The sequence below is a fragment of the Amblyomma mixtum genome, chromosome 3, assembly GCF_055824585.1.
Source record: "Amblyomma mixtum isolate Tamu chromosome 3, ASM5582458v1, whole genome shotgun sequence".
NCBI classification, from domain to species: Eukaryota; Metazoa; Arthropoda; class Arachnida; order Ixodida; family Ixodidae; genus Amblyomma; species Amblyomma mixtum.
The window spans coordinates 407,683,468-407,755,217 of record NC_143014.1 but is presented as its reverse complement, the minus strand read 5'-3'; the positions used below and the strand labels follow the sequence as shown (position 1 = coordinate 407,755,217).

The 71,750-nt window shown below is 47.6% G+C and overlaps 3 protein-coding genes across 3 annotated transcripts in view; all 3 read right to left on the bottom strand.

Moving 5' to 3' along the window:
* The window catches only part of LOC149357540 (zinc metalloproteinase nas-14-like), a 61,135-nt gene extending 53,848 nt beyond the window's left edge, over positions 1–7,287 (bottom strand). The window contains exon 1 of the mRNA XM_089584799.1: positions 7,083–7,287. Within this exon, the coding sequence (XP_089440925.1) occupies positions 7,083–7,209 (127 nt within the window). The 5' untranslated portion in view covers positions 7,210–7,287. The remainder of the gene's footprint in view (positions 1–7,082) is intronic.
* A 24,352-nt stretch (positions 7,288–31,639) lies between these two features.
* Positions 31,640–34,488, bottom strand: LOC149357539 (uncharacterized). Its single transcript, XM_089577942.1, has 3 exons — positions 34,284–34,488; positions 32,976–33,135; positions 31,640–32,442 (listed from the first exon to the last, which is right to left on the bottom strand). The coding sequence occupies exons 1-3, from the start codon at positions 34,458–34,460 to the stop codon at positions 32,327–32,329; spliced, it is 453 nt and encodes a 150-aa protein (XP_089434068.1). The 5' UTR covers positions 34,461–34,488; the 3' UTR covers positions 31,640–32,326.
* Positions 34,489–36,890: 2,402 nt separating this feature from the next.
* On the bottom strand, positions 36,891–53,350 carry LOC149357538 (uncharacterized). Its single transcript, XM_089576601.1, has 7 exons — positions 51,259–53,350; positions 47,964–48,154; positions 46,342–46,568; positions 45,782–45,883; positions 42,607–42,645; positions 40,328–40,504; positions 36,891–36,958 (listed from the first exon to the last, which is right to left on the bottom strand). The coding sequence occupies exons 1-7, from the start codon at positions 51,430–51,432 to the stop codon at positions 36,891–36,893; spliced, it is 978 nt and encodes a 325-aa protein (XP_089432727.1). The 5' UTR covers positions 51,433–53,350.
* Between the last annotated feature and the right edge of the window lie 18,400 nt (positions 53,351–71,750).

Below are 71,750 nucleotides of genomic sequence, written 5' to 3'. Positions count from 1 at the left end.
CAATAGAATATTCCGCACCTCGTCTTTGAACGAGTTCTGGACAACCCTTCAGTCGATCACGAGTAATGGCTTGTAGGCTATTGGTCGCCTTATTAGCTGCGTCTTTCCAAAACGATATTGCCTAAAGACATGGCAGGAGAGAAAAAATTAAATGTGCAAGATTCAGCTCCTGCCTTATGACCCTAAACGTAGATTTTTGTTGCAATTGTTAACCTTAGTCTTTCTGCTCCGAGAGCATTGGCCTGTTTTCCAGGGCCGCTGCGGTCGGATCTGTTGTTCATGGCAATGAAGTTCCCGTCCCTTTCTTGAGGGGCGGCGCAGGTTGGTGTGAGCGGTGATATCCACAATTTCGGCTGCTCCATTATACGTCATATGAACGTGGTAGGAGAGCCACAAGAAAAGTGGGATGTTCAGTTCCGTTTCTTCTTTGTTTGCCAGCGCTATAGCGCCGTAATGACCATATTACTGGCTGCCATGCACACGGCAGCGCAGACTAGCCGCTAAATTTATTAAACCCCAGGCTCCTAGACGTGCATCCCTTCTCCTCGCTGCAGATCACATTATGCGCGACCATTGAGTATTTTTGTTGTGCGGTTGGTGTCATGGTTGAACCGACCATCCGAATTTCGCCTTCCTAGAGCCTACACGCCAACATCTTTCTTCGAAGATTCGTAGCCACATGCGGCAAATGTTTTCTCTGCTGGCATGCGGCTTTCCTCTGTATTCGGTCTTTGTAGCCGCCACTCATCACCACTGTTGGTGCGTGGTGCTTTTGAGGCAAGCACATTGAGCAAAAATGAAAATATATCTGGTACAAAGCTGCGGTATTATCTCCGACCAGGGCGCATTCTCCTTAGCATTGTCGTGCAGTATGCGGTTAACTGTCGAAAAAAAGTGCGGTGTTACATTTTTCCACTAACGTGATCTAGTTACAAGAAAAAAATGAAAAACAAAACGTTCTGTCCCATTTCTTGAACTTGTGAGCGTGTAGCTCAATACTAATATGGATCAGATAAATCCGCGGTGGGCTTCCGTCACTACGCCGAAATATCGAAGATTGTTCTCATAATTATTCATTAAACGCGGCTTGGTTCCCACACAAGCCCGTGAGTAGTCACTTAGGCCAGCCGGCTGCCACGAATGTCTGTCCGCGCTGTTTCTGCAGCTCGAAGAACCCAAGAAGCAAGTTTTATTTTGTTATTGACCCTTATCAGCCCTCTGCCAAGGCGTCGCCGTGATCGACTCTCCGTGTGGGGTTGTGCACGCGCTGGACAGCGTTTACAGCTTTGCGTACGCACTGCCTGATGGAGATTACTGGTAGCCGGGGAGAGGGGGTGGGGCAGTGTTTCTTCTTGGCCATTTACTCGGACAGACAACAACGGATAAAAAAAGGCTATGCGCCTATAGTTGCTCTGTCGGTTTTGATGCAACGCCTACCGGGAGTATTTTCACTGAAAGAAAGCTTTAATACTGAAGTTGTTGGAGTAGCGCTTTTTGCATGCTTTTTGAGCTGATTAAGCAAAGAAGTAGAGCATGGTCACGGCAGGGCTGGTCAGTGGGCAGCTGTTATAGGAGCGTGGTAATATTGGCCCAATGTAGCCATTGATCTCTTTCATCGAAAAAATAGAAACTAATGGAATATTCCCTTGAAAAATTACTCGCTTGGGGAAAAGAGGGAGGGAAAGGGAGGCCGTTTCAATGGAAATCGCGACACTTGAAGTCAAGGCGCGCGGTCGTGGAGCCCATCATTACGACAGCGAGATGGGAAGGCGAGGCCCTCTCTAGCTCCCTCATATTGCTTAGACCACCACCAAATTCTAAGCAGTGCATAACACAGCCGTGACCTGTATCACATATGAAGCGATTCTTTTTACCTGTCTGCCTCCAGCTCTATCTTTTTTGAGTCAACTCCTCCTGCTAGACTGCTGTTATGTATGTATGTATGTATGTATGTATGTATGTATGTATGTATGTATGTATGTATGTATGTATGTATGTATGTATGTATGTATGTATGTATGTATGTATGTATGTATGTATGTATGTATGTATGTATGTATGCATGCATGCATGCATGCATGTATGTATGTATGTATGTATGTATGTATGTATGTATGTATGTATGTATGTATGTATGTATGTTTGGTTTGGTTTATGGGGTTCAACGTCCCAAAGCGACTAAGGCTATGAGAGACGCCGTAGTGGAGGGCTCCGGAAATTTCGACCACCTGGGGTTCTTTACCGTGCACTGACATCGCACAGTACACGGGCCTCTAGAATTTCTCCTCCAAAGAAATTCTAGCCGCCGCGGCAGGGATCGAACCCGCGTCTTTTGGGTCAGCAGCCGAGCACCATAGCCGCTGAGCCACCGCGGCGGCTATGTATGTATGTATGTATGTATGTATGTATGTATGTATGTATGTATGTATGCATGTATGCATGTATGCATGTATGCATGTATGTATGTATGTATGTATGTATGTATGTATGTATGTATGTATGTATGTATGTATGTATGTATGTATGTATGTATGTATGTATGTATGTATGTATGTATGTATGTATGTATGCATGCTGCGGTATGTATGCTAACCAGCCTTTTTCGAGTGTGCTGCAGCATTCGAAACACGCTGGTTTTAAAGTGTGTGCGAGGTACAGGAATAGCGTAAAACACCAATGCAAACAATGGGGTTGAGGGAGGGTGAAAAACACGACAAAGGAAAAAGAGAATCGGTGACAACTTGAAAAGGCTATCCCCTAACGTGGATGCAGGTGTTCGAAAGGAGCGAACAATAGAAAATAAAAAGGGAGATTCCCCCTTTAAAAGGTAAGGTGGGTAGATGAGATTAAGAGGTGTTGAGGGGATAAGCAGGCCGCAGCTGGCATGGCATGGGATGCCGGGTGCCAGGGGGGATTTCGTGTTGCAGTTAGGGTGTGCTAGCTGCAACTTGGGGGAAATTACTTTCCTTTATTTTTTTCTGGCAAACAAAAATATGACGCCATGCACATCGCAAGCAGCTTTCTTAGCAACAAATGTAACGATACTTTTTGCCTTTTGTTGTAGGGTGCTAATGCATTCACACTGCCTTTCATGAGTGAGTGCAATTGTGTCTAGTACACTTACCGTGTTAGTGTTTCATGATGAAGATATACTCTTTTCGGGAGTGTAAGCAATGAGTATGAGGTTATGACACCTCAAACGCTTGTACTCTTTAAACACGTATTAGCCCACATATGACTAAACCGAAAGTAAGCTGTTCTATAGCACACTCCCTTTTAGGGGCAGGGCAAATCTACCCATGCATACGGTAGATTTGCATCAATTAAAGATATACTTACGGTTGGCAACGGAAACAAATTCTCTGTTTAAAACACGCGAAGTTCTGTCATGGTAGTTAAGAAGGTTTTAACCGAGTTTTCAATATTCTCTATTTGCTAGACTCAAGACTTCCGATGCCGCGCTTAAAAGCCTCCTCCATTGCTAACTATTTACTGACCTTTGCAGTGGGAATATGCTTCCGCTACCAAGAATAAACATTCCATATATTTACTGATCGAAATCTACTCCCAGGCTGAGGAAGTATATTCTGCCCCTAAAAGGGAATCTCGCTAGAGGACAGCGTATTCCCTTTTTACTCCCATATAGCCTAATTCGTGTTTAGAGTGTAGGGGTGAAAACTGGTTAACATTTTCAGTCCTCCAAAGACCAGTCCATCATTAAGCAGCGAGTTCAGTATATGGTCGCTTTTATGCTGGCACTGTATCTATGGACGTGCAGCAGTCTTTCAGCCTGTAGTGTCTGTGTCGTTTTACTTCCTTCTGTGTCAGAGGTTAGCTCTGTTTCCGCAAAACGGTGCACTAGAACACACAAATCAAGAACACATGTCACACCGCTTGTTCAGACCGGCATTTCTTCTACAAATGGTTTCGAGTGTTTACAAGTCATCCGTAGACATTATTTATCAAATGTATGACCATTCAAAGGCATGTACTTGCGTCCTTAAGGGCAACCCCTAGAAGCTGTGCTAAAAGTCGGGAAATGGTTGCGCGATAAGGACCCGTGGCTGCTGCCGGCACATCGCAACGAGCAGCAACCGAGAACTCGCTACCATATCTCGTCAGTTTTATACGACCTGAGAACAAATAGATGGACCATGTCGTCGCTATCATTTTCTTGCTCTCGACGCCGTGAAAGACTCTTTGCAATTGCTTTTGTGGTACGAATCTACAAAGAGAATCACTCGGCACGGAAGATCACTGCATTCATCAGCCTTGGTTGTCAAGCAGGACACCTATGGCCGTTAGCTAGTGCATTTTTAAGTGCCAGGTAGAGCTGCACCTGCTGTGTAAAGCGCACCTCAGTGAAAGGCCGCCAATTAATTTGTGTGTTCTTTGGTTCCTTATCGCATAACACGGGCTCCACCGAAATGTGGGCACCGTGGCCGGGAAAGCAAAATTTGGTCGAGCAGCGGAACGCGTCTACTATGCCTGCTTCAGCAACATCTGATCATTCTACGTTATACTTGTATTGAACTACACTTGTATTACACTTGTATTGAACTATGAAAAGTTTAGTAAACCGCAAAAGGCGAATACGTAATTTGTAGCGCATGCCAATGTAGGGCACTGCAGCGCATTGTAGGGCGCATGCCAATTGTGTCCACAACATTTGATGACCAAATATTTAGGGGAAACCCCCAAGGTGAGTAGATTGTGGCCGTATGGCTGCGCTCGGGTGGGCGTCAATGAGTAATTACTCCCTTATAACATTTGATGAGTGTTGACTTCTACCTGTGCACAGAACAAGTAGAGCGAATCTAATTTCTATGCAAATGTTTGCGGAACGCTAAATGTTGTGAAGTTCCGGCAATCTTTGTTGTTGCTCTATTCAGTGTGCAAATAGCATTTGCCATTCCAAAACTGACGCGACCTCAACTCAAGCACACAGCGCGTAGCAAGTGCGCAAAGGAAAGTCAGAACTATAGTATCTGCCAACAGGGTACGCCCGCACGACGAGCAGAAAAAAATACATGTGAATGAATGTGCGCAGCCCGGAAATCTATCCGTCGTGGACAAGCGATGCATTGTGCTCAGAACTTTGACCTGCTGATACTGTGACGTTGGTCTCAATTGTACACAACAACACCTAGTCGCGGTTATATGTTAATCAAACGATTATCGAAGGAACAGCTTAAGTGCGTATTCTTTGCATGAATGACTTTTAATGCAGGAATACATTTAATGGCTGCATTTTCAACTCCAATTGTCCATCACAGTTCCGTACACAAAGGGAAGAGCACACCTCTCGGTTTTGAGAAATGGAAAGGCGCATTGCTAGTTCACTTCATAGGTGAACACCTGAGGAACCCCACGAACACCGACTAAAAGCTTGGTAACTCGCTATTTTAGTCGGAGTTCGTGGCGCGCTTGAGACATCAACCGACAACGTGAACTAGCTAGGTGCCCTTCCTTTTCTCAAGACCAAGAGAGGTTTTACACCTCGAATACGATTAGACTAGAAATAAGACTGTGCTATTTACCTCGTGAAAGCCGCCCCTGCTCTCTCGCTCTCTCTGTGTCTCTCCTTGAGCTTGACGCGCGAAGGAGACTGTGTCGACGCCGCGTCGCGCATCTTAGCCGATGTGAAGTCGGAGCGGCCCCATAGAAATTTGGTGCACTTTGCATCGCTTATAAAAGTATAGCAGGGGTAAGCAGTGCTAGCGCACTTACTTCGCATTTGATTAACTACGCAAACCGGCTGTATTTTTATGAACTACGCGAATGTGAGGCCATACATTGCGTGGGCACCGGACGCTCCCCTCATGATCTGCGGCGACTTTAACGTCGGCACTAAGAAATCACAGTGGTTGCCAGTGTTCATGCGCGAACTACTCGGCGTCACAGTTGTTAACAGTGCAAGCCACTACCAGAAGTGCATCTGGCATTGATTACATCTGTGCACTGCACGTCGATGTAACCAGCATGAACCATGTGCCTTACTTCAGTTAATACATGCCGTTACTCGCTGTCCTGCGTGACAGCACAGAGCACACGCGTGATTAAAAGTAAGTTTGCTCAAAAACTGTGCTTTGTTTATGGCAACAGAACGTGGGTCAGCACGAATGCATTCCTGAAGAGGAATAATCTAGGCGTAATCTAATAATCTAGGCGTAGCACAGATTAGACCACTGTATTTTTTTTTCTGAAATATCGACGTGCTATAATGAACGTGTGAAAGAGTTATGAAGAAAGGAACTTATATGCGGATTGCGACGTCTGGGAACGGAACAGCTACGATTTCACCATTTTTTTTAGGCTCTAAGAACACATGTGACGAAATGACGTACAACAGCCTCCAGTTGGCATGATTGTTTCTGGGCACTGATAGGTCCGCTGCTGTTATCGCTAAAGCAGTGCCCCTGCACTTTGGCGGAGACTACACGACGGGATTGTGGTGCATTTAAATGACAATTTTGGGCGATCCTCCGTCACCGCCGAATCTTGACCAAATGAACGACTGGCAATCGAAAACCGGGGTGTGCGAATCTGCACACAAGGAGAGCTGACGCATGCGAGCACCGTTTGAATGAGCAACGTGTATTGAAATAAATAACAGTACGTTGCAAAATTTCTCGTTCTGGCGCCGATACTGCGCTATAGAGCTGAAAACAAACTGCATGAGTGAACTGATCCGCTGAATGCAGCAGTCAGGAAGACGCAGAGCATTTGACAGGATCAGTTCTTTTGATTCACCGTTTTCTTTCGGGCTAGAAGACGTGATCGAGGTATTAAGTGCGAGCAGTGCAGATACTACGCGAGATGGCTCCAAGATGTCGGCCCTTTGTAAGCTAAACTAACTACAATCTTCGTTCGAGCCGTCGGTGGTCACATCAAACGGAATAGACATGAGCAAGGCGAGCGCCAAGGCCAGTCAGTCTGCCGGTGCAAGTCACGCACGCGCGCGCGGGAGAGTTGGCATATGGGGACGTCAGGTGCCTTCCAGCGCGGTCTTTCACGTTCTGCGTGCTTCCGCAGTACGTGCAAGGCGGCGCGATAAGGACACATGCGAGGCGGGCTCCCACCTGTGTTGTTGGGGTTGTACTGGAAGACGCGCGACCTGGCACGCACGGGTCTGCCGGCGACCAGGCGCGGAACGCTGAGGAGCATGACGGCGACGCACAGCCAGGAGCAGGCTCGGAGCACAGCCATCGGCGCGGGCACTCTTGTCACCGACCGGAGGAGCGAATGGCGGCCGCGCCGTCACCGAGCCGGGGGCGTCACTCAGCGCCTGGAATCTCCATGGCCGCGTGACGTCACGTCAATCGACGCTTGTATTAGCGGGGAGATAGGAAGAGCCGGGCCGGCACGTTATCCGAGACCACGCGCGGCATTGTTGCGGACGCCGGCGTTGCGCTGAGGCCGCGTCGTCTTTGAAGAACAGGTGTCAGGTTGGGCTTTGTAACCGCGCGCCATGAGCGAATAAAAAATGGCAGAAGTCTGCATGCGGGCTTCTGTTCGCCGAAACCTTCGCTGATGCCTCACGTTGCGCAGGCATAGCTGCAGTAAGAGAGGGGTACGCAGTGCTGAGCTAAGGTTTGTGTAGTGTCAGGCTAACGAGAGCTGGAAAAAAGCGAAGATGGAGATGGGGAGATTTGACGGCAAAAACTTTTTTACAAAAAAAAAAGAAAACTACGAAGAAACAGAGAAAACACGTCTCCACATGCAAGATGTTGTGAAATGTTTATGGCTACTGTCGCAGCAACACTGCGGGACTTGAGGCAGGTCGTAGGGGAGGGCAGCAGATTGATTTGGCTTTCAGAAGTGTTTTACATTTACTGAAATCTACCCTCCATCGCAATCCCAAATATCCCTTCCATCGCATGGAGGTAACCGCTGTCCAGGTCAAAGCCGCGAACTCGTGTTCAGCAGCCGAACGCCAAAGCCACTGAGCTGCCACGGTGGGGCATACTAAGAAAGTCCACCCCACTATGTTTGGGTATTTTTTATTTTGTTTATTTGCAAAATACTGCAGGCCCTCAGGCGGGCCCTGGCAGGAGGGGCAAGAGTAACAAAAGTGGTACGCAGAATACAATAATGAACGCGTCAAGGGTAACAATAATGAAATAAAATTGTTAAATAATAAAAGGAATACAGCGCTCATAACAGAAACCAAGAAAAGTGGAAATTCTTAATTGCGAAAACGCGGAAATACCACTCAAAGAGGGAAAAGCATTAATCTGTTCGTCAAGATCCAATTAGGTCAATCAGGTCGATGCTATTTGTTAGGTTAGGTGGCAGTCGGTTCCATTCTTGTATTGTATGTGGGAAAAAAATATTGAAAAGCGTTAATTCCAGAATGATAAAGAGTTATTTGTTGTTCGCGTTGCCTCGTCAGACGGCATCAAGTGGTTACAGGTAGGGAAGGGGCTCATTAGCAACTTATTATGCTTTAGCAAGAACGGAAATTTAAGCGTATGAATCTTACGTGGCAGTTTGAGCGCTGGAATATTATGCTTCTTCAAAAGGTCAGTTGAGGAATCCGTTCTTAGATATTTTGAAAAAAAAAAAAAACGAACAGCTTTGCGTCGGATGCTTTCGAGTGCGTTAATGGTACGTATTGTGTACAGGTCCCAAACAGTGAAAGCATATTTAAGCTTAGGTCCAATTATTGATGAATATGCTAAGAGCCTTACATCCGGGGGAATTTCCTTTAGTTTATGTTGCAGAAACAACAGCTTTTTAAACAAAGATGAACATATGTTAGAAACGTGCCTGTTCCAGGTAAGTTTATTAGCTATAGTGACTCCAAGGTATGATATTGAAAGCGAAATTCAGAGGTCACGAAAAAAAAGGAAAGAAAAGAATGAACAACATTCTAGGACTCTGCGGCAAAATCTAGGCGTAGGTTTCGACAGTTGGCGCAGCGAAGCGCTTGCGTGACAGATGACGTTTCCCTCACGGGGTTCGGGCCAGTTCTCGAAATCACTTATGCATTTCCTGCACCCTGACCAACAGCTCCCGCTTCCACCTTGCGCACTACGACTTGAACCAACTCTGATGTTTCGCCTGCGGCTTGATATTGCCTTCACAAACGCATACTGCTTTCTCATCGGAATGGCTGATAGCCATGAGAGAACATTCTTGCAGACTAGTTGGCGTTTAGCGCGGCGAAGGCTCGTTACAATTGCTGCTTCATTCCTCAAAGCTGCCGTAACGTGGATTATAGCTTTGCTTGGGATCCAGGATGCGACCAGATTTACCTCGTGTCATCGCTGCAGATGTCACGGAGTGGTAACGGAAATCTGGTAGTCAGGAGTGCACCAAAAGGTTTTTAAAGTATTTTTTTTCAGGCTGACTTCCGACCCTAAAGAACTGCACAACTCAGTGGGAACGATGACAACAGGCGTGCTCGGTGGTCTTCGAAGAACAGAACCACCACTGCTCTCGGATGCACTCAGTTTAAAGTTGACAAGGAACGTTCGATACAAAGCACGAAAAGCAGCCCAGTCACAACAATATCGAAGAACGTAGAAGGAGTTGCGCATAGCTGCGGCCATTCCGGATAAATCCGGTAACATCTTGTATCACAAACAAAGCGATAGAGCTGCAGCTTTGAGGAATGCACAAACATTACAAGCCTTCGTGGCAATAGTGCCGCGGAGTGTTGGCGCAGAACGACCAGGACAACAGAAAACGAAAGAGGCGATACACGGAAGGAGGTGAGCGCTGCCAACAACTCAGCTTAATAAGTCCGGCAGCATGTGTGTCAGCACGCTCTCGACAAAAAAGGGACAAATCATCTTAAGTCACGTAGCTTCGCCCATAGGATTCCGAGGCGTAGTTGAGATGATATGCCTTCGCGCCAAAATTTCCTTTTCTTGTTAAACAACAGCTGCTGTACACAAACAAGTGATCTTCCAGTAAAATCTCAGTTGTTAATGGTGCTGTGAATCGTCTTCTGCTGTCCCTGTCTTTCTGCGTTAACAGTTCGGCTGAAAGCACTGCCTGCTCTAACTGCTGTTACGACGTCATGATAGAACACGTGCATTCTGCTTGCCCGGCATGTTGTAAATGCAGACAATCGCTACACTACGCTGAGCCGTCTTAATCGCCGATTGACGCAGAGCCCTCTAACGGTGGAGATAGACAGCACTGAAGGCCTTCACAGAACTGTTTGGTTTCTGAGGGGCCTTGTTTCTGTGTGGCAGGCTTTCTTTGCTCTATGTGCTGCCTCAATTAGCATTCCTTGTGTAACTCATGTCTTTTTTTCCCCTTTTCTTTTTACTCTCCATTCCTCTCCCTTCCATAGCAGGGTCGAAAACTAGAACCTTCTTTTGGCTAACTTCCCTGGCTTTCCTCGTGCTCCCCTCCCTTCTCTCTTTTTCGCTCTCTCTCGCAGGCTTCAAAGCTGGAAAGGCGTAAACTAACGTACAGAAGGCGAAAACAGAGGCTGAAGGCAAACGACCTAAAAAGCGACAAGATGGCAGTGTTTACGAAATGCCAAGGTGACTGAAGGTGTCAACGTGATTGACTGACAGAGTGTATGGGAACAATAGTACATTCTCACAAAAGAAAACCGTCAGAAGAGAGAGCTGCTCACGGTGCAGTGGAGCACGCCGGGCAGGGTCATGTTTTTGCTGCGAAGGCTGTCTCTGACTCGTAGTATGATTCCACGGTATAGCTTACATTGCAGATGCAGCCTTTTTCAAGCAGATCTTTGAATGTCATTATTAGCCTCTGATGCGAGCGCCGGCGGAAATCCTTATGCACGCGATTGTTGCAGGCTGTCTGCTAAGATAATACGTTGCAACGTGTAGCACGCAAACCGTTGTTTTGTACTATAAAGATCTGCTATAAGCGTTCATTTTGTTAACTCTTCACCTGACTTGGAATTTCAGGCTGCGGAAGAAGCTAAGACGCTGCTAGAAACTGTCGATGCACCTGATATAGGGGGGGGGGGGGGGGAAGCTGCTGTGCCGAACATGCGAAGGTCATAGGTCCGGTTCTCACCCGTGGCATGTTGTGCAATCGTCAATATTCTGTAAAATTTTCTGATAACTACGTGATTACTCAGTTACTTTCCTTCTCTGAAAAAAAGTAATAACAACAGCAGTCCCGAATGCCTTAATTCCTTGCTTCCAAAAAAACTGTGGGCTCATCTCCAATGTACCTTAACTAGCCCCTCATTTCCCTCATTTCTTTCTGCTCATATAGCACGACGAAGGAAATTAATGATGATTACAGTATTACTCCATGCTCTCGTACCTTTGAAATGAGTGGTTGATCCTTTCGTAGATGCCGTGACAAGTAACTCATTCCCTTGTCATTAGTGTTATGTTGGTCTTTGTCTTGGGCAGCACTGCGCTCTTATTCCGGTATTTGGCTTGAGTTTTGTGCGCGGTGCTTGCACGGTAAAACCTCCTTCCCTCTAGTTTTCTTAATTGTACGTGAGCAGCGATTATCAGAATTGGGATCGTATTCCAGTTATATATTTATCGCTCACTTAGTGCTGTTAAACTCAATGAACGAAAGAGGAGCCGGCTCAGTCTAAGGACGCTAAGACTAGATAAAAAATGAAGAGAAGCACTTGGACTGGCCCGGTTTAAAAATGCTCTTTAATAGATGCGTAAACTATGATGCATCACTGCACATCGCATACCATTCGATGACTGAACTCTATAACTGCCTTATCCTATCTCCTCATTTTGTAGCTAGCAGTTCACATGAGAACATCGAAAAGTTGGTTTCGTGCTAACGATCTGCACAAGGGCGACGCAGCCGCCACTAGTGAAATATCAGTGCACATTGTGGTTTTATTTTTGCCCTGCGAGGAGCAAAAATGTAGCGAATGTGTACAAATATCCATCACCGGTTTCCTTCGATGAGCTTGTCATAGACTATCATTACTGTCGTCTTTCTTTGGTCCCCTTAGTAGCGGTCTACGCAACTTTTTGTTGCATTGCAGCCTGTGTGCCCTACGATTGTTTTGAGCAATAGTTTATTAATTTATTGCACTCCGCCTTTCTTCTAATTTTTAAAGCATGAAGAAGAAAGGCAAACTAGACAAGCGTTTTCAATTCGCGCAGCTGATCTTTACTGCCAGGCATACCGGAAATAATCTCACCAGTTCAAAGGTCGGGCTGAGACGGTATCTTGTGCCAGGCGGTTCTTCCGGGTACTTGCCGAGATTACTTCAATTGCATGCCCAAAAATTCTGGACAAAAGCCTTTTTGAGTGAGAAACCCTTTATGAACGCAATTTTTTTTCATCTAATGTAAGGATTCACTATTACAGTTAGCAGACCATCCGATGGCAGTCTTGCATTTTTTTATTAACGTATTTGCTATCGTCAAAAGCGTTCCCCATTGGTTTCCTATGGCATTTTTAACTGTTCGATGCGATCGATGGAAACACATAAAAGAAAGATTTTGCTACATATCAGAAGAAGGGACCATTACCTTCAATATTTCCGTAACAGTATCTTACAATTTTCGACTATCAAATATTTTCTCCGGGAGTGTTGGACATGTCAAGAGCTTATTGAACAGCATTTTGAATAATGTGCAGAGCGTTCCCCGCGCAGTACCATGAATGACAATGTCACACCATCAGTTTAAGGAAGCGTCGCGAAAAACACCTTTGGACTTCTGCGAGTGAATACAATCTGAAATTTCAGGGCCTGTTTATAACCTTTACGAATTTCACCTTGCTGACGGTTTGCGCAGAAATAGAAAGGTTGCGGAGCACTTGTGCTAGACGCGGCCGCTCAGGGGGATGAAACGTGACAAGCATGCTGGGTGAGCCGTGACGTCCACGCATTGTACTCCGAAAAAGAGTCCGGCGACTGTGGCAAGCCGATTGCTGTGCATGAGCATAATTTGTACGACCTTAATCGGTGGTGTACTGAATGCGTAATAGCCTTTATACCCAAAACCGAAACTCTTCGTTGAAGGAGCAGTTCCATTATGCCTACGACGTAATTTATTCCCGGCTGTGTCAGTGATGCTGAAAGCAAAGCGTAGCAGCCTAGCGCATGCGCGGAAAAAGCAAGCAATTTGTGCTCAAGGATCCCTCAGTGTGAGACGTCTTGGTTTTAATTTTATTTTAATGCGTTAACATTAGAACCCCCCTGCAGTGATTTCTATCCAGAGCCGGCCTTCAACTGGCAAGCGCTCTGTGCACATGCACATACTGTCGTCCGTTTCACCACTATAGTCCTGCAGGGGACGCTAAATGGCCCTCTGGACAACTCTCCCCACTAAAAAAATGCGGACCTGTACCACACTTCCGCTACCAAAAGGACATTGCAAACTACAGCACGGGCCATAGTATTGCATAGGGTTAAAGCATATGGCACTGCACTTCATCCAACAAGTAGATATGGTGTCTAGACGAGTAGGTGTGCCGACCAGCGGAGGAAGCGCGCACCCTTTTTTACTGACGCGGGGTTGCGCCATTGGCGAAATCCCGGTTCGCGACCGCTTCCTCCGGCCTTTGCTATGCAGGTATGAAGCCGATTCACTTCAATTATTTTCAAGTGCACATGACTCTATTGCCAGTAACTGCTCAATGAAAACAGAGGGAGACGTATATACTGCAGGGACGTATGTTTTAGCGGCAGGGATGCTGAGTTTGGAATATTTGACTCGTTTACACTCTTAGCCAAAATTGGTTCAGTCGGAGCAATAGCAGCCGTTAGTAGCCGTGAGCAGCGCGAAATGAACAACTACGACCGCGTGCGTGCCGTGCGGAAACTTCACGGACCAAATGCTTAATGCTTGGCCTGAAAAGGACCAACTGAAGGATGAACGGCGGAATTTGCTCCTTCTGCTTCGCCGTTACTCCCCAAACACGGTGGCGCCCTTCAAAGCAAGATCCCTCGTTTCAGATTTATTTCGTTGTTACTGGCCTTTTAAGTCAATTCACTAGAAATAGATTGGGCACCGGTCTTTCGCTTTGTCTCATTTCGCCTGTAACAAAATGCATGAGTGATAAATTTGCTTTATTGTTCACTTAGAGTGACGATTCTGCCGCTTTTAGTCTTAAGAGGTGCGTCGGTTTGTTGACAAAATGGGCTCCCGTCCTAACTAGAGATGTGAAGGCCTGAAAAAAACACTGCAATTTTGGAAAAAAATCGGTTTCTTTCGTTTTTTTCAGACAAGGGAAAATGAAAAAAACATTGAAAATTTCACAATGCAATTTCAAGGTTTTACGATTGCTTGCTTTTAGTTTAGGTTTTTGTTTTTGCTTTGAAAACAATTACAGCGTGCATCGTTGAACGATTGGAGGGCAGTCGTCATCACCGGTGCCAGGTAGTGCTTTTTAAAACGTTCGTGCTACGAGTACGCGGGTTGAAGGCCAGGTCATATATAAGATCCAGGCTTGACTTATAAACACACTAATACTTGAACTCACGGCTGAAGTAGAACAAAACGGCTGCAAATTCTACAGCGCTACACACACGGCATAAATAACATAGGATTCTGTGCATGTAAGCGGTTTTAGCCAAATACAAGCCTAGCTTCTTGATTTCCAACGTAGCATAGTACAGGACATCCGCAGGAATTTGGTACAGGACAGGGGTCTTCAGCGAAGCACGTGACCCCATCTACCTCGTGGCAAGGCCTTTACCCCAACCAGTCGCTAACCCGTCTGGCTTGCCAACTGCTGCAGATACCACAGTCATCCGCCAGCTGCGAACAAACTGGTCACGTTTCGGAAACGTCCATACAAGGATTCGCAACAGGCGTTCAGGGGAACGCGTTCGAAACCTTGTGTATGTGCAGTCGAACCTAGCTGTGGACATAGCTTCAATCCATGCTGCTGCGCGTAGTGCCGTACCCAGCGACAGTGACTTCGAGTCCGATATGGAGCGACTTATAGATCAGTTTTCATGTTCCCTTTCTCGGTGCAATAGAACAAGAAATTCATTCCACAAATATGATATTTATACCTCCATATTCGCATGAAGTGCAAATCATTATTTATCTTCTCGATGCAATAGAACAAGAAGTTCGTTTCACAATATGACATCTATAACTGCATATTCGACTGAATTTCGGAGCATTATTATTGGTTGTTGTGCTATTGCAAATAAATCTGTTTTTGTCATGTTTTGCAAAATTTCCAATTTTTCATGAAAAAAACCCTGAAAAAAAAAAACGTTTTTTTTCACGCCATTCAAAATTTCTTGAAATTTTGCATCTCTAGTCCTAACAACCATACGGTGCCACTAGACTGAACTTATCGTTGCGCCTCTGTTTGAACACACTTAACTAAAAGAGGGATTGTGAGACGCGTAGAGGCGAAAGCGTTTCCGCACCACTTTGACTGCCTCTGTGGCACTGGTGAAGTCACCACTGGATGACGTCACACACAATTTAGTACTAATTATTAAGTAATCACAAATTACTAATTAAATGCTGATTACGGCTTTTATGACTAAATACTAATTAACTGCTAATTAATTACGCTTAATCTTCGCCTTTAGGAGTGAAACGCGACAGCGTGTTGTAGCGCTTCCAGGGAGTCCAGGGAACGCCACCCGTTCGACGACATGCCTTGCCCTTTGAACGCAACGCTTTTTGAGGAAAAGAAATGGCGCAGTAATTCTCTGTCATCTCGGTGGACACCTGAACCGCACCGTACAGGAAGGGAGGAAGTCAGAGTGAAAGAAGAAAGAGGGACCGTAATGGAGAAATTGAAAATTGTATTTGGTTTGGTTTGGTTTATGGGGTTTAACGTCCCAAAGCGACTAAGGCTATGAGAGACGCCGTAGTGGAGGGCTCCGGAAATTTCGACCACCTGGGGTTCTTTAACGTGCACTGACATCGCACAGTACACGGGCCTCTAGAATTTCTCCTCCAAAGAAATTCCAGCCGCCGCGGCCGGGATCGAACCCGCGTCTTTTGGGTCAGCAGCCGAGCAGCATAGCCACTGAGCCACCGCGGCGGCTGAAAATTGTATTTGACGAAAGGAAATTACGCAGTAACTGTCTCACATATCTCGGTGGACACCCGTCTTCCGTTTGTAGAGGAAGGGAGAAAGTGGGAGTGAAAGAAAGAGAAAGAGGGGCCGCAATGAAGAAAATAAAAATTGTATTTGAGGAAAGAAAATTACGCAGTAACTGTCGCACACTCGCTCCTTGAGCATGCGCAGTTGGGGCTCTCCGGGGCTCCGCGCAATCGCTCACACCTAGCGTAGTGTTGCTTCCGCAACAAAAACTATGTGAACTACGGCCGTTTATATTTGTTTTCAACAAGCCATAATGTGCAGCTGCTAGTTGCTACAAATACACACCCTTATCCGCAAAAAAACGAAAAGAAAAAAAGGATTTATGGTTGTCAAGTATCGGCCGTAAGGTATGCACGATTCGACACTTTTTTGAGCTAAAAACGCGATTTAAAGCGCTTTGTGTGTGCTTTAAGGCTTAATGTAGCTTGCTCCGAAATAATCTAACAGCAAAATCACCACACGTTGCTCTAAGCAGCAATACGTTTCATAAAACTACGTGCGGTAAACCAAAGCAACGCGTGCGCTTCGTATATAAGACGCTTATTTTTTAGCCTAGACAGTCTTCTGTGGTGGCCTAGCCATACCCGAGCTCGTTCCGGATCTAAAGGTTTGGGCTCGAATCCTGTTTCTTTCATGTGTGTTTCTTTCTGTTTTTTTTTCTTAATGTTATATGCAGTAAGTGCTGTCGCCCAAACTATCACAATCTAAATTATGCTGGAAATCAAGCTTCGTTTGAATTTTTGCCTTCAACGGCTGCTCCCGGGGTCTAACTATTGCACCCCTTTTCTAGGGAACCAATAGTTAGATTCTTTGCAGCTGGTCGCCAAAAGGACTAATGGTAGTGGTAAAGCAGTTAGTTCGCACAAACACTAACTTCTTTTAGACCAATTTGTCTTAGAGCGTAGCGCGGCCGTGATAGGAGCAGCATCTTTTGCCCTGAGTAATGTGTTTTAGAAGACTCTACCCTTAGTAAAAGTTGAAACGACATTACGGCAGTTGTTTCTAATTTTCTTCTGGAAATGTCTGCACCATTATGTAACCCTAAGGCATGTATTTTAACGCAATGCATGCTTAGGGCATTTACACGGTGAACAGGGATCTCGCGAATAGGAAATGGTCGATCGATGGAATATGAGCTTGTATTTAAAAATGATGCTGTAAGTGGAGTGAATGAGTAAATGAGCAAAGTAGAGTACATCGCGCACCTAGGAGTGTTTACCAGCCCCTGTAGTGAAATAAACGATGTAGTACGAGTCTATGCACTCAAGCGCCCAACTTTAATCATGCACCATTTTTACTTTCTCTCTGAAAAAAAGGCGGGGGGGGGGGCGCCTTCACCGTGAATGAAATTAATAGCTTGCTAACGCGATTTCTTAGCTGGCTTTATATGCTGCTCGCACCCTATCTCATGGCACCTTGGGTCGCTGGAAAGAAAGAAGCGAGGTCAAACAAACTCGTCTTGCTCTGTCATACTAACCAATCGAGCGAAAGTGCAAGTAATCGTGAAGCTATCAAAACAGCAGGTGGGAATAGGAGGCTTCCCATTTTCACGCAGGCTGGCATATGTGGGCGCGGCCACAGGGGACCGAGAGTGCCGCCCCCCCCCCCCCCCCCCCCCCCCCTTAAAACAACAACAACAAAACACTAACACTCCCCAGAGCACAGTGTCTCGAACCGGAATTTTTTCGGGTTTAGTTCGGGTTCGGTTTGGCTTCAGATTCACGCTTTTCGGGTTCAGTTCCGGGTTCGGCTACGGAGCGAAATTCCGTTCTGGTTTGAGCCTGATGAACACGTTCAAAGGCGTTTAGGAGCGAAATAATATTTGAATGTTGATGGGTTTGTAGTAAGCTCTTATATGGTGTTTACTCTTCTATGTGACCCTGGTATACAAAACAAAAATGGAAAATTTTGTTTGTTGCTAGAGATTTTCAGTTTTACACACTTTAATTTATAATACGTAGCAAAAAGGACAGGAGTTTACGGCAATTGCTGAAAAATGAAATGAATTCAAAATTTGTGAAAACCGGATATATATACGCTACAAGTCGTATGATGAGGGGCATAAAACGAACAAATGGTCGATTTTGCATCTACAAAACCCTCCAGCTTCAGCACTTTCGGACACACCATCGGGCGGGCGCGCGAGTAATACCCTGACGCTTGTGTCAGTCGGGAATTTGTCCCAAGCAGAGTACTTACGCTGCCGCCTCAGGATGGCTACATGCGTCCTCTAGGTTACCTCAGACTATTGAGAGAGGAAGCTGTCATGTATCGGCAGCTACAGACAAACACCTTTCCGCTGCCCCAAAACCGACCAGCCAGTCATCCTACCAGAGCACCTCCAACATGCATCTTTTGCGCAGCCCCTCGAACCTCTTCCACATGGTATGAGAATGTGCGAGCACCCTTTTAACGCCCATCCCTAACCATACAACAGTCTCGCAGGAACACTGGCTCTACCTAACAACCAAGAGCTTACCATACACTGTTCCCTTAAATCAGCTTATAGACGACGCCTTTGTAATTCGCTTTATATATCTCGAGCCCCTATAGCTTAGTACCTTCAAAAACGCAGCTAATCTTGGCTTCGCGCTGGTACAGCAGAAATTAAGATTTTGGTATAAGCTGAACACATCGGTGAAGAAGGTGATAGAGAAATGCGCAGAATATAACTGACCCCTATATATAGCCTTCATTGATTACGAAAAAGCATTTCCCTCAGTGGAAACCTCAGCTGTCATGCAGGCATTGCGGAATCAGGGTGCAGAAGAGTGTTATGAGCAAATAACGGAAGATATCTATAACAACTGCACAGCTACCATAGTCCTTCATAAAGTGACCAATAAAATTCCAATAAAGAAGGGTGTCAGGCAGAGAGACATTATCTCACCAATGCTATTCACCGCCTGTTTACAGGAGGTATTCCGAGGCCTGAATTGGGAACAGTTGGTGATAAGTGTTAATGCAGAATACCTACGTAATCTGCGATTCGCTGATGACATTGCCTTGCTATGTCACTCAGGACGTGAACTGCAAAGCATGATCAATGAGTTTGACAGGCAGAGCAGAACGGTGGGTCTGAAAATTAACATGCAGAAAATCAAGGTAATGTTCAATAGTATAGCAAAGGAACAACATTCCCAATTGGTAGCGAGAGGCTAGAAGTAGTAAGGGAATATGTCCACTTAGGGCAGGCAGTGACCGCTAATCCAGATCCTCAGGGGGCAATAACTAGTAGAATAAGAATGAGGTGGAGCGCATATGGAAGGTGTTCTCAGATCACGAATGGCAGTTTACCCATATTCCTGAAGAGAAAAGTCTACAGCAGCTGTATCTTACTGATACTCATCTATGGGGCAGAAACGGGGAGTCTAACAAAGAAGGTTCAGCTTAAGTTAAAGACAACGCAGTGAGCTATTGAAAGAAAAATGATAGGTGTAACGTTAAGAGATCGGAAGCAAGCGGAGTGGGTGAGGGAACAAACGCTGGTTAATGACCTCCTAGTTGAAATCAAGAGGAAGACATGAGCTTGGGCAGGGCATGTAATGCGAAGGCAAGATAACCGCTGGTCCTTAAGGGTAACGGAGTGGATTCTAAGAAAAGGCAAGCGTAGCAGGGGGCGGCAGAAAGTTAGGTGGGCGGATGAGATTAAGAAGTTTGCGGGGATACTGTGGCCGCAGCTGGCAAAGGACAGGGTAATTGGAGAGACATGGGCGAGGCCTTTGCCCTGCAGTGGGCGTAGTCAGGCTGATGAAGATGATGAAGACATGGCCCTCTTTTGTTCAGATCAAAAGTGCATCCTAAAAAAGAGCAGGCTTGGATGAGTTGGGAGCACTTCTTTCTGTAAGGGCATAAATTTGCAACGTCTTCTTTGTGTCACTGTTGCAAGTGCTGCATGGAGCGAGAGAGAAGTTAAGTGCACTGTATAGAATTTTAACGCGACGGCGTTAAAGGCCCCGCTACGTCGAAAATCCGGCATCGGCGATGTGAGCGATAAATAGGGTGGCGTAGGGTCATCACAACCTGCGCACATGATTGTGAGCAAATCGACCACCGTGGCAGGTGGTAGTAAAATTAAGGATTGGTCGCGAGAGGTTGCTCGATGAGAGCAACATGGGTCGCACAATCCATACGGCCACCTGCCAGTAGAGTGGCGCGTCGCTTAACCGCTGCGCCACTGCGCTGGTCGTGGTACGAGGACTTGCCGCGATCTATGAGGGTTAAAGAGAGGATGACCAATTCTGCATATACAGACATTAACCCACTAAGGCTATCAAACCCACCAAAACCATCAAAGCCGAGCTTAAGTGTCTCCTGCTTCCTCACGTGTATTTTTTTTTAATTACGCTAAACACCACACTTTGGGTAAAGAGGCAGGACTCGTATCGCAGTAAAAAGGAAGAAAACTAGCATTTTCCAAACCGGGTGGGTTTCGAACCAGTGGCGTCCCAAACATAGAGGCTTCGTTTACCGATGCTTTAGACCACTCAGCCATTTTTTTTCCCCCTTGATATACGGCTTCTTTCTGTCGTTGTTGCATCTAACAACAGCAGCCTTCCTGATCCTTCTCGTCCTTTACTTGACCAGGTCGAAATCAGCGATCTCGGCATACGGCCTCACGCCAACATTGAATCATTACTCCGCCGCAAAGCAAAATTCCGCGAGGCGCGCACATCAAGAAAGGGCAGCCAGTCAAGAGTTAGAACTTGCGCATTGTGTTCATTCATCATGCGGGTTTTCTACGCGCTGAACCACCCTACGAACACGAAAAGTTTACATGAAATCTCTTCGATTGCCGGTATAAATCATATAGTGTCAGGCGTGATCTCAATGTCACCTTTAAGAGTCTGCTGGAGTAGGCCGTGTGTCTCAAAAGAACGCAGCATCACGAAACAACTCAAAGCATTGTTCAATAGTTAATCGTTGCTCGCACAGGTAGCAACTCACTGACCACAACAAAATTGCCCTCTTGACGCAAAGGCTAGTCTTAATGCGTAAGGTGCACATGTGGAGTCTAAAAAAGGTTTCTGTGGACGATTGAATCTACATCCGCTGAACTCGCTTTGATCCACTGGCGTCAAGAAAGGCTAGGTAAGGCTGCAGGTATATGGGTAGATACCCTTATACCCCGTCAGTAGAGCACTTAGTGGCCTATTAAGCACAGCTGGCAGGAAGGAGCACTTTGTGGTTTTGAAAAATAAAAACCCTGAAACAATTCAGTAGACAGAAAGTGCACGGCAGATTCACCAGACTCTATGAAAAGAGCCGAATAAATCTGTCGACGCATATAAGCTCTCTTTGGAAGCGCCCCAGAAATGTCACAAAAAATTGCAGGGTACACTTAAGCTCCACCTTGAGGATATGGCGCGATAGGGTTAACTAGTTCATGCCCATGCATGCAGAATTGGCCCATATCGACTTTACATTCATAGACCCCTGGGAGTCCTCATACCACTCTTTGCATAATGACGCAGCGGTTAGGAACGCACCCATGCACTACGATGACAGGTGCTGCCACCGGTGAATCTTCTGCGACACAAGTTGCTCTTCCCAAGAAACCTGTCGCCATCAGCGATTAATTTAACTACCTCCTGCCAGTGTGGTTAGTTTTCTCATAATCCGGTGGGTAGGTTGTGATGACCCCAAAAGGTTAGGTTACCTATGTTGCCCACCTAGGTTGCTTCTCTGGGGCGTTGTGAGCGATAAACAGGTGGCGTAGCGTGGTAGGGTGGCGTAGTGTCCTCTTTTGAGAGTCCATGGCCCTGGTGTTTCTCAAAGGCTTTCTACGTACAGCGCTGAAAATTTCGTATTGTTATAAGCTGGAAGGTAACTGCGTCAACCCTTGACTCGCGTTTCGTTGGACATTGTCTGTACAGAGTAATCTGCGGCCAAGACAAGATTTGCGTAACTTTGAGGCGGAGTCTGCATAAATTTTACATGCTATGAAGCAACTGCGGTTATTTTTTTAAGGGCGACAATTACAGTCGCTCTAAGACATCAGTACTGTTAGTGAAAGATGTGCCGATAAATGTGCAACTTTCAAAATTACCCCACCATTAGCGTTCTTCTGAGCATAACAAGAAGAACGACTCCTTGTACTACCTATAATCAGTGAACATAGTGTTAGGGCTAGTGGTTTTTTTTCTGCCTTAATGACCGAGGTCATTGGATACATTGTTGCGTATTAATGTCCAGAGACAGCATACATGCCACATTATTATCATCCGCACGGGCTTGTCTAGGATTCCAGCGTACATGCACAAGAGAAGTACTCGCATCATCACTGCGTTAAATGTGTGGTGTGTATGGTGGATTACCACACTAACTTCTAAGATACCCAGATCATGATGCTGAGAGGCGTGCTCGGCTCGCTTTTCTTAAAAGGACAAGGGTGTCACTTGCGTCAGTAGAAAAAATCGCTTTCCCGCTTAGAAACAATGCCTCTGTGACACGGAACTGAGCCACAAGTGGAGATCACGGACGCTTGAAACGATCCTATTTCCAGGTGCTCTGGCCGCACAGGGGCACTCAACTGTGTTAGGAATGGTGACGTTTCATTGTTGGTGTTAACTGCTGCTACGGCGGGGCAGTTCCAGCAGCATTGTAGTCCTTCTTGTAGCAGGCAAACACCTCAAATCAACCTCAGTAATGGGCAAAATTTAAATATGGATCTGCTAACGTAACCTTATGTGCGCTTCCTAATCGGAAGCAAATTCATGGACATTGTACGAACTATAGATGGCTCATCACGATACTGTATGCGCATCAGAAACAAGTTGGCCGCTCTAAGGCAGTTCCTTAATCGTCTGAACAAATTTACTGTGTGAAGGTGTGCCCCAAAAAGTATGCCGCTATACCGCCGTTCCAGAGTTTGATTGTCTACAATAAAAGAGAAAGCCGATAGTGGGTCTCGGACCACTCTCAACTATGAAGTAACCCCCTATTATTGCTCTTGCTCCTGCGGATATAACGAGAGTGATAATACGTTATCTTCGGAGAGAGTGGGGTAGCAAACCGGTACCGTCTCCTGATTAAGCTACCTTCCTATCCTTATTTTCTCTCTCCCTCTCATATTTCTCTCTCCCTCTCACAGGGGTACTTAACCTGTTGTTAAATCTAGACTCAAAAAAGGGACCAGGACCAGACAACATCCCAAATTCCTTTCTAAAAAGATACGCCGAATGGATGGCTAAGTATTTGTGCTTACTCTTCAATAAATCCCTCGCAACATGTACCCTTCCAAAGGAATGGAAAATAGCCAAAATTATTCCGATACACAAATCAGGAAACAGGACAGATGTTTCTAATTACAGACCCATCTCTATCACCTGTTCAGTGTCTAAAGTACTCGAACACATCATACTAAAACACATAACCGTCTTCCTTGAAAATGAAACCATACTCTCCCCATTTCAGCATGGCTTCCGCCAAGGCCTTTCGACAGTAACACAGTTATTCGAATTAGTCCACAACTTATTCCACAGCATAGACAGACAAAAGCAAACCGATCTAATACTACTAGATTTTTCAAAGGCATTTGATCGGGTTACACACATTAAACTAATTAATAAACTAGAATCAACTCTAGGTCATGGCTCTATAGTTAATTGGATTAGCAACTACTTATCAGGCAGAACACAATTTGTAGAAATTAATCATCAAGCCTCCCACGTAGTAAATGTTGTGTCTGGTGTACCTCAGGGTTGTGTCTTGGCACCTGTTCTTTTCTTGATTTTTATAAATGATCTGACGACTAATCTCAACGTTAATATACGACTGTTCGCCGATGACTGTGTAATTTATCGCGAAATTAATACATTAGAGGATCATGAAGCTCTTAACAACGCATTACATTCTATAGCAAAATGGTGCACTGACTGGCAGATGACACTGAACGCTGCTAAATCTGCTGTTATGACAGTTTCTAGAAAGAAACATAACTCCGACTTTCGGTATACTATAAATGGCACACCACTTACTGTAGTGACTAATCATAAGTATCTTGGCGTACTAATAACCCATGACCTCAGGTGGAACACTCACGTGGACAAAATCACCTCAACAGCTTTGAAACGACTCTTTTTCCTTAGACGACGCCTCACATTAGCCCCTTTTCAAACTAAGCTTTTAGCCTACAATGTTTTGGTTAGATCTGTTCTCGAATATGCTAACGTCGTTTGGTTTCCTTATACTAATCAAGATATAACCAAACTTGAAGCCGTTCAAAGAAAAGCAGTCAGATTTATATTTAACAAATACAAAATAACCGATTCGCCTACTGAATTAATGAAAACTGAAGGAATAAAATCATTGCAGACCCGTGCAAAAGTCGCACGACTAAAACTCGTTTCAACTAATAAATCGACATCTAAAACTCGACACTACTAAATATATTTCCCTTTCCGAAGCAAGATCAACGCGTCATAAACATTCGCATACATTAAGTGAGTATCATTTCCATACTAATTGCTTTAAAAATTCCTTTTTCCCACTAGCAATTCGAGAATGGAACAGCCTTGATCCATCTATTACTAACTGTTCATCATTGACAAAATTTAATATTGCAGTTGAGAGTATGTCCTGTTATTAGTTATTCATTCCTGGTTGCTTGCGTTCTGTTATTATTATACCCATGGTTATTTGTTTTTTTATGTCTAAGTTTTTTTTTTGTCAAACTATGCAGTGTTACTTAAACTAAACACCTATACTGTGTTAATGCCTTTGCAGTGTACGATAATAATATTTACCGTTTACTTATTGTCTGCGTATTATAACAACTAGCAATGTTTCAACATTTTGTTATTCTTTGTATAATACTACCGACATTAGCCTTATTTTATGCGTTATTTGATTGTTTTCGTCACAGCTCGGTTGTATTTTCGTTTTACCGTTTGTTGTTTTTCTTAACATGCTGACCAGTTGAATGTTCCAATTATGCTTGACCGCGTTCTGTTAACCTCACTAAGCCCTCCTGCCACAATCCCAATTGGGATTAGCAGTATTTGTAAATAAATAAATAAATAAATAAATAAATATTACATTAAAAAGAAGGTTCATACGTGCATGACGACAGAAACAGATGTATACAGGCGCAGGTGCAATGTGTAGCGGCCAGTGAAAGTGGAGAAATTTGCGTCGCACAGTTGCACATTGGATGGATGGATGGATGGATGGATGGATGGATGGACGGACGGACGGACGGACGGACGGACAGAGAGATGGATGGATGGATGGATGGATGGACGGACGGACGGACGGACGGACGGAAAAACTTTATTGAGCGAATGAGTTCGGACTCTTCAAGGGCACAGGACCGCCGCACAACCCTCGCATTACGCTCATGTGTCCAGGCCACGCAGGGCCATAGCACTGTCACCCCGGTTCACGCAGCGAAGTTGGCTGTCCGGGTCGTGCGACGCAAGGAGGGCCTCCCATTCCTCCCATGTTCCGATGGCGGGCTATGCGGGCTGAGGTCACATTTTTATTTTTATTTTTTAGTCCCAATATCATCTATGCCCCTGCTTAGGGACAATCGGTAGGGCAGCCGAAAAGGATGTGGTCTAAGCAAGTGGCGTGCGAATTTCCAGAGAGTGCACTGTTGGGAAACAGGTCGGAAGTGCGATACGACTTCATGGGTGGGAAGTGTTCGGGTCGGAAGTCGCCTCCAGAGGATTTGTTTGGAGAGGGATAGACGAGGTTGGGGAGGGGAGTAGAATCGACAGGCAAGGCGTGCTTGTTGGGTGAGTTCGGAGAAAGTGTGTGCCCGCTCCCTCAAGAAATCCTGGCTAGCGTCGCCGTTTGCCCGGCTAATAAGTCCTCGGGCTATGTTATCGGCGGCCTCATTTCCAGGATTGCCAGAGATTGTCAGCCAGCACCTACACGAGCTCCATACGCCTATCGTAATTTAGTGTGCACATTCTCAATATTTTCCACGCGGGGGATGGACGCGTCCTGGGGAAAATTTAAGAATGGCTGTTTTGGAGTCGCTAACTATGTAAGCCACGTAGGTTTGGGCGATCGCTAAGGAAATAGCAGCAGTGTATACGGCAGTCAGTCAGGGAGCGCAACGCAGTACGAAAACTTATCGCGAATGCCGCGGCGTGGGCGAACATCTCCAGCGAGAGGTCGGAGGGGCGCGTTGCCAACGCATGATGACCGCTTTCGCTGTGGGCACCACCTTTCGTATTACGTGACGAGCACGGACACCAAAACACTGCAGTGACGCTCAGTAGCGGTACGCTTAAGTCACGTGTTACAGCTCCCATTGGGTGCTTCTCAGCGGCTTTTTGTAGTGTGTTATCACATGCACTAACACATGCTTCCACTCAGCCGTTTAGCCTTTGCTTGTGAGGCCCCTATGTGTGCCAACCGGGTTGTGGGCGATCTGTCCTTGGTCGAGAACGACCAGTGAGATAATGATAACCGAATGCTAGCTCATCTAGTTCCCATCTGCCCTAACCAGGATAAATCGCCTGTCATTTTGTAGCTTTCACTTTCTTGAGGTGACTGAACACCCTGCCTGCTTTTTATACTGAAATGATACGTGCAGAGCAAAATCAGAGTGCCCTCGGGAATATGTACCCTGTAATTCAGGTGGGCTTCGAAACGGTCGCTGTAATGTTTGTGTCGATAGCGGGCAGAGAGGGGAGCCGCTAGAATTAACCATACCGCTTTTCCGCTCCAGTGGTTGATAACGAAGTAAAGGGGGGGGGGGGGGGGGGGTTGAGGAGGAGTCACAACGACCAACTAGTGAGGAAAGTCGTGCGAGCCAGGCGGTGACATAACTAAACGAATCTTTGAATTAGGGTGACCTTGGCCAACCTGGAGAAATAAGATAAGCTGCGACTGGGTTTTGAACCCGCAGCGGCGCGAACAGATCAGCTTCACTGGCCACTGCACGAGAGCACTATGCTATCGCCGCTTTTTTTTTCTTTTATTTCCGGGATTTCCACGAACAAACTATGCTATCGCCGCCGCCGATCAAGCCTCGTGCTAAGCTGGAATACATTCTCGCTCTGTACGTGTCCGTCGTCGTCTTCATTAACTTCCGTCTTTACGGAAGTGAGGAAAGGGAAGGAAACGCGCTTTCAATCGCGCTTTCAGGTACGTGACATTGATGACCACCTGCAAAAACCTGCGTTCGTATAATATTTCGGGGTTAGCCACGCTAAACCACCAGCAATATTTTTGAAAGGCGGCAGCCCGCCTGTCAAAGCCGACTCCTGAGCATCTGCTCGTTTGACACAGGTACAGTCGGAGCATGCTTCAATGTTGTGACTCTTCTCACACGTTACGTTCAAGAGACAGGAAAGTTGCTTCCATTTAAGCCTGAACACACCAGCGGGATTCGGCAGCTTATGTGAGGAGTACCACCCAGTTTCTTGGCTAGGCAGGGCGTGAGAGGAGCTTGACCACCGATTCGTGCTCCATATTATTATGGCCGCGACTGCAGATGTTGAGAAGGCGAAGTCTGCGTATGAATCTATCTTCAGAAACAAGCCACTTACGCCCAGGTGCGAAACGTGATAGATGAACTCGCGCAGACTACATGCTCACGCTTGTGCCGCGCAACAGCCCACGAACATATCTTTTAATGACGCTCAAGCAACGCAGAAAGTGCTCGCCCATGCACTCTTGGGCTTGCGCTATTGCCTGTAGTGTGCTCAAAGGACGTGCAACATAGGTTCACAGTCTATCTTCTGCGTTTGCTTTTATTTTGCTGACTTCTTCACTGTGATGGTACACCTGATTCGATTATATACATTATTTTTAAAGTTTTTTCTTCGTTCTCACATACCTTCTTCTTTTGTGTTTTTACCTGTATGATAGAGAAGGAGATAAAACTACTAGTTCTTTTGACCGCAGTCCTTAGTTGAGGACTTCGGTGGGTTGCGCTCATGTCTGGACCTGTCGCACCGTCTGACGTCGTTCCTCCAGACCGTTGCTGGTCAGGGCTGCCTCTAATTGCTCGTTTCATGGCTATGATGTTCTCAGGTGGGATGGTTTTCTCATGCAACTCCACGAAATGTGGAACAGCGTGTGCTTACCGCCGCACCAGGTACAGGCTGTGTGGAGCGAAGGAGGGGTTGGGGGCGGTTATCTGGAAGGGTGGATGAAAACGGTGTTGGTTCAAATTCGCCTCGAGAATGTGGCTTTTGGTGACTTTAATATAGGGATATTTCCAACGGTTCAGTGTAAAGATTTCTAGCCGTTTGCCTTAGTTTGGTGGTTAGGGGGGAGGTGCGGGTAAGGATCCGCGAAGTTCGTTAGCTCGCGAACTGGATCGTTTGCCGCCAAATTGCCTTCAAGCCCTCTATGGCTCGGGGTGCACGTAATCTTATGGGAGTGGTGTAGAGTGGGTGAAAAGCCCGACGCAAGGCACAGGGCCGCCATTTTGGAACTCAACTTGCTTTAGGAGCTCGTCAGTTTGGAACGACTCGGTTTGTATCAGTCATTACACGGGATGATTTATCCACCAAATCGCAATCCCTTATGGCGAGGGCGATGGCGGAGGCGCCCCCGTGGCAGCGTCCTTAGCCTGAAGTGTAGCGCTCGCCAGTAGTTGGTAGGTGTGGTCGAGCGCGACAAATATCTTGGTTTGCTTTACTGGGGTTTAACGTACCAAAGCGACTGAGGCTATGAGAGACGCCGTAGTGAAGGGCTCCGGAAATTTCGACCACCTGGGGTTCTTTAACGTGCACTGACATCGCACAGCACACGGGCCTCTAGAATTTCGCCTTCAAGAAATTCAGCCGCTGCGGCCGGGATCGAACTCGCGTCTTCCGGGTCAGCAGCCGAGCGCCGTAACCAGCGAATATCTTGGGTTAAGAGTATGCCGCCAAATATACGCAGACTTCTTGATCCCACTCTAGGAGCCGGCGTAAACGAGCGGCCCTAGCCGCGCGAGTGCCTTTGTGGTTTTTTGGATGCATATTATTGAGGAGCGGAGCCATCGTGATCTGTCCTCTTATGTTTGCAGGAAGAGAAGTGTCTCGCCTGAGCTCTCGTTGATGTCCTGGTGCACCGATACGTTGAAAAATGGCTCTTCCGGTGGTGTTCTGCTGCAGTCGATTCGGCGTACCGGATGAGAATGGAAAAGTTGTGGCTTTCTTCTTGCGGCTGTTAGAAAGAAGTAAAGGTAGCCTTAGTAGCGTGGCGAAAAAAAAAAAGGTTATGAAACTATTTAGTGTTATAAGGCGTTTGTATCATGTGCTTTCTGTTGTGTGTGCGTGACGGTGTGCCGTTCTGAATATCAGAAGTAAGCGAAGACTTCTGCACTTATCGGTTATGTTGTCTGCCCGACATAGAATTTATGCACATTTGCGCATAAAATGAGAGCCCTGAAATTTGTTAAGCTGAATCTCTAACTGACATGGCAAAATCTAAGCTAGGCGCGAAAACCGACCTAAATTGCGGCGCGTACCTAAGCAAGGCAAAAGAATCTCGCGACCTTCTCCTTTCAAATGCGCTCAAATTAGCCTGGCTCGAGCTTAAAAAAAATTGCTGGTGGTTGAGAATCGCTAACCACGAGGTATTGTGCGAAAGCAGATTTTGCAATTGGACACCAAAGCCGCGACTGAAAGCCCGTTTCCTTTCCTTTATTGACTTGCGCACAGATGGAAGGTGATGAAGACGACGATGTAGATCGCACAGAGCGAGAGTGTGTTGCAGTTTAACACGAGGCGTGACCGGCTGCGGCGATGCCATGGTGCCCTCGTGCAGTGGCCAGCGAAGCTGATCTGTTCGCGCGGCCGTGTGTTCGAAACTAAGTCGTGGCAATATTTAACATATTTCTTCATGTTCGCCAAGGTCACCCTCATTCAAAAGTCTTGTTTATTTCTTGCCATTTCCCGCATCACGTAACTAACTTCAGAAGATTCAGCGCACACCGGCATTTTCCAGATTAGGAGGCTAATAGTGCCTTCGCACTAAATAAGCTGGATGCTGGCACAGTGTGCATGGTCAAACATGTCTTGTTCTGCAGTTACGGAGTCAGTGGTGCACTCGGGCTAAAACAGTGAAGGAGGCATACAGGGGGAATCCTTCCTGCTCCAGTGCCTCAGCTCCTGTGCGTGTTCCTCCGGGAATACTACGCTGACGTGACAAATTATGCCTACATTTCAGAGCGCACTAAAGTTTTTCAAGCTGATAGGCTATTTATTCACTACTGGAATAGATAGTGAGCGGCCGAACCCAGCAAACGCAGCGGTTATAATGATCTTATTGGCGCAGTGTACCCTGGCCAAAGAGTGCCATGGGAAAAGTGTACCGCCTCGGTTAGTAAAGGTGTCGGAAGCCTCGATATTACCAGTAGTTATCAGGTTCAATAATCGCCGGACCGATGCCCACTTTCCTGGATGGACGGACGGATGGGAGCGTCCCCTTTGAAACGGGGTGCTGGCAGTTTTCCTTTATATTTATTGAACTGTGCTGTAAATTGCTATTAATATTCGTAATTTTCTTTCAATACGTTTTCCTAACTTCTAACCTTATGTCACCACTCTGCTTTTGAGCCACCAGTCTTCCATTCGATTTTTGCTAACTTCCACCGGAGATTTATTTACATGACCATTGTTATCTCAACCCTAGGGCCTCAGGGAGAGTGACTGTGCCTGCATCGACATCCGGATGGATACCATCACATTTGAGTACGAGGTATTCAATTGTTTATACGGATTTACCACACACAACACATGTGCCATCTTCTTCGTTAAATTTCTTTTGTAGGTGCGCGTTCCAAGACACCCCGACTTAGCTTCAAAAAGTAGGGGACTGCCTCTTGAGTTATCATAGAACGATTCCTTTCTGTTCTGCCTTTTCCAGTATCGATATAGTTCTACACTATGATTCTTTTCAATTGAATTAATCCAATTTTTAACTTCCGCGTTTTTAACCTGTCGTTTAATGCTTTTTTTTTCTCCGTCCTAGTGTGCGGCGTACTTACTGGTTAGTTTCCTACTTCTTTTCTACCATTGCGAGTCAACGCTCTTTCTGTATACATGTAAGTATTTAAGTCCTTTAGCTGCCCACCTGTTATCGTCCAATTTCCTCAGGCGTTCTTCATGTAGTATTTTACGCCCGTGCTTCGAACGATGTCCAGCCCATATCACCCTGTACTGTCTCGTTTGTGGTTTTGCCGTGGGCACCTAGCGCTAATCTTCCAACAGCTCTCTAATTTACTTCTAACCTCGACTGAACTTCTGTCCTTAAGTCCACAACCTCATTCCCAAAAGTAAGCCCTGGCGCCATTATTCCTTTCAAAATACCTTTCAGTACTTCATATTTGTTCTACCCCCATAATGCTCTGTGATTCATTATCTAGGCATCTGTTTGCCCTTTCGCCTTATGAGACTTTGTGCTTTTCCGTGTATATCTGCCCTTCGTTTACCCATATCCCGAGATATTTGTATTCGGCCCCCCTGGGTATTTCATGGCCTTGCATTGTAAGCACCTGATCAGTTGTATGATCAGTTGTATTGTAAGCATCTGATAGTTGTATTCAGGGATCAGTTGTGAAGTCATCACACCTGAGTTAGTTGTGATGAAATTTATTTAGCAATTAGCACCATCTCTTGTCCGCCAGTAACAACACCCCAAGTAGCACAATGTGGGCTATCATGTGCGGGCCCTAGTGGGCCCGATGAGGGCAATGTTTGTCGGGCCAACGCAGGCTCTGCAACTCGGGCCCCGGTAGGCCCAAAGAGGGCAGCCCACCAAGCTACCCCATTGGTCCCACTTTGGACCGATCGGGGCAGCCCAAGTGAGGCACGTCTGAATCGGTCCAACAGCGAAAGTAGGTGGGCTGCCTACATCGGCAGCCTAAACGGGTCCCTCAACAGATTGATGTGGGCTGCCTATATTGGCAGCCTAAGTCGGTCCTACAGCAGGTTGATGTGGGCAGCCTATGTAGGTTTCCTCAATGGGGCCCACAGCAGGTTGATGTGGGCTGCCTACATCGGCAGCCTAAGTCGGTCCTACAGCAGGTTGATGTGGGCAGCCTATGTAGGTTTCCTCAATGGGGCCCACAGCAGGTTCAGGTGGGCTGCCTTAAAGGGATCCACAACGGGCTATCTTGGGCAGCCACTACTGTTTCTTAGGTTGGCTTAAGCCCCTGAACAGGGACAGGCAAGTGGCGGCAATGATATTAAGATAAACTGTAATAGTTAACTGGAATGTCAGATTCTGTGAGCAAGTGACGTATTTTGCTATGCCACTTCAGCCCACAGATCAGGTACACAAAGCCATCAAAATGCAAATTAACATATTTTATTTCAAGAAAAAAAAAACACTGTCAGCAGGACATCCTACTGTGCTACTTCATCCTGGCCCTGCGGCCGCCATCCCGGTCCCGGGCCCCTCTCAAATATCCGGCGATGCGGTTATTGATTACTGCCACATCCGCATCCGGAATCCGGCGCTGGACAGCAGCTGAAATCACATAAATCTCATTTATGACACAATCGATTCAGACAGCTGGAAGAGCACTCATCTTATTAGCATTTGAAAAGAATGCCCCAATGCATCAAAACAGCTATGCAGCTGCCAATAGCAAAATGTACTTTTATTTTCAAGGTATAAAACTTCATTGGCACTTAACATCTAAACAAAGAAGGTTATGCCAGAATATTTTTGAATATTTGCGAGATACTAAGACCTACCAAACTAAACATCACACTAATAGGTTCGTTCAATTCACCTATTGAACGAACCTAATACATTTATCGCACTGTATCAGTACAATTTGCTCTTGATGCACTCAAACTGTAGACTGCCAGTACACATGTAAGCATAACGCCCGAAGTCAGGCACAAGGACTAAAAATGTGGTCAGTTACATATAAAATTAGTGTAAAACAGAAACATACCAACAATCACATTGTAGAGCCTTAGGTCCTTGAGTCAGGCACAAGGACTAAAAATGTGGTCAGTTACATATAAAATTAGTGTAAAACAGAAACATACCAACAATCACATTGTAGAGCCTTAGGTCCTTGAAGGCTGGCTTGTCTCTTCGCCCCTCCAATGTGTATTCCAGGGCCACTGGTGTTTTGATGAACGTCTTCATTATGAGGCGTGTAGCCTCATCCGGAGTCGTTCCGCCAATCAAACCAAGCTTTTTCGTCTGAAAGAAAAATTACAAGAATTACCTTGCTAGCTGCACAATTGATGTAGCGGAGTCCCTTGTACTTTTTTCGGTTTTGGCATATAAAGATGCTTTGCAATAACAACTCTGCTAGCACTAATATGACTCAATGACATTAAGAAATGAAAATAGGATATTACTATATTTGCTAGGATGCAATGATGATGAAGGCTCCTGGCAACAATCAGGCCAATAAAACTGCTGCTCTCCACTCCACCTTCAGCAAGCATCACTGCATCGAAGTGCAGTTGAAACCTCAGCAATGAAAGCCCTCAAGAATGAAATTCCAGCGGCAACAAAGAATCTGGCAGCCCTGGTGAACGCCCATAGAGATCATTACATTTGCCGCCTCTCAACAGCGAGCGTTCTTTTTGTTCCGCATTAACAAAAACTTCAGAAGCGATCAATATTTTTTTGGCACATGAGCCAGTTGGGAATACAGAAGTACCAGATTTGCACAAGCAAACTAGCCAACAGGCACTGGTGAAGGCATTGTTTTTACATTAAATTGGTAAAATAAAAATGATGCAGACAGCTATGCATTTTGTATGCTGAAAACAGTGTTTTGCTAGCCCATCTGTTGGAAACAATGTAGGCATGATACATCCATCGCGACAGTACCCCAGCTACCGGCTGCAAACAATGCCCGCTGCCACTGAAGGGAGTGTGAGGACGCAAGTTTGTGACCTCACTGTCCACCATATGCATGCTACGACTGACCACGTCTTGCTGACATCAATATATCTGGTATCGTTATAAGTGGACTGCACTGTAATGCAGGTGACAACCCAACATATCAAACACTGGTTTAATCAAGCTGTATGGTCGTGCCTTCTTAACCTAGGAGTAGTATGCTTGACTCGACATCCTAGAGAACTGGAAGGTTGATTCTTATTCCGATTGTATCTTTCCACCTCACATGAACAACCCGAACTGGCAGCTCCCCGCAACTTTCTGATATCATGCGGTCCCGTTAAGTTGAACAAACCAGTTGCACAAAAAAATCATTGGCCAGCCATGCAAGCTACCAGCTTCCAGCACCATGCAAGTGATTTCTAGCTCACAATGCCAACGACAAATTTTGCAACAATGCCAGCTTGTCTTCATGGCTACCACAGGGAGCTTACCAGAAAGGTTCGTTTGTCAGGATCTCCAAGCTCCTCCTCGATTTCTTTGAGTACCTCAACAGAGGTTGCCGGCCCGATTTCTCGGCATGGGTCTTCACTATAAGCAGCTGCGTAGTTTCCTTTCAGCTCCTTAACGTCAGCCCGGATTTCCATTAATAGCTGTACAACCCGGTGCATATTGCCTGGGGAAAATCACATGAAGTGCAAAAATGAAACATTCATCTTTACTAAATATCATCATCAGCCTGACTACCCATTGCAGGGCAAAGGACTCTCCCATATCCTTCCAATTAACCTGACCATGTGTCAGCTCATCCAATTCGATTCCTGCAAACTGCCTAATCCCGCCTAGACACCTGGTTTCCTGCTGTCTCCTACACATGCCTTATCTTGCAACCTACTTCGCTACCTTTAACCGTCAATTATATTCCCTGCCTCTTTCTTTTGACTAGCCTATTATTAACCTGCATTTGTTCACTGACCCACTCTGCTCTCTTCCTTACTTACATTACATCTACAGTGAAATCTCGTTACTACGAACACATTAACGAATTTTTCAAATTAACGAATTTTTTAAGAATCCCCGGCAGATTTGCTATGTTTTCAATGTAAAACTATTTCAGAATTACGAATTTCAAAATAGCGTATATTTCAGAATAACAAACGTATTTTATTTCTTCTAGAATTTTGGAATATCAGTATTACGAATTCGGCTAAAATTAACAGCGCCGCAGCTTGCAACTCTCGCGTGAAACAGAAACTGCCGTTTCTGTGTGTATGGTCCGTGGGCCGTAGCTATCATCATCAGCACATCTAGTACCAGCTCCTAGCGCCACCATGAAGCTATGGTTTATTACGCAGTAGCCAGCAGGCCTAGCTGCCTGCGTTTTTTTTCCTGTGTTGTGTGTCGTACGCGGGTCGTTCGTTCGTGTGTTCGTGCGTGCGGGACGGTATTTCTTTTTTTGCCACAGATTATCTTATGGCGAAGTTTGTGCGATATTGGCGATGTATTAGCCAGCGAAATGCCAAGAAGATATGAACACAGCTGCTTTCCCTGCAAGAAATCGACGCAGGGAAAAAGTGATTCGGCCTCTACAGACAGCTAGCATTGCCCCATCGAATGCCGCGAACATTATGAAATACCAAGACAAGATTTTCAAACTTCAGGGAGCATTGAAGATGGGGTCATAGAGAACTCTGACGTTTCTGTTTTTTTTTTTTTGCATATGGACAAAGTCCGTATTTTCATCGCTCAGTGCAAATACGCATGCGATGAGGTGTTCCGGAAAGTGGAAGGTGTATGTGCTGTAGTGGTGTAATGTAGTGCGCGGTCATGTTTGCTGCACGCGGCAGAAGATGGTTGGTTTAGTTGGTTTATGGGGTTTTAACGTCCCAAAGCGACTAAGGCTATGAGAGACGCCGTAGTGGAGGACTCCGGAAATTTCAACCACCTGGGGTTCTTTAACGTGCACTGACATCGCACAGCACACGGGCCTCTAGAATTTCGCCTCCATCGAAATTCAGCCGCCGCGGCCGGGATCGAACCCGCGTCTTTCGGGTCAGCAGCCGAGCACCATAGCCACTGAGCCACCGCGGCGGCACACGCGGCAGAGGAAAACAATGGATTTCTTCAAATAAATCAGCTTTGGAGTTAGTGCAACATTTTCACTTGAGGTTTTGCTGGTCTACACACGTGCCCACTGCCAAGGTACGTCATTTTCATACCTACGTTTGACCACTGGCTTATAATCGCAGATTTTTCATTGCAACGATATTTTAAAATAAATAATTTTGTGCGGTCCCGCAGAATTCGTTATATCGAGATTTGACTGTACTGTATTTACTCGACGCTAAGTAACCTTTTTCTCGATAGCAGTGATTAAAGTGAGGGAGGAGATAAAAAAATCTACCCCCCCTTTTTTTGCATCAATATCTTGCCAAGATGGATGCAAGCAGTAACAATTCATTTGGCAAAAAAATTTAGCAAACATCTTCCTAAAACGCAATTGCACTGCGCTTGAATTTCAAGCTATGACAGCCCTCTTCAAACTTATCTGACTTTCATTATGGATGCCGAACAGCTGACATTAAATAAGGCAAATGTGGGCCCACAGCACCTGCAAAGCCTGCTGACATAGCCAAATGGCTGCCATTACGAGGTCCATGTGGCAACACGCTGAAAGAGCATTAGGGGTCATTTTCAGCCGGCTTCTGCCATCCTGCGCCACTAGCTGTCATGTAGTGTCGGAGCGCAGCAACACAAGTGGATACCGCGCCGTGGACACTGCACGAACTCGGGTCTCAGACTCCAGTTCGATTGAGTGAGCAAGCATGCTAGAAGCCTTGTCTACGTTCTTTTCCTCTCAAAAAAGGGGGTGCTTAGATTCACATGCAAACTTTCTGTCCAAATTTTCTTTTGCCAAGTTGGGAGGGGGTGCTTAGAATCGTGAAAGTATGGTATCTACAAAAACACACACAAACTCCTTTTCAAATCATAAACTCAACAGTTTTCAAGGACCCACAAATTCCAAGGTTATCAAGGATCTCAACAACAGCTTTTTAGTTAAATTCCATGCATTTCAAGGATGCAAATGAGTGCTGATTAAATCATTGTAAGAGGATACAAGAGTACTTACGTTGGTTTGCAACACACCGTGGGTCTTCACAGTGTCGACCTGCAAAATTGAACCAAACTTTTTTAAAAGTGTCAAGCGATAATTCAGAGAGCTGCCAACTTTAGTTCAGGTTTTCAGTAGAAGAGTAAATGAGATATCAAGGAAGTTTAAAACATTATGGTTGAAGCACAGATCAGAGGTTTTCTAAGTTGCCCTTCCAGCAGTTTCACTGACCTAGTTGAATGTTACAGGCTTCAGCGGCGTTTACATAGTATACTATTATAGTCGGCTACTGCTCGAAAAAAATGGTGGATTTTACTCCCTAAAGAACCCTTCTGTAACCAATGGCACTGAGAGATTCTAAAGTATAATCCCCTTAGACCTGATAGAGAGACAATGCAGGGTGTGGCAGATGAAGGAAGGTTCACCATGCCTTCACCACCTTCACCTCCATCTGCAGTTATTTTATCGTGCCAAAAGTATGCGTTCGCCAAGTGCTATTGGCGCATTGTTCAGTGCAGCCTCCTCACACCCGATACTGGCACTTGTGAGAGGACACCACCACTAATGTGTCACACCATGAAGGACGCAGGGGTTGAAAATAGGAAACAATGGTCACTGTTCCACGCTTCTTATCAAAAAGCAACCATTGGTCAGTCTTTTACAAAATAAATATATTCTCCGATATCAAATTAGTGAGCTTTTACTGTATATGGTAATAAAACAGCACTGGCCATCGTTGCTGCTGCTGTGCAAGGTATACCAAGGAATATTTAATATTAGGCACTCTTCACTGCCAAAATGCACTGTAATTAAGTGAAAAGAGCTTGTCAGCCTTCCACTTTGTTCAATCTATCTGAATGTATATTGTGAATGAATCTCCAGTAAATGAAGCTGTGGGCCCCATGCAGAAGCACACGGGGCAGCACTCGCGGTGAACAGGCACCGCCACGAATGGGCACCGGAGTTTTTCAAGGATAGACGCGGCCACCTGGGCAGGTCGCCCGCTTGAAAAAGGCGGCTGTAGGAAAGTAATTGGGGTCTGCACAGCGGAACATTGACAGTTTGGTCTAGCTGGAGTGACATAGCGAAGCATGAACAATGCAGGCACCACAAGGCGCAAGACTGAGAGACACTGACAAGCCCTGTCTGCCTGCTGGGCATTTATTTCTAGGCTGAAAACATGAAAATGGAAGAAGACAGAAGGAAAAGCACGCGCAGTTTGGAAAGGCCAAGCAAAATAACAAAGAGGAGGGGATAAAAAACATGATAACAAGGTAGGAAATTAAAAAAAAATTGTGAACCCTCCTCCTTCCACATGCGGTGCAGTTTCACAGAAAGCCAGCCTCAAATTCTTCATGTGGGCAAGAAGAACTCTAGTTTGGGCTAGTTGGTTCATGATTCAACAGGAAAATGGCGCAAAAGACGTGGACAAAAGAGACAAACACGACAGGACCAGCGCTGGTCCTGTCGTGTTTGTCTCTTTTGTCCACGTCTTTTGCGCCATTTTCCTGTTGAATCTTCATGTGGGACTGGCTAAGGAAAAAATAAAAATAAAGGAACACTGCGGGGGATTTAGCGGCGGAGAAGGATGGAACAAGTGTGGGAAAAGAATAGGAGTGAATGAAGTAAGAGCCAAAAAAGGAGAAAAAGGCATGAAAAAAGAATAAACAAACATGATCGCAATGCGCAAAACCTGAAGACCCAAAAACGATTACTGGGGCTTGGCAAGCCACAGGCAGCTGTTATTAAGCAGAAGACTTTTGATAAGCTTTGGCTATCTTTCTGGTGAGGCAGTTGGCACTTTTCTCGATGATAAAGGAAAGGATGGCAGATTCACACTGATCACTCTGTCCATGCAATGCTCATGCACACAGTCACTGATACAACAACCCAGCTATGAGCATGGAAAACTTCCATTACAGCACAGCACAAAAAGTGATCTACGGTTTCTAATACACATGCATTTTTCCTTTGTCAGGCAGGTCATAAAGCTCTCAAAGCTTATTGCAGGCCCATTGCTCAATGCTTTTCAAGTGGTGAGAAAAGTCATGAAAGGATGTAGATGCCTACTTTTCCTTTTCATTGAAAGAAAGTCCTACCTCAAATCCCGACTTTAATGCTAGTTCTTTGACTGTACTTCCAAGTCTTCTGCCACCAAATTAAGCTAGGATGGGGAATGTAACAGGTGGCAGCGAGCCACTCGACCTCCTGTTTGGAGTAGGATGGTGTGTAAAGAATGCTGATTTATTCAGAGCACCCACGAATAAGTAAGGACAAAGAAAACTGCCCAGAAGGAAAGTGGCGGCAGCACATGGAAGGGAAAAAGGAGTGAGCTAGAGGGAAGAAAAAATATTGAAAGCAAAAAAAAAAGTAACCAAGACAAATTTGCAAAACTAAGCGCAAAAAACGCAAACAGTAAATATGCAGTAAAAGCGCTACATTTCCATTAGTTACCTCTGCACTGCACCGGTCCTCATGCAAGCTACAGTAGACAAGGAAATATAGACCACAGGACAGATTAAATAAAGATGTAGAAGAACTGCAGATTGGGCTAGTTGGTGTAGATTCATAGTGAAGGTTCAACAGCGCAAACACACACAGACCAAGAAGGAGACAAGACACACACAGCGCTGAACTTACAACTGAAAAAATAAATAAAGATTACGCAATGATCAACTGTGTCCACGAGCGCGGCCCACGGGGTGCACATGGTGGTCCTAGTACATGCGCATTCCTTTTGTTGGGCATGGCAATTGGCTCCAGATATTGCAGATGCCTATGAGTTGCCAGATTTCTTTCTTTCTTTCTTTTTTTTTATGTGAGAAAGACTGCGAACGCAGGAAAAGGGAGTGTGCCCTCTATTGGGAAGGACGCCGTGTGGAAAATCTGGAAGCAGCAGATCCGGACATGATTGCCAGCTCACTGCTCGTTGGATGGCAGCTATCCAAGCTTCGCGTCACTTTGCTTCATAAATCTTATTTCGGGTGTCAAAAGCACTCTATCAGGCAAGTGAAAATGTATGAAACCAAACGACCAAAAAAACTGCAACCCAGGAATTCATTTGTGACCTTATAATGCCACGAATACAAGGAACGAACGGCGACTATGAACCACGCACAGCAGAACCGCAGCGTCTCCACAGTGCGGCTGGGCACACCCTTCCCGAACAGAGCTCCCTTCCCGCCTCGAGGGGTGCATGCATTGCGGCGCGAGTTGCTCCTGCACAGTGCCCATTAGCAGAGCTAGGAAGATTGAAAAGCATGCCAGATTTGAGAGCTACATTCAAATATTCATTGGAAGGGGTTATTACGACATGATATTATATATAATTCAAATGATAAGTTATTCAGCACCTGTGACAGTTCTCAATGCTGACCAGTGTATAATTAAGTGACATCAACATCCAGAAACCCAACAGGTCCTCACTTTCGTCGTGCAGACTGTGTGCGCTGGGGACATCCATAGTCCGCACTACATCCCGGACAGCCTCATGACGGACTTCACTACTGGTGATGCTTGTCGTAGGCATGGGTGAAGCTCGGTCCCTGGGGCCACCAGCTGAAAGGACCTCTGCACTACTCTCGTGTGCATACTCTGCTAAGTCTGCAAAGAATGGTAGTAGAAAGCAAGAAATGGTTTCACCAGTACAAAAAGCACAGTGCAAGGGTGCTAAAGAGCTTTTTAAAAAAAATGAGGTCAGAACATAAAGATCATGTACCGTCTTTGCCAAAAGTAACCAGGCTGCATGTTTTGCTTCTCACTTGTATTCTAAAGCCAACATGGATTCCCAGAAGGCAACAACTTGTTTAGAAGTGAGGACAGGATCTCGCCTTTACTTTCCATAGATTTAATGCTTCATAAGTGGTATGAAGTCTGTACCACCCAACCCAGAAGCGAAGCACGCAGCCTGGTTACTTTTGGCAAAGACGGTACAAATCGGCCAAAACTATATGCAATATCATTAAATGGGCCCTAAATCACCTGTGCTTGGGTTATAATATACCTCACTTGCTTAATTGTGTTGTAATAAACATTAGAGCAAAATACTACACCTCTACCCGGATAACACAGCCCACAATCGCATTCAAAGTTTGAAAGGCTCTCTCCTTTGACTTTTGCATTCACTCTTTCTCTCTGTGCAACACTACTATGTATCGACGGCTTTTAATGGCTACTTGTCAGCTGCAAGCATGCATCACATATCTATTGCACATGAGAAGTAGTAATACTAATTTTCAGTTAGCACAAAAGAAAATTATGGATGTTTAGTACATGAGAATGTTTTTTTAAAGATTTCCATTTTGCACTTCCGCTCTCGCGCTGGCGGCTCAAGTGGCCTTCGCCACTTTTGCATTTCTAACACGAAATCATACACAAGGTTAACACCTCGAATGTTTGGCACAGGAATAAGAGCCACAGCCAAAAACTGCATGCATGAAGCAGATGACCACCATGCCTGGCCACGCTAGAACAGAAGTTCCTGTTTGCAGAGACAACTAAAAAAGCAAACGCACAAAACCACCAAAGGTGGGCACGGGACCCAAGGAAGAGCTCCAGCCATTGCGCATGCCAAAAACATCAAAAGGAGGAATGCCACGAAGGCACGGAATTTCAAACTTTGATTGCAAACAACTTCGCTTCTAAACATTGCTTGGAAAAAAAATTTGCTGGAATTGTATAGTGAAACAGTATAAACTAGCTGTTTAGAGCTCCTTCAACTCTTGAAAAATGTGTGCCCACAGCCCTGCCCACACAGCAGTTGTGGCTGCTGCATGCATTTGGGCATTACAGCCATGACATTAGAACTTCGGTCCAGTGTGCCGCTGGTAAAGCTTTTCTCATGGTAGAACATGCTGCTAAAGTGGCCCTTGAGCCCCTGCCACCCGTACAGCATAATTCAAGAACACCGCAACTGACACATCACCTGCAAGCTCTGCCATGGAAGTTATATGCGTTGCAAAACAGAATATAAAAATACCCTCTTCCAAAGCCACAAATGACTATGTTACTAGCTTATTCATTGGCGAGTAAATAGTACAGCACAAGGTTGTGCAGACCACCGGCGTAAGCCCCCCACATTATTTAGATTCACACTGCTTTTAGTAAGCTTGTTGACCGAGCCGAGAAAAGTGGAAACTGTTGCAGCCTATCGTAGGCTCAGTTGAATGGCAGATGCACAGGAGTGAGTGTGACTGCCAGAGCTGCAGAAACAAGAGACCACAGTGCTGAATTCATGCAGCTGGTGTTTGCTGCCCTCTGCTGCCACCGCACATTACGTGTAAACGAGGAAGAGTGACAGTATATTCCTAATCATTGATTTCAATGGTCCTACAAATGTAATTGTCAAAAAATACTTTCATTGATTGCATATGGGTCCATTTCCATCCATCAGCAGAATTTTGAACTAGACAGACTCTTTTGTGTCCCTTCAATTAACACACCATTTAGAACCTTTCTTTGAGACATTCAGTGCATGTTAGTGTTTTCATACGTTTGTGATGTTATGAGTGTATGAAACGCATTGTGACTGGCCACAGTGAATTTTAGTTTGCTATTTTTGTAGTTTTAAAACAGTCCCACTTTGTATAGCGAAAAACACTTGTGCACATGTAAAGAGACGCCAAAAAATGTGATGTTCATAAAACCCCAGGAGTTGCATATTAATATTGTACTTCACCATGTAAAAGAAAGAGAAGTGCACTTACCGTCCTCAACCCGAGGCATGCGAAGCTGTAAATCTGGAACTGAAACAAATACCCAAATGCAATATTACCTCTCAGCACAATCTTAACCGCGATTAGCTCCTTTCGGAGCCCTGCAAGGCCTGTGAGCAAATCTCAACCCTCACAGTATAATGCAGTACAGTTGAACCTCAATATAATGAAGGCGTACATTCGGGAAAAACTTCGTTAAATCGCAGACGTTGTTGCATCGTTTTTTTGTCTTTCAGTGGTACAAATGGTATTGCACATCTCTAGAAGCTTCCTATTCCACTTTATTTTGCCTACGTGGTTAATACAAGCCATTTTAGAAAAAACACTATGCCAAACGAGCACCGAGAGTAGTTCAGTAAAGCTGTAACTCAAAATCGCTTATCTCAAAATCTCACATTGTTCAGATTTTCAGCAGAGCCGAGCAGCTCCCAACTGGCACTGTTCATTTATATGCAACCCTTGACATATTTTGTGACCAAATTGAAAACATCTCCAAATCTTTATTGGTGGATAGAGGTGTAAATGTCAGCACCGAAAATTATCACAAGCTGATGCAGTGACTGCCACGGGGCTGGCGCTCTCACCAAATACAAAACCAAGCAGCGCTGCAGCAGACCATTACTTGTGTCACGCCAACCTGAGACATGTCACATGCCCTTGCGGGACAGTGAAAATGAGATGCTCTTACTAACCAATTGCATGCTCTTACTGCAGAAGGCATCCATCCAGACACACAGCGCACCTTTCCTTTCCTCAAAATCGGCCAATTTTCATTTTGGGGAAGACACACTTTGGCCACATCTATGTGTCTCTCAATGCTAAACAGAGAAGCAAACCATGCCAAACCATGACAAACAGTGCTCTCACAGTCTTAATTGGTTTAATTGGAATTAAAGGCCAATTAATCTTTTTATTTGTGCACTTTCAGGAACAAAGCATTAACTTAAAGGGGTGGAGACACCAAATTTGTGGTTCGCGCGTTCTTAGTTTCAAACGTTTCTTATGGCTCCAGGAAGCATGATACACACTCAAAGATTCATATATTCACAGTGAATAATTTATTATAGCATTTTTTGATGAACGATTTTCGGTTTCGGTTTCGGAACGCCGAGTTGTACAGTGACGTCACAGACGGGGAAGATCAACTGCTTCGCTTGGTTACGTGGGCCCACAAAAGTTGTGACGCACCTACTGCTGCATCGTCTGCTTTCCCACACACGTGCTGACCAGCGCATGAAAACAAACAACTGCACGTCTAGTCCCAGCGGCTCGGATTCTGACAGATCTGATTCCAATGAGTGAGGACATCGACTTTTGTTTTGTTCGCACGCTAATATCGCCTTCGCGGGTTCGCGTGAGGATGCGAAACACTTTGCAAAATGCCAGTAAGCATCGCTGCGCCGCTCTACCCAAGCTGCGCCCACAACCGCAGTGTCACACTTCGCTGCCGTGCAGCAGTACCTGAGCGCTGCTTGGGATGGTGTACAAATATCACAAGAAAAGACAAGATCGCCTTGTTATCAGAACTGCCAGCTATACTCGAGCAGCGACAAAGCATGTCTGCTTATGTTGGGAGCTTTCGGCAACGGCACCGCTCGCGGGCGCTCCGGGCGACGAGCTCTGCTGCTGCCTGGCTGCCGTGGTCGTCGCTAGGCCTATAGCCTGTTTAGCAAGCGGCCGGCGCTTCGGAAGTCGCCTGCGCTATAATAAAAGGCCTACTTTTCACAAATAGCTGTAGTGTTAACAGAATCATCTCACAATAAAATAATAGTATGGTCAATCTCCTCGACGCCTTCGGCAGCGGAGCTAGCGGGCGCCAGGCGAGCCGGACCCCAACGTCGCGCCAGCGGCAGCTGCTAGGCGCGGTTGTGAGAAATTTGCTCATATCACAGTTGTTACCTCTACTAGCAGCTCAGTATTGGTCAGCGATTCTCAAAAATGACACTTTTTTCACATTTTTTGTCCCATGGTTTATTATTTACGTCAAGAACACTCTTTAGCTCGCTTTTATGACGTCGGCAGACGGTATCCAGGCTGACCTACCGGCCGGCAGACTCGGCGTACTTCACGTCCGCACAAGAAAATACAAAACAGCCATGCTACCAGAAAGCATTCTTTCTTGATTCGAGATACGACAGCATGACTGTGCTAAAAGTGGATCTTTCGGCAGCGACACTGCCTGCGGCAACGCCGGCCGACGACCTGCGCGCTGGTACCAGACTGCCCTAGTCGTCGCTAGGCCTAGCTGCTTTCGCATATCGACTCCGCGGCTGAGGGCGCTTCGGGACTGGCCAGCGCTCAGAAACGTGCTCCGCTCGGCACCCCTTTACTGTGAACTCGTCCCATAATAAAAGATATGTTCGATTTCCACGACGTCTTCAGCAACAGAGCTAGCAGACGGCAGGCGAACCGCACCAGGTAGCAGCAGCACAAAACCGGCTGATGATATTTGCTTGCATCGCAGTCATCACTTCTACCAGGAACTCGGTATTTGCCAACGATCGTTAGAAACGATGCATTTTTGATATTCATATATCCCAGGGTTTGCTATGAACGTGAACAAACAATACTATCGCGTTCTTCAGATGCCGGCGTTCGGCACGAAGACTGGCGCAGACCGCCCGGCTCCAAGGAGTGCGCCCTATGTCATCATGACGCTGCCGCTCTCCGCGCTCGCATTGGCTGCCGCTTCCCGTCGTTGTTGTCGCGAGCGGCCCGCCGTTGACATCTAGCAGGCCGGACGCAGGCAACGAGCTGCAATCGGACGTTGCGACGCTGTTCGCAACGGCGCGCCGCAAACCGAGCGAGTGGCGGTTAGCAGCAAACGCGGCTCGCTGGTGCGTCGACTGCGCTCACGCGGCTGTGCCCCGCTCATCGTACGTCACTGTATTTTGGTATGACGTCACTAAAACTAATTTTTCTACACCCCTTGTGATGTCATGGTTGATGGCGCTAGCGATGGGTCTAGATCGTGAGAGTGAGCATTTAGGTAATCTTTGGAACCGAATTAAAATATTTTTTAAACATTTGTTGCGTCCAACACCCGGCTTTGAGTGCCCTTGCATACATAGGAATCCCATAGCAGGCTTTTTATAGCTTCAAAATTTGGTGTCTCCACCCCTTTAACTTCACATAACAACAGTTTAAATCCTAATGGTGAACTCACCGTGCCTTTTTGGTGACGGAAAATCTTCACATGAGCTGCCAGACTCAATGTGCGAAGTCTGCTCTGCGATTTCCATTTTTCTTTTGGCATCAGCGTAAGTGTCTGTTTTGTAAAAGAATTAAGGTGACTAAACCAGGTGCACAGGGTACTGGGCACAGCTTCACCAGCTGCATAGACTAGAGCGACATAAGCTATACATGCAAGATAAAACAATATTACAAGAAAACATTTACACACAGGTCATCTCTCATAACTGGTCATCTGCAAATTTAAATTTTTGTGCAAGCCTTAACTAGGAGCAAATTTTTAGCAGTACTCAAATCTCACCGAACCTATAAATGTCTTGCATGTATTTGTGGAGAAATATGTCAACCAGATAAACCAACATTGTAAATTTTATCCTGTGTGCTTTACGATATGCTGCCACCATTTTTTGCTGCTTGTGCTAGTCAGAAAATCAATAAGCTTAGTTTCTTGCCAAAACAGGCAAGTAAGTATTAATGTAGCGAGGTTTAGGACAGTAAGTATAAGTATATTGTGAATAAAGGAGCTGCTCATACCTGCATAACCCAGCACCCTGCAGGGACACCGTTGCCAATCAGGGCCAGGCTTCAGCATATTGCGGGCCATCTGCTCCACAGCATGAGGCCCAGTGCCTTTTGGGGGCCACATGCACCTTGTTGTGCTTTTGCTCAGCCAGCGAACTGGCACTGCCCCGACGGAGTCCTTCTCATTTGTGAACAAAACCACACAGTACATGCGGTCGTGTCGCGCCCGCTTTCTTTTCCTGTGCAGAGAGTAAACAAAGGCATAAAATTTTGCGAGCACTTCATTGTGTCTTGAATGTGATATGCCCATCCTTAACTTAGACCAGCTATAACATAAATATGCAGACAATTTAAGCCAGACTTCTGCTTAATTTGTGCCATTGCATCAATGAGCAGAGGAAAGTTGAACCCAAAGACCCATTACACCACATCTGCTACATCTCAAACACCACAGATACGCTTATGGGAGCTGAAAGTTTAGTGGCTGGCAAAGCACATTTTTACATTCACAGCAGCTTGGGTTCATACGGCATGCATCACAGTCATTAAAAAAGAAAAAAGAAGTGGTAGCCAGTACCATGCTGACATTCCTAGAACCATATGTTTAAGGGGGACGCGACCTTTGAAAATCAAAAAATCGTGAAAAAGTCGAATTTTGGAAGATTATATATTCCGGTAGTATGTCTTATAAACTACCCTTCCTGTAGTTATCAATGCCCAACTCGGCGCAGAAATACTCGAAATTAATTATATAACAAGCGGCGGCGGCCGCGGAGCAGCGAGCAAGCGCCGAAAATTCCCAAACTTCGCGCGCGCGCCATTCCTCTCCCGCCGAACTGAGCGCCGCCTCTTGGTCTTGTTTTGTTTGTGAATTCTTGCGCTTTCTTCAGCCATCCTCAGTGGCGGCGAAGGCGTGTACATTTGAAAGATGTGGCCTATAAGACTGTCAAAAACGCGTCAGCCCGCGCAAGTCAAGGGGATTTGACCAATTTGACTACCGATCGAAGAGGCGCGGCACCTATGCGCACGCCTTGGTTTGTTTTCGCTAGGTTCGCATTTCAGTACAGACGCCAAGTAATATTCAACAAAGCGCCCACAAGTCTAAAACGCACCCTACATAAAGACAGTCGAAGGTTTGATTCAATTCAATTAGCAGCCCTATTTGTAAGCTTAAAGTAGCCCATGTCTGATCATACCAGCCGAATCACTCAGAGCACCGCTCGTACTACTGCTCATTCTTACAAAAAACTCCGAGCTCGAGCTCAAATTCGGCGAAGCTGCCAAAATCCACCCGGAGAAAACATCAACGCACAAGCCCAGCAGTTGCATTCTGCCGACGTCGAGGCAGCGCGCGAAGTGGTGCTAATCGTGTGTGCTTGCCCATTTGGCAAGCATCCACTAACTGCAGGCGCATTCCAAATAGATGGCAATTTCAGCTGGGGAAAGCGAAAAAAATGTTTGCAGCCAATAATGCACATTTTATTTTGCTCGAACCTGTACGTAGCTGCGCAAACAAAGCATTCGCGGGCAGCAGTAACAGCCTTTCATTTCAACACGTGGAACGGGTGCCATCGACTTGAACTGCAGAGAAGCTCGAACAAGTTAGATTTTAGTAGGACAAGAAGAGTACTTACCGGTCGTTCAAATGGCGATCCATAATGCAGAGCACGTTGGCTGTCGACGGCAAACGCGGGAACGCGTAATGCAGCACACGACTGTCTACGACGCAGCGCACGCTGACTCTCGACGACAAAAAAAGGCGGGAATGCCGCGTTGGCTTTGGTGGCTTTGGCTTTGGCAAGATGAGGGAGGGGATGAGGAGGTGCTGCGAGGGTACAGTTGCGAGGTGATGATGATGATGATTATCTATTCACCATTCCCTGTGTCGGGTGTCGGTATGTGTCGGCGCCCACCCGTTTTAAGAGCGTAATCCATCGGACGCAACCGCTGCTGCCGATTCGATTTTGGCTCACTTTTGCTGCTTGTGAGCTTCTCGGAAAAGGGCTAGGTTTTCGATGGTCGATGGGTAACCCAGCGCAGCGCCTCCTCTGACATCAATAAACACAAACAAAACAGCAGACGTTGAAGGATGGATGGATAGGAGCGCCCCCTTTGAAACGGGGTGGTGGCAATTGCCACCAAACTCAACTTTTCTTTCTTTTTTATTTTTTTGGTTTAGTGTGTTGGCAATTCTTATTAAGAATCGCCGTCATCTTTACCTACAGTTTCCTACAATTCTAACCTTATGCCACATCTCTGCTTTTCAGCCACCAATCCTCCAATCGCTTTTTGCTGACTTCCACTGCAGATTTATTTACATGACCATTGTTATCTTTAAACCCTAGGGTCTACCTAGGGTTCAACCCTAGGGTTGAAGCCAAACAGTTGAAAGCGTCCTCTTGCGACCGAAACATTCATTACTAGTATTTTTTTTTTTTTTTAACGTGCAGACGCGTACTGGGAAGACAACGGTCTTATTGTTTTTTAACATGCAACAAGCAAAAAAGAAACTAAGCAAACTAGACCCTCCAGGTGCCACCTAAATAGTGTTCTGCAACTTTATCGTAATCGTCTTGGAAAATTTTCCCACCGGTCGAGGCGGGAAAATTTCCCAAGATGGCTACGATAAAGTTGCAGAGCACTGTGTGTACATATCGCTTCTCGCCGCACTGCACGCCACGAACAATAGAGAATGGACTTTTTCGTACGATAAATGCCAGCAAATTACGGGACGTTACTCCGTGTGTCGCCTTGGAACTTTTAGTTGACCGCGAAAACACACTCGTTTTTTTTTTATTCGGGAACCAAAGCTATAGTCATGTCGCGCCGGGACTTTAACCAGTTATTTTGCTCCTGTGTTGAACACTGAGCCAGGATAACACATTAAAAACTACTAGTTGCATTTTGCGTTAAGTTTTGTGTTGATATCTTGCTCCTGGTCAAATGTTTCAGGGGAATCCCCCAAGGTGGAGTAGATTTGTAATAAGGGAGTAATTACTCATTGGCATCCACCCGAGCGCAGCCATACGGCTACAAAGGAAAGCTATACAGCTTTCTCAGAAACTTCGTAGTTAAAGAAAAATTCGTCCTGGTCCGGGGTTCGAACCCAGGACCACCGCTACACCGGAGCAGTCGCTCTACCAATTGAGCTAACCAGGACGGCAAAACATTTGACCAACACTGTTCCCACTTCGAGTTATTGATCAATTCGATCTCGCCCTACCATAAGCTTGCCGTCCTGGTTAGCTCAATTGGTAGAGCGACTGCTCCGGTGTAGCGGTGGTCCTGGGTTCGAACCCCGGACCAGGACGAATTTTTCTTTAACTACGAAGTTTCTGAGAAAGCTGTATAGCTTTCCTTTGTAGCCGTATGGCTGCGCTCGGGTGGATGCCAATGAGTAATTACTCCCTTATTATATATCTTGCTCCTCCGTGGTCTCTACGGCTACAGTTGCCTGTTACCATCGCCCGGTCTTTTCCACCGCCTGAAATGGTTCTGGTGAATCGAAGGCGGCTCAAATTATGGTTGCCGTGCATAGTTCTATTCTCTTTCGGTCCCCTTTCTTTCCTCATCCCCACATCTCATCCTCTAGCTCTCACATATCTAATCTTTTCCTCACCTCACATCTCACGTACTATACCTTAATTAATAGGGTCCTAGGTCAGGGTCAGCAAACCGTCGTGGCAATACTACCTTTTTAAGCATGGCTGGGCCACTGCAATGAATGCTTAATGAAACATTATTACTGTTGTTGTTATTATTGTTAATTAAGAGTGATGACGTACGTTCGTCGTTTTAGCGGGCACATACACGCATGTGGACGACTGTGCACAATATACCTCGGCAATGTCGAGAATGCCCGCGCTCGGCTCACTAACAAAATTTTGGTCAGCTTGCCGGCTCCCTCAAATCTAATCTAATATATATTCACACATGCTCGGGATTACCGAAATTGCGAACTCACTCAATTAGACTCACAATTAATTAACGCACTCGATCTGCCTCACGATTCATCCAGTCATCGTTGCGATTCGATTCGATGCGATTATACGACTTTTTTTGATTGATTCAGGCAAGTAACTCAAACAGATGTAGCATGAAACAATTCTGCCGACCAAATTCGATTTCTGTGCCAAATTTGAGCTCGAACAATACGCCCGTTTAGCTGGGAGAAACATTCTACGGCGTGCGTTTATTTCCGCAACACGCCAAAGGGTTATCATTGTGTGAAAGTGCACAAAAATTGTGCGGGTTTGAGCATATGACTTGAACATATAGTGATAGAGCGAAAGCTGTGAGTCCTGATAGCCTCTTTAACACCCGCTTTTCGATATCAGCGTTTTTTTTTCGTAATTTCTATTTAAAGTAGCTTTTAGAGAAATGAAGGCCTCATACTTTTGAGTATGAGGTCTTCAATCCAATCCAATTCAATCCAATCCCCAACCGTAGTTTTATTGTGTTGCTGTTGTTTATCTGTTTTGTCTTTTGCGTGGTGTCTCATCTCTAGTGTGTGATAAAGTGTTTTCAGTGCGCGGTATAGTGCATCGCCCTGTTTTGTACAGTATTTTAGTGAGTGTTTAGTGTGTGTACTGAGTGCACTGCAGTGCGCCGTGACTGACATCGCAGACGGGTGGTTGTGTTGGTGGCCGGAGTTCACAAGCTGGTTTAAGCCTTTGCGGCTGCAGAGCATGCGGAAATCATGAGTAAGTGGGAAAAATACCGGCGATTGCAGCGAGAGGTCACTGACTTTTTTCGTGACATTTCACATGACGAAAATGGATCAGAAACATCCACTATGCGCGAGGCTACCGGGCGTGACATTGAACCGGCTGACCGTTCAGGCGCACGCGTAGACTTCCAGAGAAGTCCATATCTGGCAGAGCAGTCTGCTCAGGAATATGACTTTGAAAGTTCTGGCTCAGTAAGCACCTCTGAGAATTTCTCCGAAGACTGTGACGAAGAACGTGCCTTGGTCGCTGAAGAGCTCAGTGATTCGGATGCTGTCACTGACGCTTCTGGCCCAGAAGCAAGTGGTTCACGTGTTAACGTTCGTGATGAACTGAGGGAAATTGCTCTCAAACACTCGTTGACGCACTCGGCCATCAATGATCTCTGCTCGCTTTTCCAGAGGCTTGGTCATCCAATGCCAAGTGACGCAAGGACTCTGCTGAAAACAGAGAGAAAAGCAAATGTGCGAGGAAATGTCGTATATTTTGGCTTGAAGCCACAAATTGAAAATCGCGTGAGATTAGGCCTCCGCCCTCAACAGAGCCCCAGCATTGAACTTCATGTAAATATAGATGGCCTTCCTATCTTCAAAAGTTCTTCTGTCAGCTTTTGGGTTGTGCTTTGTCGTGTATCAAATTGTGTACAGAACAGACCATTTGTCGTTGCTGTTCACTGTGACAAAAAAAAACCAACTAGCATTGAGGACTTTCTGCAGCCCTTTATTGATGAAATGAAGGACCTAGAGGTGTCAGGGATAGATGTTCATGGAACACATTATAGCATCTCGGTAACTGCCATAATATGCGATGCACCAGCTAGGTCATATGTCAAGTGCATAAAAGGACACATGGGATTTTACGGTTGCGATCGCTGCAGTCAAAAAGGTGAACGAGTTGACCGTCGGCAGACGTTTCCGATATGCGCTGCCTTTCAGCACAGAACCGATGGTTCATTTCGAGCTATGACAGACCCTGGCCACCACCATGGAGTGAGTCCACTTACTGAACTCCGCATTGACATGGTAAAACAGTTTCCTGTTGACTATATGCATTCAGTGTGTTTAGGAGTTGTCCGCAAGCTCTTGCACACATGGATCTCAGGACCATTGCCCCACCGTCTTGGAGCACAACAAAGAAGAATTTTGAGTGCAAAATTGGAGGCGAGTAAGCTGCCTACTGAATTTGCTCGGCAACCAAGGTCTCTCGACGAGCTGGAGAGGTGGAAGGCCGTTGAATTTAGGGCATTCTTGCTTTACACTGGTCCTGTTTTGTTGCGTGACCTGCTGCAAAAAGACTGCTACCAGCACTTCCTCTGTTTACATGTTGCCATGCGCATTTTGCTGCACCAAGTGCTGTGCATTGAAATGAACAACTACGCTTCACGGCTCCTTCAGTACTTTGCTCAGCAAGCGGCCTCACTTTATGGTCCACAGTTCTTGGTTTACAATGTGCATATGATGTGCCACATTGCAGATGATTGCCTTTTGTATGGCCCACTGGACAGAGTGAGTGCATTTCCCTTCGAGAACAGTTTGGGCCAGTTAAAAGCACTTCTGAGAACAAGCAGCAAGCCACTTGAACAGGTCAGTCGCAGGCTCTCTGAGCTGGCCCATTCCTCAGTAGAACCCCCACAGTGTGTGCTGGCAACAGATGTCTCATCACTGAAAACTGGTGTTGAGAAAGACTCATGCTGTCTGCTGAAAAACGATCACATTGTAAGTGTGACAGAAGTAACACCCGAGTTCATCTTTGGCCATCAACACATTCAGGTTGGAAGTTTTTACACGATCCCCACACCTTCTGAAAAGCTGCAGATTTTTCGTACTGAAGGAGTGTCGCGGGAACTGAAGAAGTGGCCTGCAGAATTTTTCTCTTCTAAATGTGTGAAACTTCCATGGAAATCAGGTTTTGTAGTGTTTCCTCTCATTCACCATGGTTAAAAAATTAGGGGTGCCTAAGTTTGCACGTTATATGGTTCCTCTGAGACAAAAAGTGTTATTGAATAATGATTGGCGTGGGGTTCTTCCATAATTGCAGGGCATTCAGTGCAACACAGACTAGCTCAGCAGTTAACTCTCTTAGAATGGTTCTGGTTTGGTTTATGGTGTTTAATGTCCCAAAGCGACTCGGGCTGACAGATGCCGTTGTGGAGGTCTACGGAGTAATTTCGGCCACCTAGGGTTCTTTAACGCGCACTGACATCGCACAGCACACAGGCGCCTTGCTTTTCGCATTTATCGAAAAGCAACCGCCACAGCCGGGATTCGATCGCACATCCTCGGGCACAGTAGCCGAGCGGCATAGCCACTGCACTACCACGGCGGGGTAAAACTCAGTACTTTTAAATATGCAAAGAACATAAAGCAAGCCTACTAAAGAAAGATATTGCAACGGATATTCACAGAAGACGATGAGAAGGAAGTGCCTGACTGGAGTGCGCGCGCTAGTGTTCGGTGTCTCCTGTGTTGTTCGCTCTGCGCTCCGGTCGCCCTTGCTTGTGACTAACCTTTCGGGCAACGTAACATCTTTGGTGGAGCGTGTCGGGTATCGTCCCCAGTACCACGGAGCTCCGAAGCGGTCGTCAAACCGGCGCTACTACCATCATGGCCCCACCCAGCGAGTCGCCGACCACTTCTGCTGCTCCTTTCGTGGTCATGGCTTCGTCCCGTGACCCCAGTACTTTTCGGGAAACGACGGCACCGATGTCGATGACTGGTTAAGCCTTTACGAAAGAGTAAGCGCATATAACCGGTGGGATCAAACGTTAATGCTTGCTAACGTCATTTTCTATCTGAATGGAACGGCGAGGGTGTGGTTTGAAACCAACGAAGAAGAACTTACCAGTTGGGATATATTCAAAGAGAAATTGCGAGCACTCTTCGGAAGACCTGACAATAGGCAGACCACTGCAAAAAAACAGTTTGCTTCTCGTGCGCAGTCGTCGACGGAAAGTTACGTGGCCTATATACAGGACGTATTGACACTTTGCCACAAAGTCTATGCCACCATGACCGAGTCCGACAAGGTGGGCCACGTGCTGAAAGGCATTGCTGACGATGCCTTTCATCTACTCGTTTGCAAAGACTGCACAACTGTTGACAGCAATATCAAGGAGTGCCATCGATTCGAACAAGTCAAAAGCCGTCGCATTTCTCAACAGTTTTCCCGACTTCCAAACACAGCCGCTACATCTTCTTGCCAGGACCAACGACTTCAAACTCAAGTGCCCTCAGAGTCTCCTCCTGTCACCGACACAGTGACAAGAATTGTTCACCGTGAACTCGAAGCCCTAGCCCCTGTGGTAACATCATCGACCACACCACCTGCCTTCCGTGTCACTTATTCAGGCTGTCGTGCGGCAAGAACTCGCCCACCTCAACCTCCCTCCGGCTTTGTGCGCCATCGGAAACTCGTCCCCACAGCAACCACCTCCAGTCCCTTTCCGTCCCACCTATTATTCACCACGGCGTTACCGCGATCCAAATGAGTGGCGCACGCCAGACGACCGCCCAATCTGTTTTCAATGCTCTCGGGTCGGCCACATTGCCCGCCACTGCCGCAGCCCCTGGACGTCACCCCCGCGAGACGCCTCCTACTACCGTTCAAACTACACTCGCCGCTTTTCACCCCGCCGCCCATCCGAGACGTCTGAGGCCGCCGATCAACCTCCACGACAGTCCTCCCGTTCGCCTTCGCCGCTAGCCCGCCGCTCACGCTCACCGCAGTCGCCTCGTGTTTCGACTGCTGCGTCCTACCGCCCTTCTCATCGGGAAAACTAAGTGATGCAGCTCCCGGAGGTGACGCTGCATCAACGACCCGGACCTCAAACCCTCTACTGACGACTCGACCCAATCTGCTAGACGTTACAGTTGACGGTGTTCCTGTGCGCGCCCTTATTGACACCAGTGCCCATATTTCCGTGATGAGTGCTGACCTCCGCCGTCGCCTACGCAAAGTCCTTACGCCTGCAACGTCCCGTGTGCGCGTCGCGGATGGTGCCATGCCTGCTGTCGAGGGACTGTGCACCGCTCGCGTGACCATCGGAGACCACAGTACGCCGGTTCAGTTCACCGTCCTTACCACATGCGCCCATGACCTCATTCTCGGTTTAGACTTTTTGTCGGATCATTCTGCCCTGATTGACTGCTCGCAGGGTGTCCTTCACCTTGAGCTTCCCCAACTCGATCCTGACCCCATCGACTCGTCGCTCCGGTTGACCTGCCCCGACTATGCCCACCTGCCCCCTCAAGCCTTATCTTTCGTTTCCCTCACACCTTCTCGCCCTGTTCCCGATGGTGACTACTTCGTTGCGCCAGTCCTTGACCTCGCACTGACCCGCAGTGTTGTCCTGCCCCATACCATCGCCACCGTCACAGCCAACAACCTGTCTCTACCTTTCTTGAACTTCGGCTTCTCCTCACAGCTGCTTCCAGCCGGCATGTGCGTCGCTACGTTGTCCCCACTCGCCCAGTGCCCTGTGGCTCCATTAGATGCCTCTCCTAATCGCGACCCCCCAGACCCACCGCGGTCCACTCCGCTGACCTCGGACGCATTCACGACCATGATGCCCACCGATCTCCGCCCCGACCAAACTTCTCAGCTTCGTGACCTTCTCCAGTCGTTCTCCGACATTTTTGACCTCTACAACACCTCACTGGGCCAAACTCTCGCTGTGACGCACCGCATTGACACCGGCGATGCCCCTCCCATTCGCCGCAGGCCCTACCGTGTCTCCCACGCCGAGCGCAAGGTCATAAACAACGAGGTCACAAAAATGCTTGCCAAGAACATAATCGAACCATCCCACAGTCCCTGGGCCTCTCCAGTGGTACTAGTGAAGAAAAAGGACGGCTCCTGGCGGTTTTGCATTGATTATCGACACCTCAATAAGATAACTAAAAAAGACGTCTATCCTCTGCCGCGTATTGACAACGCCCTTGACTGCCTACACGGAGCCAAATTCTTCTCCTCCATAGATCTTCGTTCCGGCTACTGGCAAATTGCCGTTGATGAGAAGGACCGTGAGAAAACCGCTTTTGTGACCCCTGATGGCCTATATCAGTTCAAAGTAATGCCTTTTGGCCTATGCAACGCGCCAGCCACATTTGAGTGCATGATGGACGCCCTTTTGCAGGGATTTAAGTGGACCACGTGCCTGTGTTATCTGGACGACGTCGTTGTATTTTCGCCTACATTTTCATCCCACCTCGAAGACCTTTCCCAGATTCTTTCCCTCTTTCGTCGTGCCAGCCTACAACTTAACTCCTCGAAGTGCCGTTTTGCGAGACGTCAGATCACTATTTTGGGCCATATCGTTGATTTCCAGGGGGTTCACCCTGATCCCGATAAGATCCGGGCCGTGAAAGACTTTCCCCTTCCCCGATCTTGCCACAACGTCCGAAGCTTCTTGGGGCTCTGCTCGTACTTCCGTCGATTCACTCAGGGCTTCGCCGACCTCGCCCGTCCCCTCACCGACCTATTGAAGAAAGACGCCACCTTCGTCTTGGGACCTGACCAAGAACGAGCCTTCTCCACTTTGATCGCCAAGCTGACCACCACACCAGTTTTGGCGCACTTTGATGTTGCGGCCCCCACCGAAGTCCGTACTGACGCCAGTGGCTACGGCATCGGCGCTGTGCTGTCTCAGCGACAATCCGGTCTGGACCGTGTCATCGCCTATGCCAGCCGCCTTCTTTCTGCGCCCGAGCGCAATTACACCATAACAGAACGTGAGTGCTTAGCCCTTGTCTGGGCAGTTGGCAAATTCCGTCCTTATTTATACAGCCGCCCTTTTACGGTTAAAACCGACCACCATGCGCTATGTTGGCTCTCCTCTCTGAAGGACCCTGCAGGGCGGCTTGGGAGATGGGCATTGCATCTGCAAGAGTATGATTACACCGTGACTTACAAGTCTGGCAGGTTACACCAAAATGCCGACTGCCTCTCCCGCTACCCCATTGGCCAGTGTGACTTGTTTGGCACTGCCACCGAAGCCGACCTGTTTTCTATCTCTGTCCTTGCCAACATGGGAGAAGAACAGCGCCGCGATGACGATTTGCGCTCAATTATCGACCGCCTCAATTCTACACCGTCTGATCCCTCGATGCGGCGCTTTGTGCTCTCTGACGGAATCTTGTATCGCCGCAGCCTCAATCCGGATGGCCCCAACCTTCTACTCGTTGTCCCCAAGCACCTTCGTCCTGCTATCCTTCATGAACTCCATGATCTCCCCACTGCTGGCCACTTGGGTGTATCGCGTACATACGACCGTGCGCGACGTCGCTTCTTTTGGCCCGGCCTGTTCCGCTCCGTACGCCGCTATGTTGCAGCCTGTGATGAGTGCCAGCGCCGGAAACGCCCTGCTACTCTCCCAGCTGGCACACTTCAACCTATTGACGTGCCCCCAGAACCTTTCCATCGCGTCGGCTTGGATCTTCTGGGTCCGTTTCCAGAGTCCACCTCCGGCAACAGATGGGTTGCAGTTGCCACGGACTACGCCACCCGTTATGCGATCACGCGGGCACTGCCAACCAGTACAGCTACAGATGTTGCGGACTTTTTGCTATACGACCTCATATTGCACCATGGTGCTCCCCGCCAACTTCTTACAGACCGCGGCCGCTGCTTTCTGTCCAAGGTTGTCTACGACATTCTTCGGTCCTGCTCTACTAAGCACAAGCTCACCACCGCCTATCACCCGCAGACAAACGGACTTACTGAGCGTCTCATCCGCACTCTGACCGATATGCTCGCTATGTACGTTTCCCCCGATCACCGCGACTGGCACCTCGCTCTCCCGTATGTTACCTTCGCATACAACTCCTCCCGCCATGATACTGCCGGTTACTCCCCTTTTTACCTTTTATACGGCCGCGAGCCCCAATTGCCTTTGGACACGCTGCTGCCTTCTCCTGCTGCTCCATCCTCTGAATACGCCCAAGACGCCATTGCCCGTGCTGACTACGCCCGTCAACTTGCACGCTCCCGACTTCTCGCCTCGCAGGCCTCCCAGCAGGAGTTCTACAACCGCCGTCACTGCACAGTCTCTTTCTCTCCTGGCTCCCTCGTCTTGCTTTGGTCCCCATCTCGCCGCGTCGGCCTCTCCGAAAAACTTCTGTCCCGTTATGTTGGCCCGTACCGTGTCCTGCGCCAGGTAACCGCTGTCACTTACGAGATCGCTCCGGCCTTCCAGCACGCTTCCTCCCGCCACCTTCAACGTGATATCGTCCACGTCTCTCGCCTGAAACCCTACCTCTCGCCATGCCCCTCAACGTCATCCAGTACACCGTGACGGTGTTTTTCCGGACAGGGGGCCATGCAACGGATATTCACAGAAGACGATGAGAAGGAAGTGCCTGACTGGTGTGCGCGCGCTAGTGTTCGGTGTCTCCTGTGTTCGCTCTGCGCTCCGGTCGCCCTTGCTTGTGACTAACCTTTCGGGCAACGTAACAATATTGTGACGCCCATGACAAGGCGTATTCTACCTATTCCTATTCTACATGGTCGGCGTTGCTGCCTAAGCCGAAGATGAGGAGAAGGAGGTTGGTGGTGTCTCGTGCTCGGCAAGCGGACCCAGCTGCTTTCAGTCCTCTGTCCCGGTCTTAATAAACCCTGGACGTAACATCTTGGTGGAGGTGCTGGGTATACTGGTTCCCCTCTCTCTAGAGAAGACGGATCCTCTGCTGCAACCTCGCCGGAGTCGTCGCATTGTTGGTCTGCCGCCTTCTGTGCTCATGATGTCCCTGGACGGCGACGCTCTGAGGTCTGTGCCCAGCAGTTCATGGCAGCATTTCCTGGAGCCACGGCCGTTCGCAGGCTCAACCAGCGAAGACGTGGATGAATGGCTTACCCACTACCAATGGGTGAGCCGCTACAATAAGTGGAACTCTTGTGCCTGGACTTGCCAACGTCGTCTTTTCCCTGACCGACACGGCCCTAACGTGGTATGACAACCACGAGGATTCATTTACGACATGGGATCGCTTTGTAGATGAGCTAAAGAAGTGTTTCGGCGACTCTGTCACGAAGAAGAAGCGGGCTGAACAAGCGCTTGCGCAAAGGGCTCAGCTTCCCGGAGAGACCTGTACAAAGTACATTGTGTAGTGTGCCAACTGTGACAGGTTCCGCTACCGCCATGCGCCGACACTGCGCTGCGCCTGACGACGACGAAGTTATGCGCCGACACTACGCTGCGCCTGACGACGACGAAGTTGCCCCGCTCTCTTGGTGCTGGCTACGCCCGTCTACGCTGCCAGATCCTGCACGGCGGTTCGGTCTCTTGAGGACGCCTAATAAACGCACCCCTACAATTGGTGGAGGTGCTGGGTACATCCCCTACCAACCTGGAACTCCGGAGCCGTACGCTGCCGCCTGTGTCAACCATGCCAGATGAGACTGCCCCAACACCGGCGGCCAGTTCAACCACCGTCATTTGTTCTGGCGTCATCCGGCAGCGTGACCCTGCCCTCTTCAGTGGCACTGCCGACCATGATGTTGACGACTGGTTGTCATCGTATGAGTGAGTGAGCAGCTATAACAAGTGGGACGACACTATCAAGCTGAGTAACGTCATCTCTTATCTCACGGACGTGGCGAACCTCTGGTTTCGAAACCATGAGGCGGACCTACCCACTTGGCCCGTATTTAAGAAGAGCTTTGCGGAAGTGTTCGGCCGCCCTGCGATGCGCAAGCTCCGTGCCGAACAGCGCTTACGGGACCGCGCTCAACGCACTGACGAGACCTTCACAAGTTACATTGAGGACATCGTTGACCTCTGCAAACGTGTCAACGCCGCCATGCCAGAAGCGGACAAGATCCACCATATCCTCAAAGGCATCGCTGACGACGCATTTCAGATGCTCCTCGCGAAAAATCCCACCACTGTCAGTGAGGTTATTAAGCTTTGCCAGAGCTACGACGAGCTCCGCAAGCAGCGCGCTTCTACACGGCATGCCGGTGTCTGCGACGAAGCCCTCTCCACACTGGCCCTGGGCGGTACTACTCCTGAGGACTCCCCTCTTCTCAACCAAATCAAAGCCTTTGTTCGTGAAGAGGTCGCTCGCCAGCTGTCCCTGATATCCCATTTTCAAGACCCCGCCCGCCAAGTTCCTGACTCGACCCCGTCTTTGGCTCCTATTATTCGCCGTGTCGTGCAAGACCAAGTCGCTGATCTGCTGCCGTCCAGCCCTGTGCTCCCGCCTGTGACAGCACCCCTGACGTACGCCCAAGCGGTGGCCAGGCCACGGCATACGCCGGCACCCGATTCCTACCAGGCCGCCCCTTCTTTCCGTCCTCCGCCGCCGTCTGAGCCCCCGTCTCAAGCTCCATTCTCAAGGGTTCGCCCACATCCTACGAATCCCTGGCGTACTGTGGACAACCGACCCATCTGTTACGCCTGTGGTCTGCCCGGCCATGTCGCGCGGCTTTGCCGCCAGCGCCTTCCGCCTTCTCGACCTGATCTGCGCTCCTACCCGTACGATGCCAAACTATCCTCGCCGAGACGGCCACCTGGTCCCCCCTTTGTTTCCCCTGATCGCCAAATTTACACCACTTGCTGATCGCCTTCCCCTCGACGCCGTTCCCGTTCTCCGATGCTGCGACGTTCTAGCTCCGCGCTTGAGGGAAATTAACAGCCGCAGTTCCGGGGGCAAGAACTGCGCTTGTTTCGAACTCCTCAAGTCCTCCGTGTCGTCCCGCTAATGTAATTGTAGTGTTCGTGGAAGGTGCCAAGGTTCTCGCCCTCGTCGACACGGGCGCTGCAGTATCTGTCATAAGTGAAGCTCTCTGCCGCCAACTCCGCAAAGCGACTACCCCACTTTCTGACTTTTCGCTTCGCACTGCCTCATCACAGCGCATTCATCCCTCAGCCGCATGTACGGCCCGTGTCCTCATTCAAGATGTTTTGTACACCATCGAGTTTATTGTGCTGTCTCACTGCTCACACGACATCATCCTGGGATGTGACTTCCTTTTGACTCATTGTGCCGTTATTGACTGCGCTCGAGCTGAAATCGCCTTTTCTCCGCTGTGTGATGCTCCCTTTTGCGACGTACCTACACAGTCTGCCAAACTTGTGGTCGCGACTGATACCGACATTCCTCCGTTTTCTGCTGCCCTCGTACCCCTCTCCTGTGCCGGTGTCCCTCATTCAACTGTTTTCTTCACGCCTTCCGAAACCGCTTCCCGCCGTCCCTGCCTCCTGCTTCCCTTTGCTGTTCTGACGATCGACCATGGACAAAGTGCAATTTACGTCTCGAACCCATCTTCGTGCCCGTCAGCAGTGCTCCGAGGTGAATGCCTCGGGCGTGTTGAAGAACTTGATTCCTGCCTTCCCTACCCTATTCTTGATACCACCGCTTCCTTCGATGTCGATGTGCTCAGCTCCTGTGATGTTAAGAATGATCCACCGCCCTCCGACGTCTTCCACCGTGCCATTGACGCCGACCTTCCACCCGCGCTACGTGATCAACTCGTCGCCCTCCTGCAGCGCTTCAGTTCTTTCGATCTTCCTCAGACTGCCTTGGGCCGTACGTCTGTCGTTGCGCACACCATCGACACCGGTACACACGCCCCTCTTCGCCAGCGCCCCTATCGTGTCTCGGCTTCTGAGCGCCACGTCATTTCTGATCACGTGGACGACATGCTCCGTCGGGGTGTCATACAGCCCTCCCACAGTCCCTGGGCGTCCCCTGTTGTGTTGGTAAAAAAGAAAGATGGTTCCATCAGGTTCTGTGTTGATTACCGCCGGCTCAACAACATCACACGCAAGGACGTCTATCCCCTGCCACGAATCGATGACGCCCTGGACTGCTTGCAGGGAGCTGAGTATTTCTCCTCGCTGGATTTGAGGTCAGGCTACTGGCAGGTGCCCATGGCTGACGCTGATCACTCAAAAACTGCCTTCATAACACCTGACGGCTTATATGAGTTCAACGTCATGCCGTTTGGCCTTTGCAACGCCCCGGCAACTTTCGAACGCCTGATGGACACTATCCTTAGTGGACTCAAGTGGGAGAGTTGTCTTTGCTATCTCAATGACATCGTCGTCTTTTCTGCGGACTTTTCTTCTCATCTCATCCGCCTCGAGCGCGTTCTGACTTGTCTTACTAACGCTGGGCTCCAGATGAATTTGAAAAAGTGCCGCTTTGCTGCCCGACAACTCACCATTTTAGGACACGTAGTCTCTAAAGACGGCATTCTTCCGGACCCCGCCAAACTTCGTGCAGTTCCCGAATTTCCGAAGCCCACCTCACTGAAGCAGCTCCGTAGCTTCGTTGGCCTTTGCTCTTACTTCCGTCGCTTCATCTGGAATTTCGCCTCGATCATCGCTCCCCTGACACAGCTACTCGCCGGCAGCTCCAGCCTCTCCGCTTGGACGCCTGCTTGCAATGATGCCTTCGACACCTTGCGCCGCCTTTTGGTTTCGCCTCCCATCGTGCGCCACTTTGACCCGACTGCGCCTACTGAGATCCACACTGACGCCAGTGGTATTGGACTGGTGCCGTTCTCACCCAACGCAAACCTGGCTTCCGTGAATATGTGGTCGCCTACGCCAGTCGGACCTTGAGCAAAGCGGAGGCCAACTATTCTGTTACCAAACGAGAATGTTTGGCCATCATTTGGGCCTTTGGAAAATTTCGTCCCTATGTCTACGGTCGCCCGTTCTGTATAGTAACCGACCACCATGCCCTGTGTGGCTGGCCTCTCTCAAAGACCCGTCAGGGCGCCTAGCTCGCTGGGCTCTGCGACTGCAGGAGTATGACATTCATGTCATTTACCGCTCTGGCCTCAAGCATAATGACGCGGACGCTCTTTCCCGCTCGCCGCTACCAAGTGCTTCATCGCCTGCTCCTGTGTCTGCTTACGACTTGTCCTCGCTTGCCACTGCCGACATGTCTACCGAGCAGTGGAAAGACCCTTGGATCGCCACTCTTAATAACTTCCTTTCGAGTCCTACGACTGATAATTCGTCCCGTTCCCTCTTACGTCAAGCCCGTCACTTTTCTATTTGGGACGGTCTCCTCTATCGTCGCAATTACCTGTTCGACGAACGCAAATGGCTCCTAGTGATCCCCCGCCATCTACGCACCGACATTTGCGCCGCTTTCCATGCGGACCCCCAGTGTGCCCACGGCAGCGTGTTAAAAACCTATACGCATCTGCGTCTCCGATTCTACTGGCGTGGCATGTACCGCTTTGTTCGCCACTTTGTGCGATCTTGCCCATCCTGTCAACGGCGTAAATGTCCGCCTCACACCTCGCCTGCTCCACTGCAGCCGTTACCCTGCCCTGCCCGCCCGTTTGACCGCGTTGGCATAGACCTCTACGGCCCCCTCCCTCCCACTCCCGCTGGTCACCGCTGGATTATCGTGGCCGTGGATCATCTCACACGTTATGCTGAAACGTCTCCATTACCATCTGCGTCCGCCCGCGACGTGGCTTCCTTTCTTCTAAAGAACCTCATTCCTCGCCATGGTGCTCCTCAAGAACTGCTCAGCGACCGTGGACGCGTATTCCTGTCTGACGCTCTTGAGGCCCTCCTCAAGGAATGCCGCATTATCCATCGAACCGCTTCGTCTTACCACCCTCAGACCAACGGCCTGACCGAGCGTTTCAACCGAACCCTCAGTGACGTGCTGTCCATGTACGTCGACGCCAACCACTCCAACTGGGACCAAGTTGTTCCCTTCGTCACCTACGCATATAACACTGCGACACAAACCACCACTGGATTCTCTCCCTTCTTTCTTCTGTACGGCTGCGAGCCCCCCTGCACGATGGATACTCTTCTTCGCTACCGACCCGACATTTCCGAGTCCACGCCACTGTCCGACGCTGCCAGGTACGCCGAAGAATGCCGCCAGCTTGCTCGCTCGTTTACCACGCAGACCCAGTGGCAGCAAAAACATGACCGCGACACTTCCGCGGCCTCTACCTCCTACCCTGCCGACTCCCTTGTGTGGCTCTGGGTGCCTCCCATAACTTCCGGCCTTTCGCGGAAACTGCTGCATCGGTATCATGGTCCCTACCGGGTTCTCAAGCAAACCTCTCAGGTCAATTACATTGTTGAGCCTGTTGCACCCGCTGCGGACTTGCGTCGCCGTGGCCGCGAAACCGTCCACGTCAAGCGATTGAAGCCGTACTACGACCCGTTTGTTCTTCCTTCCCCTTAAGACGCTGGCTCCTTTTCACCCGGGGGAAACTGTAGTGTGCTAACTCTGACAGGTTCCGCTACCGCCATGCGCCGACACTACGCTGCACCTGACGACGACGAAGTTATGCGCCGACACTACGCTGCACCTGACGACGACGAAGTTGCCCCGCTCTCTTGGTGCTGGCTACACCCGTCTACGCTGCCAGATCCTGCACGGCGGTTCGGTCTCTTGAGGACGCCTAATAAACGCACCCCTACAATTGAAGAAATCATAAAGTTATGCAAGGTCGTCTCTCCTGGCATGACAGAAAAGGATAAAGTTGGCCACCTACTTAAAGGGTTTGCAGAAGACATTTACAATTTTCTTATCGGCAAAGCAAGTCTAGATTCCATGTCTGACGTCATCCAGCACTGCCGCACGTTTGAGACATTGAAGATGCGTCGCATCACACCGAAATTCGGACGTTTGGCCGGTGTGACAACGGTGGCAGCCGTAGACACAACATCGTCGTGTGATCTGGCTTCCACGATCCGCCAGATCGTGTGCGAAGAGTTGACCAGGTCGCTCGAACTCACTCGGAATTCTTCAGTGCTTTCTTCTGAGTATCCCACGCGCCCTCCTCTGCCAACCGCAGTTAACGCAGCGGACTTTGAGGACCACCGGGTGCCCCGACAGCTGCGGCCGAGCAACATATCGCGATCGCCTCCAGAGCACCGGCCCCGCTTTTACCAACATCCGTCGGCCACATACGACGAGAACATTTGGCCCAATACTAGGCACGAAGACTACTTGCCGGCTCAACGTGCTCCTGGTCCCTCTCTTGTCTGTTACCGCTGCGGTCAGCCCGGTCACATCTCACGATTTTGTCCCCGCCGCCAACCATCGCGTTGCGGCTCCTCAGGCTATCCTCCGCGGCATGATTACCAACCTGTACCTTCTCGGCGCCCGTCCTACCCGCCTGATGTCGACAACCGATGGCCTGCACAAATGCGGAATAGTTCACCGGCATCAGACAGAAGCGTGACTCCACCTCCAGCTTACCCCTACACCACCACCTTTACGTTCCTATCTGTACGGACGACCGTTCACCGTCGTCACCGACCATCATGCCCTCTGCTGGCTCGTTAACCTTCGTGACCCATGCGGGCGCGTTGCACGGTGTGCTCTCCGGCTGCAAGAGTTCGATTACACAGTCGTTTACAAGAGTGGTCGCCGTCACGCTGACGCGGACTGTCTTTCGAGGCTGCCCCTTCCCGAGTCTGAGTCTAACATCGCTACTTTGGACCACTGCGTCACGTCAGTGTCATCTGCTTTTCCTGATGTCGCAACGTTCAAAGCGGAACAGCAGAAAGATTTAACCCTACGGTCTCTCCTTGCGGCAGCTGAAGATCCTTCCAATGTCAGCCACTTTTGTGTGCGGGATGGTCTTCTGTGGAAGAAAAACTGTTCTTCTACGGGCCACCGCTTCCTGCTGGTAGTCCCGAAGAGCCTGTACAACTCTGTTTTGCAAGCCATGCACGATGACCCTACATCTGGACATCTTGGTTCAGCACGGATGCTGCACCGTACTTAGGCACGCTTCTATTGGCCGAAAATACGGGCCACGACTGAGCGGTACATCGCCAGCTGCACCCAGTGTGAACAATACAAGCGACCTACTAGCCTTGCATCTGGTCAGCTTCACTCTGTGACACCGTCCGCAGCACCATTCGAGCAAGTGGGCATAGATCTCCTTGGCCCGTTTCCGAAATCCTATCATGAGAACCGCTGGATAGTGGTTTGTGTCGATTACCTTACTCGTTATTGTGAAACGGCAGCCCTACCCGCAGCTACAGCGTATCATGTGTCCTCTTTTCGGCTACGATTCATAGTTCTACGTCATGGACCTCCAAAGGTTATCATCAGTGACCGTGGTCGGCAGTTCACCGCTGATGTCGTGGAGCAACATCTCCGTTCCTGCTCATCGCATTTTCCCCATTCCTCGCCTTACCATCCCCAGATGAATGGACTCACTGAGCGCACGAACCGCACGATCACCAACATGCTGTCAGTGTATGTTGATTCAAGGCACAAGAATTGGGACAGCGTCCTGCCGTTCATCACGTACGTGTTCAATACCGCGCGCCATGAGACTACTGGCTACAGCCCCTTCTTTTTACTTTATGCTTGGCCCCCACGCTACACCCTGGACACCATACTACCATTTTCTGACGAGCTTCCTGAAGATCCCTCCATCGCTGAGACACTCTGTCTCGCCGAAGAAGCCCGACGCCTTGCTCGTCTTCGTGTTCTCGCCTCCCAAGATCGGTCCAAAGCGCGCTACGATGCCCGCTGCCGTCACATCACTTACAGGCCTGGTGATTTGGTCTTGTTGTGGCGGCCTATCAGAAAGTGAGGATTGTCTCAGAAGCTGCTGTGCCACTACGATGGGCCCTATGTCATTGTTGAGCAATTTAGCGAGCTCAATTACCGCATAGCTCGTCTCACGGCAAGCGGACGTCGTTCAGCGCGAACTGAAGTCGCTCACGTTGCCCGGCTGAAGCCCTACCATTCGCGCGGCGCTTCTTAACTCGCCCAGCAGGCTTCGGCTGTGTAGGGGGAAGTGTGACGCCCATGACAAGGCCTATTCTACCTATTCCTATTCTACATGGTCGGCGTTGCTGCTTAAGCCGAAGATGAGAAGGAGGTTGGTGGTGTCTCGTGCTCGGCAAGCGGACCCAGCTGCTTTCAGTCCTCCATCCCGGTCTTAATAAACCCATGGCTTGTTTCATAGCTCATTGGTGCTTAGCATGTGAAAATGTGATATTTATGTGCAGCGCTGTCCATATGCTAGCATTTGAAGCTAGTGTGACAAATGTGTCGCACTGTCATATAAACTATTAATGCCATTGTAGTTGGCAGTTAACTTTATTTACTTTCCTGCACAATGCCAGCAACTAGACCTTTATTGTACCACTCTAGAGAATTACTTTCCTGCAAGATATGTGCCTTAGAGTGACCAAGATTTTGCATTTTTGTCTTTTATGTTTATAAGACTGGTGCTTTAGTGGTTTGATTGCACCACGGTTTGTGTGTTTATTTCAGAGTTGTGTACACTTTTTGGGCGCACATTGCTTGTTTCTGAATTTGGTGTGACACAAATTTACTGTGTGTTGCTTCCATTTTTGTTTTAATATATATTTTTCTATCTTTTGTGTGATTTGGGTTGTGTGCTTTGTGTCCTGCCTGCTTCTTTCTTTTTGTTTTGGCCAACACAGTTATATCTAACCTAATGGTCCCACTGATTATGTTCTTTATACCTGATGTTAGTTGTGGTCTTTCCGCAGCAAAATAGTCAGACAGATGTGGACTCTGTTTCATTAGAAACAGTCCACCATTAACAGGACTTCGTTTTCAAAAGAGGCTTTATCATGTAGCCACGTGATCCTTACCCTTACTGTCAACAAGCTGCTTTACAAGCATAGGAAAATTAGAAGCTATCCAAAGAAAGGCAGTAAGATTTATGTTTAACAAATAAAGGCCTACTGACTCACCCACCGAACTACTCCAGACAGCCGGCATTCTCACTCTGGAAAATAGAGCTAAACTTGCACGACTAAAATTACTTTACTAGTTACTCCATAATCAGCTTAACCTTGATAAAACTAGGTACCTGATGGCCCCAGAGACAAGACCTACATGTCACAGACATTCAGTAACATTAAAAGAGCACACATTTCGTACTGACTGCCTGAAATACTCCTTTTTTCCACTTGCAATAAGAGAATGGAACACCCTTGACCTCTCCATTACCCGCAGCACATCACTAGATATCTTCACTCAGTCAGTAGAAAATTTTCTTCACTCGTAAACACACTTGAATTCTGAACCTTTGTTGACAACTTCCTTTTTATTGCCTTGCTATTTTTCTTACCAGTGCTTGTTTGTTTCTAATGTCATATATATCCCATGTATTGATTATGTTATCTTGTCTTGAACTAAAATGTACAATCCGACGATCCTATTGCTCTACCCGTGACTTTTATGTATTGAACCTTAATTAAGTGCGACACTGTAGTCGTTTAATTGCCCTTCAATCCTTCTTCTTGTTCACTCTTTGTGTCCATTATTCATGACGTTGTTGTAGTTTATACTTTGATGTGCCTTGTTCCAGCGCCCTTCCTGTTAAAATCCCCAGTGGATTGACAGTATCTCTAAATAAATAAATAAATAACCATGCTTGGAACTCGGCAGCCAGTGATAAACCAGCCTTCTCAACATTGTCTTCATGAGATTCAGCAGGAGCCCATAAAATGCTCATCCTTTGTGTTCGTGAGCGAACGGCTCTAGGTTTGCATCATTGTCCGCTTAGTCTTCTAAGCAATATTTTGTCAAGCTGGCAGTGCATCAATGGTACATTGTCACAATTTCTTCAGTGAGATTATGTGGGCATTCAGCAATATTCTCTGCCATTTTCAAGCCTGTAAACAACCTGCTGAGTAGAAGTAGTTTGTGATACACAGTGTAACCAGGTTTGTTTGTACTTCTTGAAAGGCATCTTGCAGATATTGTGGCTGAGACATTGCCACATAGTCTGTCAAATGCTATCAGTATTCACTGACATGTTGCCTACAAGGCACTTTCAGCACATAACTGACTCCCATGTGTGATGATTGATCTTGCATGTTGCATTCAGTGGAACTAGATCATGGTCACTGATGTCGGGGAAGCAAGCAAGTGGTGCACCGTACCGTTGTCAAGTGCAAGTAATTGTGTTGTTCTTTGTGTGGTAGTAGAACTCGGTGAATCACTTGGCAAAAAAGTTGCTGGTCATTCCAGTCTTCATTTAAATTTACACTGATACTTGCTGCAGGACTGAGTACAAAAGGTTGCTTACCATCCAAGGCTGCATTGCTTGTAGAGCATAAGGGGCATAACAGCACCACAAACCACAACTGCTAGTCGCTGCCATGTGTGCTCTTGCATTAGATGGCACTGCAAAGCTTGCTGTGCTTTATTGCATCAAGAGCATCAAATTCACAGGCATACATTTTTGCCTGCCACATATAGTAAAACACCTTAACCTAGACTACATCTGTCCCAAATTTAATATTGCCTCTACGGTCACCAAAAGTCTGTTTGATTTGACTGCACTCGCACTAGTACCATAAAATTTTTTACTGCTACTTTGGTCCAGGTAGTTCATGTGCTGTGATGGTACTGGCTGCCTCTAAAGCAACTAGTAAAGTGCAGGTCTCGTCATTTGCTATCCTTAGCTTCACCATGCAATTTCAAACAGCTGCATGCAACCCACATTAACAGCCGTGACCATCCCTAACAACTTGAATTCTCGAACATGAAATCGCAATAAAGTGTTGCCATGAATGAGCCCCAGAAAATTATTGTTTTCCTGGAGAAAGTTTCATGTATTGCACTCAAGATTAATAAATATTGTTACAGCTGCAGCCAAGATGTCGTAAGATGACACGGGTGTTTGGATGGTGTGTGGAAGAATGACGATTGGAGCTGGTGTGCACTGATGTCTGGGAGGTGTTGCTGACTGCAAAGTGGCACTTGGCGCTCGGAAATACCCCGTAAAAGTTTGGTGGAGTGTGCGGGGTAAAACTATCTCGGCCCACAACTCCGAAGTGGCCGCCAGTTTATTTTTGTAACTATGCCACCATGCACATCCTCATCCACAGCGGTAACAATAACGCCAACTGTTGCCATGGCGCAGCCTCAGGAACCGGGCACATTTTGTGGCACCGATGAAGTCGGTGTCGACGACTGGCTCCCCATGTACTAGCGATAAGCAAACACAACTGCTAGGATGCTACTGTAACTTTTTTTTTTATTATTAGAACCTCTAGGGCCCCCAGCTGGGACATTACATGAGGGGTGTGCGCTTGAACGGTGGTTAACGATGGCTGTTGTAAGGTGATTACAAAGATGATGCTTGCCGACATGATTTTCTACCTGGCCAAATAGCAGACATCTGGTTCGAGACCTATGTGGACGACATAACATCCTGGGATATTTTTAAGCAGAAGCTGAAAGACTTATTTGGAAAGCCAATTGGACGCTAGCTCAATGCAAAAAAAGATTTTCTTGGTCGAGCACAGTCAACCACAGAGGCGTACGTATCGGGGACAGTGCCATGTCAGAGACCGCCAAGGTGCGCCATATCCTGAAGGGGATCGCGGAGACGCATTTAATCTTCTGCTCTGCAAAGACTGCACCACCGTTGACTCCGTTCTCCAGGTGCAAAGACAGATTGAACAAACCAAACACCGCCGAACTGATCCTCGTTTTGACGAACTTTCCACCACAGCTGCTACATCTTTGTGCAAGGACACCTATACTGACCAGTCTTTGCGCCTAGCAAATGTGACCTGGATAGTTCGAAGGAAACTAGAGGCTATGACCCCAGTTTCCTTCTCTCCTGAGCCCACTGAATCCACTATTGCCCTATTAAAGCAGTTGTTCACCAGGAGTTTGCAAACGCGGGCCTGAACAACTCCGTTCCCCACACGCCACACCAATTATTGCTGCTGCTGCTGCCATTCAGCCCTTCCCTGTGTACTGCCCCTTCTGTAATCCTTCAGAATGGTGCACCTCGGACGGACGGCCCATCTGCTACCACTACTTACGCATCGGCCACATTTCCTGCCATGTGGTCTACATGTGCTGTGTGTCTTACCTACATACATTTCATAAACTTATATGATCTCACTTCTAGGAAGCTTCTTTTAGCCCTCATTTAATGCCACCATCACTGCCAAACCTCCAGCTTAGCCCTGTACTTTTGTCAGGGCCACCTACAAAATATATAGTTTACATATATATCTCACATTTTTCAGCACATTTACTGGAACCATTTGTCCTCTTAATTGATTGAGATATAAGATGCACTGGCTATAACAAAATTTGAATCAAGAGTGCTCAATGTGTATATATATAGAAAGAATAGGCATGATAAAGCGTAATCTGAATTTAGTTTTATAATGACAGCTAAAAACCACGGACACCATGCATAGCAAGAAAGAGTGACATTGAGTTTGTTCTGTGTTACTGCTGCTTGCAGTAAAATTATCCACGCAGACATCCCACCTTCCTGCCACTCCAAACCAGCAGAAGTAAGAGTTTGTGCAGACAGCCCTATTTGCATTTGTTGTGGTTTATTGTTTAGTGCGGGCTGAAGATACTCATAATGCATGCAGCTTACCCACTTGTTTGCCCTTATGCCTGATGTAAAAAGAAATGTCTTTTTGGTCAGCCCTATGTGGGCTTGGTAAGAATTCTCCCAAACAGAGCCCGTATTTTGTTTGTATCTGCCCTCAAATACTTGACTAGGGACCGGCGTGGGAAGAATGCAGGCATATACAGCTTTTCAGCCCCACTACACCCGATGTAGGTCCAACAGCAATTTTGTGTGGGCAGCCTCACTTGGGCTTGGCAGGCGTTTTGCCCTCAAGCACCCAACTAGGGACCAATGTGGGAAGCATGCAAGCATACAGCTTTCCAGCCCCTCTACGCCCTTTGTTGGTCCAACAGCAGCTTT

What these genes read in the sequence shown, in the direction of transcription:
- LOC149357539 (XM_089577942.1), bottom strand. Translation starts at nt 34,460, where the DNA reads ATGCACCGGGTTGTACAGCTATTAATGGAAATCCGGGCTGACGTTAAG. An exon ending in CTGACAAACGAACCTTTCTG is followed by an intron (nt 33,136 to 34,283) that starts GTAAGCTCCCTG and finishes TTTTTCTTTCAG; the next exon opens with ACGAAAAAGCTTGGTTTGAT. An exon ending in GCTCTACAATGTGATTGTTG is followed by an intron (nt 32,443 to 32,975) that starts GTATGTTTCTGT and finishes ATGTGATTTCAG; the next exon opens with CTGCTGTCCAGCGCCGGATT.
- LOC149357538 (XM_089576601.1), bottom strand. Translation starts at nt 51,432, where the DNA reads ATGGCCGAGTGCGTCAACGAGTGTTTGAGAGCAATTTCCCTCAGTTCA. An exon ending in CAGGGTGCTGGGTTATGCAG is followed by an intron (nt 45,884 to 46,341) that starts GTATGAGCAGCT and finishes TTTACAAAACAG; the next exon opens with ACACTTACGCTGATGCCAAA. An exon ending in TCCGTCACCAAAAAGGCACG is followed by an intron (nt 42,646 to 45,781) that starts GTGAGTTCACCA and finishes TATTTGTTTCAG; the next exon opens with TTCCAGATTTACAGCTTCGC.